At 44.2% G+C, this 72089-nt stretch overlaps 1 pseudogene; it reads left to right on the forward strand.

Moving 5' to 3' along the window:
* The first annotated feature begins 44559 nt into the window (after nucleotides 1-44559).
* LOC123739474 (cullin-associated NEDD8-dissociated protein 1-like) lies at nucleotides 44560-57377 on the forward strand (annotated as a pseudogene).
* The last annotated feature ends 14712 nt before the right edge of the window (nucleotides 57378-72089 follow it).

The raw sequence follows: 72089 nt of genomic DNA on the forward strand, positions 1-72089 counted from the left end.
TCAATTGAGAGTCCAACACCCAATTACCTAACATAGAAATTACTAAACTAGAAAGAACATAGAAATACAAAAACATAGAACACAACCCAAAACCCGGAAATAATAAATCAAACACCCTTCTAAACAAACCACCACCCCGAACCACATAAAACAAATACCCTCTGCCACGTCCTGACCAAACTACAATAACAAATAACCCCTATACTGGTCAGGACGTGACACACTGGGGCGATATGTTTACACTATGAAGGAACACTGGGGAAATATGTTTACACTATGAAGGAACACTGGGGAAATATGTTTACACTATGAAGGAACACTTGGGGATATGTTTACACTATGAAGGAACAATGGGGGGGATATGTTTACACTATGAAGGAACACTGGGGGATATGTTTACACTATGAAGGAACAATGGGGGGGATATGTTTACACTATGAAGGAACACTGGGGGGATATGTTTACACTATGAAGGAACACTGGGGCAATATGTTTACACTATGAAGGAACACTGGGGGGATATGTTTACACTATGAAGGAACACTGGGGGGATATGTTTACACTATGAAGGAACACTGGGGGGATATGTTTACACTATGAAGGAACACTGGGGCAATATGTTTACACTATGAAGGAACACTGGGGCAATATGTTTACACTATGAAGGAACACTGGGGGGGATATGTTTACACTATGAAGGAACACTGGGGGGGATATGTTTACACTATGAAGGAACACTGGGGCAATATGTTTACACTATGAAGGAACACTGAGGGGGATATGTTTACACTATGAAGGAACACTGGGGCAATATGTTTACACTATGAAGGAACACTGGGGGGATATGTTTACACTATGAAGGAACACTGGGGGGATATGTTTACACTATGAAGGAACACTGGGGGGATATGTTTACACTATGAAGGAACACTGGGGGGATATGTTTACACTATAAAGGAACACTGGGGGATATGTTTACACTATGAAGGAACACTGGGGGGATATGTTTACACTATGAAGGAACACTGGGGGGATATATTTACACTACGAAGGAACACTGGGGGATATGTTTACACTACGAAGGAACACTGGGGGATATATTTACACTATGAAGGAACACTGGGGCAATATGTTTACACTATGAAGGAACACTGGGGCAATATGTTTACACTATGAAGGGGCACTTCAACTGTTATCTGTTGGTCTGAATGACAGATACGCTAGGCCTACAATAGAAAGAGCTATAGTGTGTGTGTGTGTGTCAGACAAGGCCTACACTACTCCATATAGAAACAGAGCACTAGAATATCTACGTCCCCTCTCTGCTCTTCTAGTCCCCAGATGTAATATTTCCTCATTTTACAGATGACAATGAAAGCATAACCCACTCTAATACGTTTTGAATCATCTACTGTACTTGCCCTCAGGTGTGTGTGTGTGTGTGTGTGTGTGTGTGTGTGTATAGCTTTCGATGTTCCTTTTAATTGTTCTCTGGACAGCGCTGCCTGCCCGGAGGGGTTTCTCACCCCCCTCCCTTCATCTGTGACTCAGCTCTCTGTGGGCCTGGACACTAAAGAATAGACTGTGTTCCAAATGGCACCCTATTCCCAATATAGTGCACTACTTTTGAGCAGGGCCCATAAGGCTACTGTCAAAAGGAGTGCACTATGTAAGGAATAGGGTGCCATTTGGGACGAAGGCTGTGTAAGAGGCTAGGGGAGTGTGAAAGTCCCAAAATAGACTAGACTCCTCCCCCTCTGCTTCAGGTGATTTTTCCTCATGTAGGACTGAGTCCAACATGGCACCCTATTCCCTATATGTACAGTATAGTGCCCATGGGTCCTGATTAAAAGATGTGAACTATATAGGGAATAGGGTGCCATTTGGGATGCAGTTTGATTAATTGAAGGACAAGCAGTCCTGTTTGATTGTGATGAATAGGGAAGAGTTGCTATTGTGAAAAGCTCTTGTATAGCAATATTACCTTTGGCTGATAACCAATACAGTATAGCAACATTATCACTGGCTGATAACCAATACAGTATAGCAACATTATCTTTGGCTGATAAACAATACAGTATAGCAACATTATCTTTGGCTGATAAACAATACAACATGAAAGACAAATGAAAAACATTCAAAAAATCTGCTCACACTAGAAACTAGACCTTATTCTGCCTCCTCTAGAAACTAGACCTTATTCTGCCTCCTCTAGAAACTAGACCTTATTCTGCCTCCTCTAGAAACTAGACCTTATTCTGCCTCCTCTAGAAACTAGACCTTATTCTGCCTCCTCTAGAAACTAGACCTTATTCTGCCTCCTCTAGAAACTAGACCTTATTCTGCCTCCTCTAGAAACTAGACCTTATTCTGCCTCCTCTAGAAACTAGACCTTATTCTGCCTCCTCTAGAAACTAGACCTTATTCTGCCTCCACTAGAAACTAGACCTTATTCTGCCTCCTCTAGAAACTAGACCTTATTCTGCCTCCTCTAGAAACTAGACCTTATTCTGCCTCCTCTAGAAACTAGACCTTATTCTGCCTCCTCTAGAAACTAGACCTTATTCTGCCTCCTCTAGAAACTAGACCTTATTCTGCCTCCTCTAGAAACTAGACCTTATTCTGCCTCCTCTAGAAACTAGACCTTATTCTGCCTCCTCTAGAAACTAGACCTTATTCTGCCTCCTCTAGAAACTAGACCTTATTCTGCCTCCTCTAGAAACTAGACCTTATTCTGCCTCCTCTAGAAACTAGACCTTATTCTGCCTCCTCTAGAAACTAGACCTTATTCTGCCTCCACTAGAAACTAGACCTTATTCTGCCTCCTCTAGAAACTAGACCTTATTCTGCCTCCTCTAGAAACTAGACCTTATTCTGCCTCCTCTAGAAACTAGACCTTATTCTGCCTCCTCTAGAAACTAGACCTTATTCTGCCTCCTCTAGAAACTAGACCTTATTCTGCCTCCTCTAGAAACTAGACCTTATTCTGCCTCCTCTAGAAACTAGACCTTATTCTGCCTCCTCTAGAAACTAGACCTTATTCTGCCTCCACTAGAAACTAGACCTTATTCTGCCTCCACTAGAAACTAGACCTTATTCTGCCTCCTCTAGAAACTAGACCTTATTCTGCCTCCTCTAGAAACTAGACCTTATTCTGCCTCCTCTAGAAACTAGACCTTATTCTGCCTCCTCTAGAAACTAGACCTTATTCTGCCTCCTCTAGAAACTAGACCTTATTCTGCCTCCTCTAGAAACTAGACCTTATTCTGCCTCCTCTAGAAACTAGACCTTATTCTGCCTCCACTAGAAACTAGACCTTATTCTGCCTCCACTAGAAACTAGACCTTATTCTGCCTCCTCTAGAAACTAGACCTTATTCTGCCTCCTCTAGAAACTAGACCTTATTCTGCCTCCACTAGAAACTAGACCTTATTCTGCCTCCTCTAGAAACTAGACCTTATTCTGCCTCCTCTAGAAACTAGACCTTATTCTGCCTCCTCTAGAAACTAGACCTTATTCTGCCTCCTCTAGAAACTAGACCTTATTCTGCCTCCTCTAGAAACTAGACCTTATTCTGCCTCCTCTAGAAACTAGACCTTATTCTGCCTCCTCTAGAAACTAGACCTTATTCTGCCTCCTCTAGAAACTAGATCTTATACTTCCTCCGCAAGCATCTGTTTCTGCATGATCTAATGATCTACTCATCATTCAGGATTCACACACATACACACCTCAAATTCCTCTAATGATGTGCGAGAGAAAACTTGAGAAACTTGACAAAGAATTTGCCACCGGTTAAATGACAGTCAGGCAATCATTTATTGTGTGATGCAAATAGATTGGAGGGTGAGATCCAGGCCTCTAGGAGTCTTCTCGACTATTACATCAGCAGTAACACGCCATTCTCTGGGGCAGAGCTGGCAACACTGGATGTATCTTAAATGGCACCCTATTCCCTATCTAGTGCACTTCTTTTGACCGCAGCCCGATGAAAAGTAGTGCACTATAAAAGGGAATAGGGTGCCATTTGGGACGCAAACACCGAGGCTGCTGTGTTCTCTCTGATTATAATAAAATGTGAATTAATTCATGTTGGATAATTAGTGAACTGTGTTGTGAATGAGAGTGGGCTGGCCAACAGAGAGTCTCGGTCTGCATCCCAAATTGCACCCATAGCTTACTACCTATACAGGCCCTGATAAACAAATGTAGTGCGCTATATAAGGCAAAGGGTGCAGATTGGGATGCATTAGGTTCTGGTACCCTTTTGGATAAAGACACAGATTAGATCGTATTTGTATTTATTAGGGATCCCCGTTAACTGTTGCCAAGGCAGCAACTACTCTTCCTGGGGTCCAAGCACATTAAGGCACTTACATAAAACAAAAGATAAAAACAGTACATCATATAACCTTATTAGACCACTACATATCTACAACACATAATGTATAATACCACCATACAACAATGTACGTGTGTGTAGAGTGCTAGCGTATGTGTGCGTATGCATGTGTCTACCTGTGTGTGTCTCTTCACAGTCCCCGCTGTTCCACAAGGTGGATTTTTACCTGTTTTTAAAAATCTGATTCTACTGCTTGCATCAGTTACAGTACCTGATGTGGAATAGAGTTACATGTAGTCATGGCTCTATGTAGTACTGTGCGCCTACCATAGTTTGTTCTGGACTTGGGGATTGTGAAGAGACCTTTGGTGGCATGTCTTGTGGGGTATACATGGGTGTCAGAGCTGTGTGCCAGTAGTTTAAACAGACACCTCAGTGCATACAGCTTGTCAACACTTCTTACAAAAACGATTAGTGATGAAGTCAATCTCTCCTCCACTTTGAGCCATGAGAGATTGACATGCATATTATTAATGTTAGCTCTCCGTGTACATTTAAGAGCCAGCCGTGCTGCCCTGTTCTGAACCAATTGCAATTTTCCAAAGTCCCTCTTTGTGGCACCTGACCACATGACTGAACAGTAGTCCAGGTGCGACTAAACCAGGGCCTGTAGGTCCTGCCATGTTGATAGTGTTGTTAAGAAGACAGAGCTTTATTATGGACAGACTTCTCTCCATCTTAGCTACTGTTGTATCAACATGTTTTGACCATGACAGTTCACAATCCAGAGTTACTCCAAGCAGTTTAGTCACCTCAAGTTGCTCAATTTACACATTATTCATTACAAGACTTTGTTGAGGTTTAAGGTTAGGTGACTGATTTGTGCCAAATACAATGGTTTTAGTTTTTGAAATATTTAGGACTATTCCTTGCCACCCATTCTGAAACTAACTGCAGCTCTCTGAGCAAAGTGTTGCAGTCATTTCAGTCGCTGTAGTAGCTGACGTGTATGGTGTTGAGTCATCTGCATACATACACACTGGCTTTACTCAGAGCCAGTGGCATGTCATTAATAAATGTTGAAAAAAGTAATGGGCCTAGACAGCTGCCCTGGGGAATTCCTGATTCTATCTGGATTATGCTGGAGAACCTTCCATTAAAGAACACCCTCTGTTCTGTTAGACAGGTAACTCTTTATCCACAATGTAGCAGGGGGTGTAAAGCTATAATACATACATTTTTCCAGCAGCAGACTATGTTCGATAATGTCAAAAGCAGCACTGAAGTCTAACAAAACAGCTCCCACAATATTTGTATCATTAATTTCTCTCAGCCAATCATCAGTCATTTGTGTAAGTGCTGTGCTTGTTGAATGTCCTTCCCTATAAGCGTGCTGAAAGTCTATTGTCAATTTGTTTACTGTAAAATAACATTCTATCTGGTCAAACACCATTTATTCCCAAAGTTTACTAAGGGTTGGTAACAGGCTGATTGGTTGGCTATTTGAGCCAATAAAGGGGGGCTTTACTATTCTTGGGAATTACTTTTGTTTCCCTCCAGGCCTGAGGGCACACACTTTCCAGTAGGCTGAGATTGAAGATACGACAAATAGGAGTGGCAATATCGTCCGCTATTATCCTCAGTAATATTCCATCCAAATTGTCAGACCCCTGTGGCTTGTTATTGTTGATAGACAACATTATTTTTACCTCTTCCACACTCATTTTAAGGAATTCAAATGACAATGCTAGTCTTTCATAATTTGGTCAGTTATACTTGGATGTGTAGTGTCGGTGTCACAACGTCGACTGAAGGTGGCGCCTTTCCCCGTTCGGGCGGCGCTCGGCGGTCGTCGTCGCCGGCCTACTAGCTGCCCCCAATCCTCTGTTCTTTTTCCTTTTGTTAGGTCTAGTTTAGGTTTGCACCCGTGTTGTATTAGTTCATTAGTGGGGGGGGTTATTTAGGCTTTCTGTTTAGGTTTGTTTTTTGTGCGTGATTGTTTTCGTCAGGTTGGTTAGGCTGGGGTTCGGTGTTTTTCCTCTGCCTGTGTATGTGTAAGGCTGATGCGTTTTGGGCTGCGCCCCTGTTTTCGGGCTCATACTGTGTATTTTGTATTGCTGCCCTGCCTTGCCTGTTTTTGGCTGTTTGAGGGTTATGCTCATTAAATGTGTGTTCACGGACATTTGTCTCCTGCGCCTGACTTCACCCCTCCTGCTTCCTTGAGTACCCCCCTTGACAGTCGGCGTTCGTTGCTGGCATATCATTCCTAAATTTGTTCATCTTGCCAATGAAAAAATCATTAAAGTAGTTGGCGATATCGGTGGATTTTGTGATGAATGAGCCATCTGATTCAATGAATGATGGAGCTGAGTTTTCCGTTTTGCCAAACATTTCATTTAATAAGGTGCTCCAAAGCTTGTTGCTGTGCATTCTTTATATCATTTATCTTTGTTTCATAGTATAGTTTATTTTTTATTCAGTTTAGTCACACGAGTTCTCAACTTGAAGTACGTTTGACTATTAGTTGTGCAGCCAGATTAATTTGCCATTCCTTTCGCCTCATCCCTCTCAACCATAACGTTTTGGAATTCCTCATTAATCCACAGGGGATTTAACAGTTTTTACAGTCATGTTCTTAATGGGTGCATGCTTATTAATAACTGGAATAAGCAATTTCATAAATGGGTCAAGTGCAGCGTCTGTTTACTCCTCATTACACACCACAGACCAGCAAATATTCTTTACATCATCAACATAGGAATCACTACAAAACTTACCATGTAGTGAGGTGTAACATATCATACTGTAACTACCATTCCACCATGTAGTGAGGTATAACATATCATACTGTAACTACCATTTAGTGAGGTATAACATATCATACTGTAACTACCATGTAGTGAGGTGTAACATATCATACTGTAACTACCATGTAGTGAGGTGTAACATATCATACTGTAACTACCATGCTACCATGTAGTGAGGTATAACATATCATACTGTAACTACCATGTAGTGAGGTGTAACATATCATACTGTAACTACCATGTAGTGAGGTGAAACATATCATACTGTAACTACCATGCTACCATGTAGTGAGGTGTAACATATCATACTGTAACTACCATGTAGCGAGGTGTAACATATCATACTGTAACTACCATGTAGTGAGGTGTAACATATCATACTGTAACTACCATGTAGTGAGGTGTAACATATACTGTAACTACCATGCTACCATGTAGTGAGGTGTAACATATCATACTGTAACAACCATGCTACCATGTAGTGAGGTGTAACATATCATACTGTAACTACCATGCTACCATGTAGTGAGGTGTAACATATCATACTGTAACTACCATGCTACCATGTAGTGAGGTGAAACATTTCATACTGTAACTACCATGTACTGTGGTGTAACATATCATACTGTAACTAGCATGTAGTGTGGTGTAACATATCATACTGTAATTACCATGTAGTGAGGTGTAACATATCATACTGTAACTACCATGTAGTGAGGTGAAACATATCATACTGTAACTACCATGTAGATATGGTGTAACATATCATACTGCAACTACCATGTAGTGAGGTGTAACATATCATACTGTAACTACCATGTAGTGAGGTATAACATATCATACTGTAACTACCATGCTACCATGTAGTGAGGTATAACATATCATACTGTAACTACCATGTAGTGAGGTGTAACATATCATACTGTAACTACCATTCTACCATGTAGTGAGGTGTAACATATCATACTGTAACTACCATTCTACCATGTAGTGAGGTGTAACATATCATACTGTAACTACCATGTAGTGAGGTGAAACATATCATACTGTAACTACCATGTAGTGAGGTGTAACATATCATACTGTAACTACCATGTAGTGAGGTATAACATATCATACTGTAACTACCATGTAGTGAGGTGTAACATATCATACTGTAACTACCATGTAGTGAGGTGTAACATATCATACTGTAACTAGGTATAACATATCATACTGTAACTACCATGTAGTGAGGTATAACATATCATACTGTAACTATCATGCTACCATCTAGTGAGGTGTAACATATCATACTGTAACTACCATGTAGTGAGGTGTAACATATCATACTGTAACTACCATGTAGTGAGGTGTAACATATCATACTGTAACTACCATGTCATAAGGTGAAACATATCATACTGTAACTACCATGCTACCATATAGTGAGGTGTAACATATAATACTGTAACTACCATGTAGTGAGGTATAACATATCATACTGTAACTACCATGTAGTGAGGTGTAACATATCATACTGTAATTACCATGTAGTGAGGTGTAACATATCATACTGTAATTACCATGTAGTGAGGTATAACATATCATACTGTAACTACCATGTAGTGAGGTGAAACATAGCATACTGTAACTACCATGTAGTGAGGTGTAACATATCATACTGTAACTACCATGTCGTGAGGTGAAACATATCATACTGTAACTACCATGTAGTGAGGTGTAACATATCATACTGCAACTACCATGCTACCATGTAGTGAGGTATAACATATCATACTGTAACTACCATGTAGTGAGGTGTAACATATCATACTGTAACTACCATGTAGTGAGGTGTAACATATCATACTGTAACTACCATGTAGTGAGGTGTAACATATCATACTGTAACTACCATTCTACCATGTAGTGAGGTAAAACATATCATACTGTAACTACCATGTAGTGAGGTGTAACATATCATACTGTAACTACCATGCTACCATGTAGTGAGGTGAAACATATCATACTGCAACTACCATTCTACCATGTAGTGAGGTGTAACATATCATACTGTAACTACCATGTAGTGAGGTATAACATATCATACTGTAACTACCATGTAGTGAGGTGTAACATATCATACTGTAACTACCATGTAGTGAGGTGTAACATATCACACTGTAACTACCATGTCATAAGGTGAAACATATCATACTGTAACTACCATGTAGTGAGGTATAACATATCATACTGTAACTACCATGTAGTGAGGTATAACATATCATCCTGTAACTACCATGTAGTGAGGTGTAACATATCATACTGTAACTACCATGCTACCATATAGTGAGGTGTAACATATAATACTGTAACTACCATGTAGTGAGGTATAACATATCATACTGTAACTACCATGTAGTGAGGTGTAACATATCATACTGTAATTACCATGTAGTGAGGAATAACATATCATACTGTAACTACCATGTAGTGAGGTGAAACATAGCATACTGTAACTACCATGTAGTGAGGTGTAACATATCATACTGTAACTACCATGTCGTGAGGTGAAACATATCATACTGTAACTACCATGTAGTGAGGTGTAACATATCATACTGCAACTACCATGCTACCATGTAGTGAGGTATAACATATCATACTGTAACTACCATGTAGTGAGGTGTAACATATCATACTGTAACTACCATGTAGTGAGGTGTAACATATCATACTGTAACTACCATGTAGTGAGGTGTAACATATCATACTGTAACTACCATTCTACCATGTAGTGAGGTGTAACATATCATACTGTAACTACCATTCTACCATGTAGTGAGGTGTAACATATCATACTGTAACTACCATGTAGTGAGGTGAAACATATCATACTGTAACTACCATGTAGTGAGGTATAACATATCATACTGTAACTACCATGTAGTGAGGTGTAACATATCATACTGTAATTACCATGTAGTGAGGAATAACATATCATACTGTAACTACCATGTAGTGAGGTGAAACATAGCATACTGTAACTACCATGTAGTGAGGTGTAACATATCATACTGTAACTACCATGTCGTGAGGTGAAACATATCATACTGTAACTACCATGTAGTGAGGTGTAACATATCATACTGCAACTACCATGCTACCATGTAGTGAGGTATAACATATCATACTGTAACTACCATGTAGTGAGGTGTAACATATCATACTGTAACTACCATGTAGTGAGGTGTAACATATCATACTGTAACTACCATGTAGTGAGGTGTAACATATCATACTGTAACTACCATTCTACCATGTAGTGAGGTGTAACATATCATACTGTAACTACCATTCTACCATGTAGTGAGGTGTAACATATCATACTGTAACTACCATGTAGTGAGGTGAAACATATCATACTGTAACTACCATGTAGTGAGGTGTAACATATCATACTGTAACTACCATGTAGTGAGGTATAACATATCATACTGTAACTACCATGTAGTGAGGTGTAACATATCATACTGTAACTACCATGTAGTGAGGTGTAACATATCATACTGTAACTAGGTATAACATATCATACTGTAACTACCATGTAGTGAGGTATAACATATCATACTGTAACTATCATGCTACCATCTAGTGAGGTGTAACATATCATACTGTAACTACCATGTAGTGAGGTGAAACATATCATACTGTAACTACCATGTAGTGAGGTGTAACATATCATACTGTAACTACCATGTCATAAGGTGAAACATATCATACTGTAACTACCATGTAGTGAGGTGTAACATATCATACTGTAACTACCATGTAGTGAGGTATAACATATCATACTGTAACTACCATGTAGTGTGGTGTAACATGTCATACTGTAACTACCATTTAGTACTGTAACTGCCTGCCTGCCTCCCTTCCTTCCTTCCTTCCTTGCCTCCCTCCCTCCCTCCCTCCCTCCTTGCCTGCCTGCCTGCCTGCCTGCCTGCCTGCCTGCCTGCCTGCCTGCCTCCCTCCCTCCCTCCCTCCCTCCCTCCCTCCCTCCCTGCCTGCCTGCCTGCCTGCCTGCCTGCCTGCCTCCCTCCCTCCCTTCCCTCCTTGCCTGCCTCCCTTCCCTCCCTCCCTCCCTCAACATATCATACTGTAACTACCATGTAGTGAGGTGTAACATATCATACTGTAACTACCATGTAGTGAGGTGTAACATATCATACTGTAACTACCATGTAGTGTGGTGTAACATATCATACTGTAACTACCATGCTACCATGTAGTGAGGTGTAACATATCATACTGTAACTACCATGTAGTGAGGTGTAACATATCATACTGTAACTGCCATGTAGTGAGGTGTAACATATCATACTGTAACTACCATGTAGTGAGGTATAACACATCATATTGTAACTACCATATAGTGAGGTATAACATATCATACTGTAACTACCATGTAGTGAGGTGTAACATATCATACTGTAACTACCATGTCATAAGGTGATACATATCATACTGTAACTACCATGTAGTGAGGTATAACATATCATACTGTAACTACCATGTAGTGAGGTATAACATATACTGTAACTACCATGTAGTGAGGTGTAACATATCATACTGTAACTACCATGCTACCATATAGTGAGGTGTAACATATAATACTGTAACTACCATGTAGTGAGGTATAACATATCATACTGTAACTACCATGTAGTGAGGTGTAACATATCATACTGTAACTACCATGTAGTGAGGTGTCACATATCATACTGTAACTACCATGCTACCATATAGTGAGGTGCAACATATCATACTGTAACTACCATGTAGGGAGGTGTAACATATCATACTGTAACTACCATGTAGTGAGGTATAACATATCATACTGTAACTACCATGTAGTGAGGTGTAACATATCATACTGTAACTACCATGTCGTGAGGTGAAACATATCATACTGTAACTACCATGTAGTGTGGTGTAACATATCATACTGTAACTACCATGTAGTGTTGTGTAACATATCATACTGTAACTACCATGTAGTGAGGTGTAACATATCATACTGTAACTACCATGCTACCATGTAGTGAGGTGTAACATATCATACTGTAACTACCATGTCGTGAGGTGAAACATATCATACTGTAACTACCATGTAGTGAGGTGAAACATATCATACTGTAACTACCATGAAGTGAGGTATAACATCTCATACTGTAACTACCATGTAGTGAGGTGTAACATATCATACTGTAACTACCATGTAGTGAGGTGTAACATATCATACTGTAACTACCATGTAGTGAGGTATAACATATCATACTGTAACTACCATGTAGTGAGGTATAACATGTCATACTGTAACTACCATTTAGTACTGTAACTGCCTGCCTGCCTCCCTTCCTTCCTTCCTTCCTTCCTTCCTTCCTTCCTTCCTTGCCTCCCTCCCTCCCTCCCTCCCTGCCTGCCTCCCTCCCTCCCTCCCTCCCTCCCTCCCTCCCTCCCTCCCTCCCTCCCTCCTCCCTCCCTCCCTCCCTCCCTCCCTCCCTGCCTGCCTGCCTCCCTCCTTCCCTCCTTGCCTGCCTCCCTTCCCTCCCTCCCTCCCTCAACATATCATACTGTAACTACCATCTAGTGAGGTGTAACATATCATACTGTAACTACCATGCTACCATGTAGTGAGGTGTAACGTATCATACTGTAACTACCATGTAGTGAGGTGTAACATATCATACTGTAACTACCATGTAGTGAGGTGTAACATATCATACTGTAACTACCATGCTACCATGTAGTGAGGTGTAACATATCATACTGTAACTACCATGTAGTGAGGTGAAACATATCATACTGTAACTACCATGTAGTGAGGTGTAACATATCATACTGTAACTACCATGTAGTGAGGTGTAACATATCATACTGTAACTGCCATGTAGTGAGGTGTAACATCTCATACTGTAACTACCATGTAGTGAGGTATAACATATCATACAGTAACTACCATGCTACCATGTAGTGAGGTATAACATATCATACTGTAACTACCATGTAGTGAGGTATAACATATCATACTGTAACTACCATGTAGTGAGGTGTAACATATTATACTGTAACTACCATGTAGTGAGGTGTAACATATCATACTGTAACTACCATGCTACCATGTAGTGAGGTGTAACATATCATACTGTAACTACCATGTAGTGAGGTATAACACATCATACTGTAACTACCATGTAGTGAGGTGTAACATATCATACTGTAACTACCATGTAGTGAGGTATAACATATCATACTGTAACTACCATGTAGTGTGGTATAACATATCATACTGTATCTACCATTTAGTACTGTAACTCCCTCCCTCCCTCCCTCCCTCCCTCCCTCCCTCCCTCCCTCCCTCCCTCCCTCCCTCCCTCCCTCCCTGCCTGCCTGCCTGCCTGCCTGCCTGCCTGCCTGCCTGCCTGCCTGCCTTCCTTCCTTCCTTCCTTCCTTCCTTCCTTCCTTCCTCCCTTCTCCCTCCTTGCCTGCCTCCCTCCCTCCCTTCCCTCCCTTCCCTCCTTGCCTGCCTGCCTCCCTCCCTCCCTCCCTTCCCTCTTTGCCTGCCTGCCTCCCTTCCCTCCCTCCCTCCTTGCCTCCCTCCCTCCCTAAGTCATATTAAGTCATGACTGTACATTTAGATCCAGGCATCCAGCTGGTGCTATTTTCTACATTGTAGAATAATAGTGAGCACATCAAAACTATGAAATAACACATATGGAATCATGCAGTAACCAAAAAAGTGTTAAACAAATCAAAATATATTTTCATTTTTACAAACCAGATGGGATGGCGTATCGCTGCAGAATGCTGTGGTAGCCATGATGTGCCTTGAATTCTAAATAAATCACTGATAGTGTCATGGTTAGATGGTTAGACCCAGCTGGTTAAGGTGAGTCATGGTTAGATGGTTAGACCCAGCTGGTTAAGGTGAGTCATGGTTAGATGGTGAGACCCAGCTGGTTAAGGTGAGTCATGGTTAGATGGTTAGACCCAGCTGGTTAAGGTGAGTCATGGTTAGATGGTTAGACCCAGCTGGTTAAGGTGAGTCATGGTTAGATGGTGAGACCCAGCTGGTTAAGGTGAGTCATGGTTAGATGGTTAGACCCAGCTGGTTAAGGTGAGTCATGGTTAGATGGTTAGACCCAGCTGGTTAAGGTGAGACCCAGCTGGTTAAGGTGAGTCATGGTTAGATGGTTAGACCCAGCTGGTTAAGGTGAGTCATGGTTAGATGGTGAGACCTAGCTGGTTAAGGTGAGTCATGGTTAGATGGTTAGACCCAGCTGGTTAAGGTGAGTCATGGTTAGATGGTTAGACCCAGCTGGTTAAGGTGAGTCATGGTTAGATGGTTAGACCCAGCTGGTTAAGGTGAGTCATGGTTAGATGGTGAGACCCAGCTGGTTAAGGTGAGTGATGGTTAGATGGTGAGACCCAGCTGGTTAAGGTGAGTGATGGTTAGATGGTGAGACCCAGCTGGTTAAGGTGAGTCATGGTTAGATGGTTAGACCCAGCTGGTTAAGGTGAGTCATGGTTAGATGGTTAGACCCAGCTGGTTAAGGTGAGTCATGGTTAGATGGTTAGACCCAGCTAGTTAAGGTGAGTCATGGTTAGATGATTAGACCCAGCTGGTTAAGGTGAGTCATGGTTAGATGGTGAGACCTAGCTGGTTAAGGTGAGTCATGGTTAGATGGTGAGACCCAGCTGGTTAAGGTGAGTGATGGTTAGATGGTGAGACCCAGCTGGTTAAGGTGAGTCATGGTTAGATGGTGAGACCCAGCTGGTTAAGGTGAGACCCAGCTGGTTAAGGTGAGTCATGGTTAGATGGTGAGACCCAGCTGGTTAAGGTGAGTCATGGTTAGATGGTTAGACCCAGCTGGTTAAGGTGAGTCATGGTTAGATGGTTAGACCCAGCTGGTTAAGGTGAGACCCAGCTGGTTAAGGTGAGACCCAGCTGGTTAAGGTGAGTCATGGTTAGATGGTTAGACCCAGCTGGTTAAGGTGAGTCATGGTTAGATGGTTAGACCCAGCTGGTTAAGGTGAGACCCAGCTGGTTAAGGTGAGTCATGGTTAGATGGTTAGACCCAGCTGGTTAAGGTGAGTCATGGTTAGATGGTTAGACCCAGCTGGTTAAGGTGAGACCCAGCTGGTTAAGGTGAGACCCAGCTGGTTAAGGTGAGACCCAGCTGGTTAAGGTGAGACCTCATTCTCTGCCTTGTACCTCCTGGTGGGGGGTTCACATCTTGTTTTGCTTCATGGAAGATGAAAACACACGGACAATAAATAGACAGTGTGACTCCAGTAGATGTAGGAAGGTCTAGAGAGAATCTAGAGATGTAGGCTACTGTGGGTCAAAGGTCTGTGAGGCTGGAGGAAGAGAGAGCAGGAGGAGCAGTGTTCACCCAGAATGGTTCTGCAAAGCTCTCTGCAGTCAAGTAATAGGTGCTTGTCTGAATGTGAACATTGTTTTGGTTTCATACAGTAACATGTTTGTGACTCTGTAGCCCCTCCGTCATTCAGTGTTTCTGTATCTCATACTGTGTTTTTCTAGAAGAACACGTGCTGACCTACACAACCGCTGTTACGTCTGCTGCAGTGGTGAAATTACTCACAGACATAATATGGCATGACCGATTTTTATTCTACACTACACTACAGACAAACCCATCTATACACGCACACACACACACACACACACACACACACACACACACACACACACACACACACACACACAAAGGGCCGTGATGTTCACAGAGCATCGAAAGTGCAGGCTCCGTTTTTAACATAGAACAATTGCCTGTGATAATCCATTTAGCCAAATACCATGAGGCCAGAGAGATAGATGTGTGATAATCCATTTGGCCAACTACCATGAGGCCAGAGAGATAGATGTGTGTCACCTCTTTTGGAGCTGTAGAGAATGAGGGTGTCTCCCAGATGGTACCCTATTCTCTATATAGTGCACTACTTTAGACCAGAGTCCTATTCCCTATATAGTGCACTACTTCAGACTAGAGCCCTATTCCCTATATAGTGCACTACTTTAGACCAGAGCCCTATTCCCTATTGTCATGACGTTGCCCTCTTTGGGTTTTCTATGTACCATCCCCCTACCTCCCCTTCTCAGGCCCTGTTTGAGCGGTCGTAAATTCCTAAGAAAATGTCCCGCCTCATGGCCACAGTATAAAGACAGGGTGTTTTCATAGAGAGACAAAGGAATTCTTCCACCTCACAGGACTGGAGAACCGAATGACATTTATGTTCTGGAGAAGGTATAAAAGATTGGTGAAGAATCCAGCCACGAACTGGTCCGATTGGTACAATTTTGTGAAACTCATGAGGGACAATACGGCCACATTGCCATGGCTCTGTTTATATAATAGCCTCAGTTGTGAGACTTATATCTAATGGTTGTATAACATGAATGAATAAGGATGGAACTGTTTGGGAAATTGTGTAAATGTGATTTTGGACTGTTTAATGAAGGAAACGTCCTATAACGACATTAATGAATGTCACTCTGAACTACCTATTCTAACCACGACAGAGAGAGAGAGAGAGAGAGAGAGAGAGAGAGAGAGAGAGAGAGAGAGAGAGAGAGAGAGAGAGAGAGAGAGAGAGAGGACGGACAGACTCTCCAATAGAACAAAACTCTCCAACAAAGATCCCGACGACACACTGAGCGTAAATATGTATATTGATTGCAATTGTTCCCGAATGAGTGAGCGTTCATGTGCAAAGGATTAGCATATCAATTGTTAATATTTATCAACTCTGTAGTGTCTTCTCCGCTGACCCCACTCCCCTTTTGTCTAACAAGCCGCCATGCCGGTTTAGCCCACTAGGGCACATTCCTTTATCATTTCTTTGTAACGATACCTACTGTTTGTTATGCATTTCTGTGAATTACTTAGATTAGTAAATAAATGATTTTAAGACAATTGTTGTATGGATGACTCATAGTGAAGACTGGGTTCGTGCAGATAATCAACAATTTACGACGTTTGGAATGAGACTGACGAGGTAACTAATATGTCATTAATCAGGAGACTCATAGATCAGATATTATGATATCTGAAAGTTATATTAGGAAAATTATAACTTTGTAATCTGAATATTTTCCTTGGTGCCCCGACCTAGTTAATTACAGTTACACGATTAATCAGTTTAATCGCGTAATTATAATTACAGAGAGTTTTTTGATAAACATGTCTTCAGTTTAATGATGCCAAAGACACAACACTATATAGTGGACTACTTTAAACCAGAGCCCTATTCCCTATATAGTACACTACTTTAGACTAGAGCCCTATTCCCTATATAGTGCACTACTTTAGACCAGAGCCCTATTCCCTATATAGTACACTATTTTTGACCAGAGCCCTATTCCCTATATAGTGCACTACTTTAGACCAGAGCCCTATTCCCTATATAGTGGACTACTTTAAACCAGAGCCCTATTCCCTATATAGTACACTACTTTTGACCAGAGCCCTATTCCCTATATAGTGCACTACTTTAGACCAGAGCCCTATTCCCTATATAGTACACTATTTTTGACCAGAGCCCTATTCCCTATATAGTGCACTACTTTAGACCAGAGCCCTATTCCCTATATAGTGCACTACTTTAGACCAGAGCCCTATTCCCTATATAGTGCACTACTTTAGACCAGAACCCTATTCCCTATATAGTTGTCACGTCCTGACCATGGTAAGCTGTTATTTTCTATGGTAGAGTAGGTCAGGGCGTGACAGGGGGGTTTATTCTATGTGTTCTATTTCTATGTTAGCTTCTAGTTTTTGTATTTCTATGTTGGTTTGTTTGCGATGATCTCCAATTAGAGGCAGCTGGTCCTCGTTGTCTCTAATTGGAGATCATACTTAAGTAGGGTTTTTTTCTACCTGGGTTTTGTGGGTGATTATTTTTGAGTAGTGTTTGTTTCACCTATGCGTCACGGTTTGTTGTTTTGTTTATTCAGTTTATTTATGTATTGCATAATTTCACAGATTAAATCAAATGTGGAACGACACACACGCTGCACCTTGGTCCTCTTCTCCTTATGACAACCGTGACAATAGTACACTACTAAAGACCAGAGCCTGACAGTGAATGCTCTCCATAGTCAGTCAACTCTATGGTGCTCTTGGCTCCAAAGCAACAACACAAAACATTAGAAGGCCATGATATGGTCCAAAATCTCTCTCTCTCCCTCTCTCCTTCTCAGTCATACACACAGTACCTTACATAACGACTTCCTGCCCCAATCACAAACATATTATTTCTAACAAACATCAGGTATTACTATGACAATGTCACGGAAATGACAAAAACAATCCTTAATCTGAAATGAGGCCAGGTCTGTCATCAGTCTTTCTCTCCCTCTCTGTCCCTGTTTGCTGAGTGTCATATAGCCAACAGAAGGAGCCAGATGCCACTGTTTGAGTGCTACGGGCATACTTCTCATCTCTATCTCTCCCATCATGCACCACTGCCCCTGCAAGGTAACATAATTGGTTGTGTGTCCCAAATGGCACCCTATTCCCTTTATAGTGCACTACTTTAGACCAGAGTCCTATTCCCTATATAGTGCACTACTTTAGACCAGAGTCCTATTCCCTATATAGTGCAGTACTTTAGACCAGAGTCCTATTCCCTATTTAGTGCACTACTTTAGACCAGAGTCCTATTCCCTATATAGTGCACTACTTTAGACCAGAGTCCTATTCCCTATATAGTGCACTACTTTAGACCAGAGCCCTATTCCCTTTATAGTGCACTACTTTAGACCAGAGTCCTATTCCCTATATAGTGCACTACTTTAGACCAGAGTCCTATTCCCTATATAGTGCAGTACTTTAGACCAGAGTCCTATTCCCTATTTAGTGCACTACTTTAGACCAGAGTCCTATTCCCTATATAGTGCACTACTTTAGACCAGAGCCCTATTCCCTGTGTAGTGCACTACTTTAGACCAGAGCCCTATGGGGAATAGGGTTCCATGTGGAGGACATCATGTGCCAGATTGACTATAAATGGCTGAGATGATCCTGGGCTATACTATGGGGTCAAAAAAAACAGATCTATCATAGAGCTGGGGATGGGGATCCGGTCCTCTGACTCTCTCTCTGTCTGTTTCTCCCTCTCTGCCTCTCTTTGCTCTATATCTCTCTGTGTTTCTCCCTCTCTGCCTCTATCTCTCTGCTCTGTATCTCTCTGTTCTATATCTCTCTGCTCTGTATCTCTCTGTTCTATATCTCTCTGCTCTGTTTCTATCTGCTCTATATCTCTCTGCTCTGTTTCTCTCTGCTCTATATCTCTCTGCTCTCTCCTCTATATCTCTCTGATCTCTCCCTCTCTGCTATATTTCTCTCTGCTCTATATCTCTCTGCTCTCTCTTCCTCTCTGCCTTTCTCCCTCTCTCTGCTCTCTCTTTACATAGCTCCCTCCCTTGCTCTCTCTGGAGTCTCTCTCTCTATCTCCCTCTCTTGTGCTCTCTCCATCTCTTAATATCTCTTTGTTTCTCTCTCTCCATCTCTCCCTCTCTTTTTTCTCAAATGTTATACCTTCCCTCCTTACTGACACCTACTGGAGACGTGTTGTGTTGCAGTGATGATTCTGTGTCGACTGTGTTGCAGGTATCCCTGGACATGTTGTACCCTCAGACACTTCTGCCTCAACACTTGTTGCTGCTGAACTGCTCACGTGTTTAACTATTGACTAAGGATTTAACTGGTATTACATATGAGATCATGGGATTACGTGTCCCCCTATTAGAAACAGGTGGCGTGAGGCTTCATCATGCTACAGTATGAGAACATTTAAAACGATGAAGTGTCTTGTGGTCCATAGTGACAGTCCCAAGAAGCTGTGTTTGGTCAGGGGTTAACCTCCGTCTAGTGTAGAGGGTTTTCTCCTACACAGGCCTACACTAACTGAAACGTCATCCAACCATTATCAAACATGATTAGCTTTCCTCTATTGGCATTCTCCTTCCTATAACGTTACCATCAAGTCTGTCATCCAGACATATTAACCTCTATAACGTTACCATCTGGTGTACCTCCGACTGTTCCAACAGTCATTTATCTCTCAGCTGTCTGATTCAGAACACATTTTATGGCTCATTGTTTTCCTATTACAGGACTAAAGGGATTGACAGTTTTATGATGAGCATGTAAACAATTGGCCCTATGAAAACACCACAACAGAAGTTCAGTTATTTAGCAAATTAATTTAATATGATAAATGGAAGTACATAGAAAAATGTGTGACCCCCAAGCACTATGGAAGATATTTGATGTGTCTGAATAACAAACTGTGTGTGTGTGTGAGATAGGGAGAGGTATACTAGGGAGAGGTATACTACAGATAGATATATAGAGAGGTATACTACAGATATATATAGAGAGAGGTATACTATAGATAGATATAGAGAGAGGTATACTACAGATAGATATAGAGAGAGGTATACTACAGATAGATATATAGAGAGGTATACTATAGGTAGATATATAGAGAGGTATACTATAGATAGATATAGAGAGAGGTATACTATAGGTAGATATTTAGAGAGGTATACTATAGGTAGAGATAGAGAGAGGTATACTATAGGTAGAGACAGAGAGAGATATACTATAGGTAGATATAAAGAAAGGTATACTATAGGTAGAGATAGAGAGAGGTAAACTATAGATAGATATATAGAGATATACTATCGGTAGATATAGAGAGAGGTATACTATAGGTAGATATAGAGAGGTATACTATAGATAGATATATAGAGAGGTATACTATAGGTAGATATATAGAGAGGTAAACTATAGGTAGATAAAGAGAGAGGTACACAATAGGTTGATATAGAGAGAGGTATACTATAGGTAGATATAGAGAGGTAAACTATAGATAGATATAGAGAGAGGTATACTATAGGTAGAGTTAGAGAGAGGTATACTATAGGTAGATATAGAGAGAGGTATACTATAGGTAGAGTTAGAGAGAGGTATACTATAGGTAGATATAGAGAGAGGTATACTATAGGTAGATATATAGAGAGGTATACTATAGGTAGATATAGAGAGAGGTATACTATAGGTAGAGTTAGAGAGAGGTATAATATAGGTAGAGATAAAGCCGCTTTGAATTGAATTGAATAGAGAAAGAGGGAGAAATAGCGCGTGAGAGAGAGATAGACAGAGAGAGGGCCTGAGAGAGGGGGGAAGAGAGAGACAGAGAGAGTGGGGAGACAGAAAGGGAGGGGGACAGAGAGAGAGAGAGAGAGGGACAGAGGGGGGAGACAGAGAGGGGGGTGGAGACTGGGGAGTGCACTGAGCAGCATAACAGTAACGTAGAAACCCAAACGCCTGTCATCTTCATCACTCAAGTGGTTCATGAAGACTTGGCAGCTTTTTTTGTACAAATCATTCATAAAAAAACTAGGCTTAACCAACGTTATGTACAAGTTGATATCAATATCCCAGGTCGAGATGATCCAAATTAATTTCTGTTCATTCATTCAAAATAAACCATTCGGTTTTATATAACAGTACTTGATGAAACTGAAATGATTAATTACATATCTGTACTTGATGAAAGTGAAATGAGTATCCTTATTGTTTTGCTTCTTTTATTGATTTAATTACCTCAGGGAGAACTACGACAGATTCTCATATTAATATTCTGAAGAGCCCTTGACCATTTTTACAGCATTAAGCTACAAACTGCACCGCCGACTGAGTCTAATTGAGTTTTTAATAGTAATTTTAATCATGTTTGACCTCCCGTCTGCCACAGTGTCATTAAACAGAATGCGCTGCATCAAACTGGGCCTTATTTGATTTCATACTCAAATTAGTTAAGATGTTGGAAACTGGTGAGCTGAATTTCAATTGGAGCACAGCTAGGGGAGGTGCCAGCGAGCAGTGGAGGACACCCACCAGGCTACTGTGTCAATACAGAAGAGGCAAATGTTGAATATGCATTTTAGAATTGGTAATTGTTTAACATGCTTTCAGGAGCAGCAAGAGGAACTTCCCCTCCCTACCTTCAGGATATGCTCAAACTCTACACCCCAACCAAGCACTCCGTTCTGCCACCTCTGGTCTCTTGGTCCTCTCACCCCTACGGGAGGGCAGTTCCCTCTCAGCCCAGTCCGAGCTCTTCTCCGTTCTGCCACCTCTGGTCTCTTGGTCCTCTCACCCCTACGGGAGGGCAGTTCCCTCTCAGCCCAGTCCAAGCTCTTCTCCGTTCTGACACCTCTGGTCTCTTGGTCCTCTCACCCCTACGGGAGGGCAGTTCCCTCTCAGCCCAGTCCGAGCTCTTCTCCGTTCTGCCACCTCTGGTCTCTTGGTCCTCTCACCCCTACGGGAGGGCAGTTCCCTCTCAGCCCAGTCCAAGCTCTTCTCTGTCCTATCACCTCTGGTCTCTTGGCCCTCTCACCCCTACGGGAGGGCAGTTCCCACTCAGCCCAGTCCAAGCTCTTCTCTGTCCTATCACCTCTGGTCTCTTGGTCCTCTCACCCCTACGGGAGGGCAGTTCCCTCTCAGCCCAGTCCAAGCTCTTCTCCATTCTGCCACCTCTGGTCTCTTGGCCCTCTCCCCTATGGGAGGGCAGTTCCCTCTCAGCCCAGTCCGAGCTCTTCTCCGTTCTGCCACCTCTGGTCTCTTGGTCCTCTCACCCCTACGGGAGGGCAGTTCCCTCTCAGCCCAGTCCAAGCTCTTCTCTGTCCTATCACCTCTGGTCTCTTGGCCCTCTCACCCCTACGGGAGGGCAGTTCCCACTCAGCCCAGTCCAAGCTCTTCTCTGTCCTATCACCTCTGGTCTCTTGGTCCTCTCACCCCTACGGGAGGGCAGTTCCCTCTCAGCCCAGTCCAAGCTCTTCTCCGTTCTGCCACCTCTGGTCTCTTGGCCCTCTCACCCCTACGGGAGGGCAGTTCCCTCTCAGCCCAGTCCAAGCTCTTCTCCGTTCTGCCACCTCTGGTCTCTTGGTCCTCTCACCCCTACGGGAGGGCAGTTCCCTCTCAGCCCAGTCCAAGCTCTTCTCTGTCCTGTCACCTCTGGTCTCTTGGTCCTCTCACCCCTACAGGAGGGCAGTTCCCTCTCAGCCCAGTCCAAGCTCTTCTCCATTCTGCCACCTCTGGTCTCTTGGCCCTCTCCCCTATGGGAGGGCAGTTCCCACTCAGCCCAGTCCAAGCTCTTCTCTGTCCTGTCACCCCAATGGTGGAACCAGCTTCACCCTGAAGCTAGGACAGCAGAGTCCCTGCCCATCTTCTGAAAACATCTGAAACCCTACCTCATCAAACAGCATCTTAAATAATCCCACAGCACCCCCCTCATCGGGAACGTTCATGAACTCTTGACTTCCCCCCCCTTACTAGCTCTGACCCAGCTGATAGTTACTTGAATGAGGAAAATGTACTTACTATGACAGTGGTATGTGGTTGTCCCACCTAGCTATACCTTAAGATGAACTGTAAGTCGCTCTGGATAAGAGTGTCTGCTAAATAGCTGATATGTAAAATGTAGATTGGTGATTTTCCTGGTTGATTTACCAGTTTCATTACACTGCTATCAGAAGTGAATTCGAGGAACCTTGTCTTAGTTGGTGCTAGCTTGGCCGGCCTGGCTGCTGAGTGAGAGTCCACATTCTCATAGCAGGATTTACAAGTGTATCGGAAATGCTACACATTATTTGCACCTACCAACACACACAGATCATCTAGACAGGATGAGCACCACTAGGCTATCAGAGATTCTTACAGGCTACATAACTTCCACTAGACAGGATGAGCACCACTAGGCTATCAGAGATTCTTACAGGCTACATAACTTCCACTAGACAGGATGAGCACCACTAGGCTATCAGAGATTCTTACAGGCTACATAACTTCCACTAGACAGGATGAGCACCACTAGGCTATCAGAGATTCTTACAGGCTACATAACTTCCACTAGACAGGATGAGCACCACTAGGCTATCAGAGATTCTTACAGGCTACATAACTTCCACTAGACAGGATGAGCACCACTAGGCTACCAGAGATTCTTACAGACTACATAACTTCCAATAGACAGGATGAGCACCACTAGGCTATCAGAGATTCTTACAGACTTCACAACTTCCACTAGACAGGATGAGCACCACTAGGCTACCAGAGATTCTTACAGACTACATAACTTCCACTAGACAGGATGAGCACCACTAGGCTACCAGAGATTCTTACAGACTACATAACTTCCACTAGACAGGATGAGCACCACTAGGCTATCAGAGATTCTTACAGGCTACATAACTTCCACTTCAATCATTATAACTACAGGCTACATTTCTGTTGAATTCCTGACACTACGCGATGAGCGTAATTTACAGTAAGCTAAACGCCACTTCTCCAAGTGCGCAAATATTTTCTGTGGGAGTTTCAGAAAAAGCAAACTAAGTGAAATTAAGTGCATGTTCTATATGGTTGATGTGAAATGTCCTACATGACAGTAGCCGATTAGAATCTACCGCGAATAGGAGTAAATGCCCAATCAGAGAGCAACACCCGCTGTAGCGGGCGGAAAAGTGTCTGTGTCGTTTTCATAGTAAAGACATCACTTTCACAGTAGCATATCACACAACGCCTGTGTGTAATGCAAATGAATGATAAGAGTGAACGTTTGCCTACTTCTTGTATTAGGCTATTGGTCCGATACCACTGCGACATACAACATGTAGTCCTATCTGAACTGCATCCATTTACACATTAAGAAAGCTAGCTAACGTTAGTGATTGCCACCTAGCTACCAAGCTAATTGTGCTTTCAACTACATGCTCTTGCAGATTTTACTCAGGAGTCTCCGTTGTTTGCTTGGAGTCGGTGTGCTCGTGCGCACCCTTATTCGAATTCAGCATCACATCGCAGTTTTTCAACGCACCCATATGTACTGTACACAAGTTTGACACTGGTGTGTAGATCAGTAGCTTCAGACTGCAGTAACTTGTTAGGAAAGTCGAGGAGCCCCAGGTTTTGTGAGTCATGTTAGCAATAAATGTAAAGCTTTCTATAAGCCTGTGCCCTTAAGTCTCACATATGCATGAGTAGGTTTGATTTCACCGAGCATCTCTGTGGTATTGCCACTTGATTTCAAAATGATTGACGCCATTGGCGATGTGGCCAGTCCCAGTGTACTACTGTGCATCCACCGTGGTTTTCCTAAAGGAGTTGTTCAGGGAGCTACACACGTTGAAAAAATCCACTATTGCCTCCTCAGATGACATAGCGTGCATCACAACCAAATGCAGACCTTGAACCTGGGGCTACAAAAAGCCTGCTTTCCCCCACTGAAAATGCGGTTTGGGTAAGTGTCTAGACACACCTGCATTGGATTCTCATCACCGAGGTGGTCAGGTGGCTATGGTAACGCTGGCTCCTCATCACCGAGGTGGTCAGGTGGCTATGGTAACGCTGGCTCCTCATCACCGAGGTGGTCAGGTGGCTATAGTAACGCTGGCTTCTCATCACCGAGGTGGTCAGGTGGCTGGGGTAACGCTGGCTCCTCATCACCGAGGTGGTCAGGTGGCTATGGTAACGCTGGCTCCTCATCACCGAGGTGGTCAGGTGGCTGGGGTAACGCTGGCTCCTCATCACCGAGGGGTCAGGTGGCTATGGTAACGCTGGCTCCTCACCACCGAGGGGTCAGGTGGCTATGGTAACGCTGGCTCCTCATCACCGAGGTGGTCAGGTGGCTGGGGTAACGCTGGCTTCTCATCACCGAGGTGGTCAGGTGGCTGTGGTAACGCTGGCTCCTCATCACCGAGGTGGTCAGGTGGCTGTGGTAACGCTGGCTTCTCATCACCGAGGTGGTCAGGTGGCTATGGTAACGCTGGCTCCTCATCACCGAGGTGGTCAGGTGGCTATGGTAACGCTGGCTCCTCATCACCGAGGTGGTCAGGTGGCTGGGGTAACGCTGGCTCCTCATCACCGAGGTGGTCAGGTGGCTATAGTAACGCTGGCTCCTCATCACCGAGGTGGTCAGGTGGCTATGGTAACGCTGGCTCCTCATCACCGAGGGGTCAGGTGGCTATGGTAACGCTGGCTCCTCATCACCGAGGTGGTCAGGTGGCTGGGGTAACGCTGGCTCCTCATCACCGAGGTGGTCAGGTGGCTGGGGTAACGCTGGCTCCTCATCACCGAGGTGGTCAGGTGGCTGGGGTAACGCTGGCTCCTCATCACCGAGGGGTCAGGTGGCTATGGTAACGCTGGCTCCTCACCACCGAGGGGTCAGGTGGCTATGGTAACGCTGGCTCCTCATCACCGAGGTGGTCAGGTGGCTGGGGTAACGCTGGCTTCTCATCACCGAGGTGGTCAGGTGGCTATGGTAACGCTGGCTCCTCATCACCGAGGTGGTCAGGTGGCTGGGGTAACGCTGGCTTCTCATCACCGAGGTGGTCAGGTGGCTATGGTAACGCTGGCTCCTCATCACCGAGGTGGTCAGGTGGCTATGGTAACGCTGGCTCCTCATCACCGAGGTGGTCAGGTGGCTGGGGTAACGCTGGCTTCTCATCACCGAGGTGGTCAGGTGGCTGGGGTAACGCTGGCTTCTCATCACCCTGGTTGTCAGGTGGCTATAGTAACGCTGGCTCCTCATCACCGAGGTGGTCAGGTGGCTGGGGTAACGCTGGCTCCTCATCACCGAGGTGGTCAGGTGGCTATAGTAACGCTGGCTCCTCATCACCGAGGTGGTCAGGTGGCTATGGTAACGCTGGCTCCTCATCACCGAGGGGTCAGGTGGCTATGGTAACGCTGGCTCCTCATCACCGAGGTGGTCAGGTGGCTCCTCATCACCGAGGTGGTCAGGTGGCTGGGGTAACGCTGGCTCCTCATCACCGAGGTGGTCAGGTGGCTATGGTAACGCTGGCTCCTCATCACCGAGGTGGTCAGGTGGCTATGGTAACGCTGGCTTCTCATCACCGAGGTGGTCAGGTGGCTATGGTAACGCTGGCTCCTCATCACCGAGGTGGTCAGGTGGCTGGGGTAACGTTGGCTCCTCATCACCGAGGTGGTCAGGTGGCTGGGGTAACGCTGGCTCCTCATCACCGAGGTGGTCAGGTGGCTATGGTAACGCTGGCTTCTCATCACCGAGGTGGTCAGGTGGCTATGGTAACGCTGGCTCCTCATCACCGAGGTGGTCAGGTGGCTGGGGTAACGCTGGCTCCTCATCACCGAGGTGGTCAGGTCGCTGGGGTAACGCTGGCTCCTCATCACCGAGGTGGTCAGGTGGCTATGGTAACGCTGGCTCCTCATCACCGAGGTGGTCAGGTGGCTGGGGTAACGCCGGCTCCTCATCACCGAGGTGGTCAGGTGGCTATAGTAACGCTGGCTCCTCATCACCGAGGTGGTCAGGTGGCTATAGTAACGCTGGCTCCTCATCACCGAGGTGGTCAGGTGGCTATAGTAACGCTGGCTCCTCATCACCGAGGTGGTCAGGTGGCTATAGTAACGCTGGCTCCTCATCACCGAGGTGGTCAGGTGGCTGGGGTAACGCTGGCTCCTCATCACCGAGGTGGTCAGGTGGCTATGGTAACGCTGGCTCCTCATCACCGAGGTGGTCAGGTCGCTGGGGTAACGCTGGCTCCTCATCACCGAGGTGGTCAGGTGGCTATGGTAACGCTGGCTTCTCATCACCGAGGTGGTCAGGTGGCTATGGTAACGCTGGCTCCTCATCACCGAGGTGGTCAGGTGGCTGGGGTAACGCTGGCTCCTCATCACCAAGGTGGTCAGGTCGCTGGGGTAACGCTGGCTCCTCATCACCGAGGTGGTCAGGTGGCTATGGTAACGCTGGCTCCTCATCACCGAGGTGGTCAGGTGGCTGGGGTAACGCCGGCTCCTCATCACCGAGGTGGTCAGGTGGCTATAGTAACGCTGGCTCCTCATCACTGAGGTGGTCAGGTGGCTATAGTAACGCCGGCTCCTCATCACCGAGGTGGTCAGGTGGCTATAGTAACGCTGGCTCCTCATCACCGAGGTGGTCAGGTGGCTATAGTAACGCTGGCTCCTCATCACCGAGGTGGTCAGGTGGCTGGGGTAACGCTGGCTCCTCATCACCGAGGTGGTCAGGTGGCTATGGTAACGCTGGCTCCTCATCACCGAGGTGGTCCGGTCGCTGGGGTAACGCTGGCTCCTCATCACCGAGGTGGTCAGGTGGCTGGGGTAACGCTGGCTCCTCATCACCGAGGTGGTCCGGTCGCTGGGGTAACGCTGGCTCCTCATCACCGAGGTGGTCCGGTCGCTGGGGTAACGCTGGCTCCTCATCACCGGATGACGTGTTTCTGCATAAGAGGCGAAGTGACAGTCCCAATTCGGTAAAAATCTGTCTTCTCCAGCAGGTGGTGTTGTTTTGTTTCTTTCGTGCACCAAGCGAGGAGTTTTTGTACAGAGGCCAATAGCTAGATTTCCAAACAATTGGCGACAGATTTTCATGCGAATATACTAAAATCAGCCTAAAAACAATATGCGCATTTTCACACCAGAGACATGTTTCCATTAAATTGACTTGTTGCAGATAAAAGGCTGTGTGTGATGACATAGTGCATATCAAAATACCTTTTGCGGTTCCCATTCCCATGTACCGAATAAGAAATACAAGTGAAATATGTTTCCATCGCATTAAAAGTGTGCCCACTCTGGTAGGTTTGCAACGCGCTCTAGCCAGCAGATACAGTGTAAGGTATAGCCTATATGATGAGATTAATATGGACAAAACAGCAACATTATTTATATTTGTTAAAATGGCAGCCAAGTGTAACAGTTTAGCTTCCATCCCTCTCCTCGCCCCAACCTGGGCTTGAACCAGGGACCCTCTGCACACATCAACAACTGACACCCACGAAGCATCGTTACCCACCGTGCCACAAAAGCCACGGCACTTGCAGAGCAAGGGGAACAACTAATTCAGGTCTCAGAGCAAGTGACGTCACCCGATTGAAACGCTATAACTAGCCATTTCACATCGGTTACACAAGCATCGATCATCATGTCTCAAGAATAAGACCCTCAATATTGATTGGAAATGAGCAAAAAGCTTGACACCCTTTGAAGTTCATAATAACTAATTTCATCTGTAGCATAATAAACGGCATGGTTTCCTGAGTCGTAGTGGGAGGAGCACACAACAAATCATGGTGTGACTGCAAGTTAAGGTCGATATGATGGTTAAGATTGAATCCTACTATACCGGCTCTGACGCTCATCGGATGTGGCAGGGCTTGAAGGGGTCCGTGAAGCTAATCTGGGACGAGAGCAGCGTCGCCAGGTCAGCAGCGGACCAGTGTAGCATGCGGACCAATTGAATTTCAACCTCTCCCTGAGCGAGTCTGTAATACCTACATGTTTCAACCTCTCTCTGAGCGAGTCTGTAATACCTACATGTTTCAACCTCTCCCTGAGCGAGTCTGTAATACCTACATGTTTCAACCTCTCCCTGACCCAGTCTGTAATACCTACATGTTTCAACCTCTCCCTGAGCGAGTCTTTAAAACCTACATGTTTCAATCTCTCCCCTGAGCGAGTCTGTAAAACCTACATGTTTCAACCTCTCCCCTGAGCGAGTCTGTAATACCTACATGTTTCAACCTCTCCTGACCCAGTCTGTAATACCTACATGTTTCAACCTCTACCTGACCCAGTCTGTAATACCTACATGTTTCAACCTCTCCCTGACCCAGTCTGTAATACCTACATGTTTCAATCTCTACCTGAGTGAGTCTGTAATACCTACATGTTTCAACCTCTCTCTGAGCGAGTCTGTAATACCTACATGTTTCAACCTCTCCCTGAGCGAGTCTGTAATACCTACATGTTTCAACCTCTCCCTGACCCAGTCTGTAATACCTACATGTTTCAACCTCTCCCTGAGCGAGTCTGTAATACCTACATGTTTCAACCTCTCCCTGAGTGAGTCTGTAATACCTACATGTTTCAACCTCTACCTGAGTGAGTCTGTAATACCTACATGTTTCAACCTCTCCCTGAGCGAGTCTGTAATACCTACATGTTTCAAGCAGACCACCATAGTCCCTTTGCCCAAGGAAGCGAATGTAACCTGCCTAAAGATTACCGCCCCATAGCACTTATGTTTGTAGCCATGAAGTGCTTTGAAAGGCTGGTCATGGCTCACATCAACAGTATCCTCCCGGACACCTATGTGAGAATGCTGTTCATTGACTACAGCTCAGTGTTCAACACCATAGTGCCCACAAAGCTCATCACTAAGTTAAGGACTCTGGGACTCAACACCTCCCTCTGCAACTGGATCTTGGAATTCCTGACAGGCCGCCCCCAGGTGGTAAGAGTAGGCAACAACACATCTGCTACGCTGATCCTTAACACTGGGGCCCCTCATGGGTGTGTACTTAGTCCCCTCCTGTACTCCCCTGTTCCCCACGACTGCGTCTATAGGGAGGAGGTCAGAGACCTGGCAGTGTGACAACCTCTCCCTCAATGTGAGCAAGACAAAGGAACTGATCGTGGACTACAGGAAAAGGCGGGCCGGACAGGCCCCCATTAACATCGACGGGGATGTAGTGGAGCGTGTCGAGAGATTCAAGTTCCTTAGTGTCCACATCACTAACGAACTATCATGGTCCAAACACACCAAGACAGTTGTGAAGAGGGCACGACAAAACCTTTTCCCCCTCAGGAGACTGAAAAGATTTGGCATGGGTCCCCAGATCCTCAAAAGGTTCTACAGCTGCACCATCGAGAGCATCCTGACCGGTTGCATCACCGCCTGGTATGGCAGAGGGTAGTGCAAGTTATAGACTGTTTTCTATGCTACTGCACGGCAAGCGGTACCGGAGGGCCAAGTCTAGGACCAAAAGGCTCCTCAACAGCTTTTACCCCCAAGCCATAAGACTGCTGAACAAATAATAAAATCGCCACCGGACTATTTAAATTGACCCCCCCTCGAGTACACTGCTGCTACTCGTTGTTTATTATCTATGCATAGTCACTTCAACCCTACCTACATGTACAAATTACCTCAACTAACCTGTACCCCCGCACACTGACTCGGTACCGGTACCCCCTCTATATAGCCTCGTTATTGTTATTCTTATTGTGTTACTTTTTATTATTATTTTTCTTTAGTCTATTTAGTAAATATTTTCTTAACTCTTCTTGAACTGCACTGTTGGTTAAGGGCTTGTAAGTAAGCATTTCACGGTAAAGTCTACACTTGTTGTATTCGGCGCATGTGACAAATAAAGTTTCATTTCATTTGATTTAGTATATCAATATTTGCAGATAAAGGCGTTTCTCACATAATTCATTTTACCAACACAAAAAGATCCCACCTTGTCTAGCATATTTTGTTTTGTTGACATTTGGAGAGTTTGTGTTTTCCATCAGGCCATAAGGCCTGTAGTGAAAAAAACATGTATTTTACTTGCATAAAAAGGTTGGATGGAAACCTGGTTAGTGAGAGTGTCAAATTTGGTCAACAAAAAACTGTAATGGCTTATTTGCTATGTGAGGTTTATTTGATAGAAAAGACGTTTCGAACTTTGTGAAAAACACTTTGGGGTGCATTCGTAAATTCACTCTGGCTATTTACTCTGTTCTCAGAGCACTCTCGTCTGAGTGTGCCAGAGCGCAGATTAACTGATGAATTTACAAACACTCAACACGGGTTGAATATGGCCGATGTCAGTAAACATAGGCCAAAAAAATGCAGAATGAAATGATTGCCAGCAGCACAGTTACAGTCACCAACACTCTGGATAACATGAAAACACCATAACAATCTCTGCTAGGGTGAGTAAAATGGTCAGAGTGAGATTCTCTCTCATTTGTGTCTGTTAGTAGCTAGCCAGTTAGCTTGGGTGCTTGACTGCCGTTGTGAGGTCAGACCGCTCGGATCAACCCTACTCCTCGGCCAGAGCATCCAGTGTGCGCTCCGTCTAAATGTCGGACAATCTGACAACGCTCTGAATTTATGAACGCCAAGAGCGGACTCTGAGTGCACTCTGGCACTCCAGATTGAATTTAGAACATACCCTATCGGAGTTGTCTTGAGATGGCTATGTATATTCATGAAATGAGGCTATTAGCATATAATTTTCTGCGTTGAATACAGGCGGTTGACGTCAACAACCCTCATTGAGTATTCAAATATGTATAAATAATTAGATGTATCCACCAATCCAAAGAGAGGAATAGGCGAGAGCTTGACAGCCCCCCATGCCGCTTTGTGGACAACAACTCCCATGGTTAGGGCGGAGAGACAGGTATTGTCAGGAAATATTGTCCGTTTATCCGTCTTAGCTATTTTTTTTTTTGTATACATTATATGAAGTTTAGCTAGTCAACGTTGCCATGACATCACCTACAAGGGTGATCGGGGATTTGGTCGTTAATAGAACGTTACAATACAGTGCAGAGCGCTCGATTTGGCTGCTGGGGAGCAAGGAGACCAACAGCTCTACTAAAACCATTCATAATAACAATTATTTATTACATTTGTAAAGCGTTTTTCATTATTCAAGAATAATCTCAATGCGCATAAAATAACAGTTAAAAATAGAACAAGTTTAAAAACAAATATATATAACCATATCATAAACGCGCCAATCAAAGTCTTGGAGGAAGGGTAGGCCAGCCGATAAAGATGAGTCTTAAGGCCTGCTTTAAAAGCTCAAACATTGAACAGCCCTGCGATTGTCAAGAAGGGACTTCCAACGGCGTAGTGTGTGGGAGGAAAATGCACGGTCCCCCATTGTTCGGAGCTGGGTCCTCGGTGCATGCAGTTTGGCTTCATGCACACAGAAAACTGCGTGCCGCTTTCAAGGAATTGTTAAATAAATGTTAACTAGGCTATTTGATTGTAATATCATCACTGGAGAACATATAACTACAAATGTCCTATTATTATATGCAAAACAATTGCGCACATTTAACCAAATCGCCATCAGGGTTATAGGCCTAGAGCAAGTAAACTACATGTTTTTCATGATCAGTTAACATCATTTGATCATGCAATTTCAGATAGGTGAGGTTTGCCTCATGATATCTCAGTATTGTCCACATATTCTACATCTGCATTGCTTGCTGTTTGGGGGTTTAGCCTGGGTTTCTTCTGTATAGCACTTTGTGACATCTGCTGATGTAAAAAGGGCTTGAAAATACATTTGATTGATTGATTGACCATTAATTGGATATGAGTGATATAAAATAAAAGTGAACTCTACCTGAAAAGTATGTGTGGTGTCGGTTAATTCACCATCCTTTGTGGGCTCTGCCTGTCAAGCAGCAGAACGGCGCATTTGCAGATGTAACTTTACTGTTTGTAAATTGATAATATTTACTTTGCAAGCTACGGGTAGAAACTTTGTACAGTTGACTAAACATAGTGGTATGTAGACCTAATGTACCTTTTTTCTGCAACCAGCATTGGCCTACCTAGCGAAGTTATTATCACCTGTTCAACAAGCTAACTGTCAGGGGATAAACTAGATGGCTAGTTAACAAGCTAATTGTCAGGGGATAAACTAGATGGCTAGTTAACAAGCTAACTGTCAGGGGATAAACTAGATGGCTAGTTAACAAGCTAACTGTCAGGGGATAAACTAGATGGCTAGTTAACAAGCTAACTGTCAGGGGATAAACTAGATGGCTAGTTAACAAGCTAACTGTCAGGGGATAAACTAGATGGCTAGTTAACAAGCTAACTGTCAGGGGATAAACTAGATGGCTAGTTAACAAGCTAACTGTCAGGGGATAAACTAGATGGCTAGTTAACAAGCTAATTGTCAGGGGATAAACTAGATGGCTAGTTAACAAGCTAACTGTCAGGGGATAAACTAGATGGCTAGTTAACAAGCTAACTGTCAGGGGATAAACTAGATGGCTAGTTAACAAGCTAACTGTCAGGGGATAAACTAGATGGCTAGTTAACAAGCTAACTGTCAGGGGATAAACTAGATGGCTAGTTAACAAGCTAACTGTCAGGGGATAAACTAGATGGCTAGTTAACAAGCTAACTGTCAGGGGATAAACTAGATGGCTAGTTAACAAGCTAACTGTCAGGGGATAAACTAGATGGCTAGTTAACAAGCTAACTGTCAGGGGATAAACTAGATGGCTAGTTAACAAGCTAATTGTCAGGGGATAAACTAGATGGCTAGTTAACAAGCTAACTGTCAGGGGATAAACTAGATGGCTAGTTAACAAGCTAACTGTCAGGGGATAAACTAGATGGCTAGTTAACAAGCTAACTGTCAGGGGATAAACTAGATGGCTAGTTAACAAGCTAACTGTCAGGGGATAAACTAGATGGCTAGTTAACAAGCTAACTGTCAGGGGATAAACTAGATGGCTAGTTAACAAGCTAACTGTCAGGGGATAAACTAGATGGCTAGTTAACAAGCTAACTGTCAGGGGATAAACTAGATGGCTAGTTAACAAGCTAACTGTCAGGGGATAAACTAGATGGCTAGTTAACAAGCTAACTGTCAGGGGATAAACTAGATGGCTAGTTAACAAGCTAACTGTCAGGGGATAAACTAGATGGCTAGTTAACAAGCTAACTGTCAGGGGATAAACTAGATGGCTAGTTAACAAGCTAACTGTCAGGGGATAAACTAGATGGCTAGTTAACAAGCTAACTGTCAGGGGATAAACTAGATGGCTAGTTAACAAGCTAACTGTCAGGGGATAAACTAGATGGCTAGTTAACAAGCTAACTGTCAGGGGATAAACTAGATGGCTAGTTAACAAGCTAACTGTCAGGGGATAAACTAGATGGCTAGTTAACAAGCTAACTGTCAGGGGATAAACTAGATGGCTAGTTAACAAGCTAACTGTCGGGATAAACTAGATGGCTAGTTAACAAGCTAACTGTCAGGGGATAAACTAGATGGCTAGTTAACAAGCTAATTGTCAGGGGATAAACTAGATGGCTAGTTAACAAGCTAACTGTCAGGGGATAAACTAGATGGCTATATCCAGATGTTGTTTGATCTGCTTTCTATCTATAGTGGTGATGACAGAAGTCCAACTGACAACTTTACCAGGATGAGGACTTTCTGATGTTAAACTTTTTCCAAAAGACTAATCTCTGATGAAGCACATGTTGTTTGCTTAGCTAGCTAGCTTGCTAGCCACATGCCAAATGGATCTGCCTTCCATCACCCTATCTGAAAATACATAATCAATTGCTCTTTACTGATCATGAAAATAATGCAATTACTTGCTGTATGTGTGAAGAAGCAGTTTCTGCCTATCTTCATACTGTATTATCAGAGTTTCTAAACCTAGAGGTGCAACATTGTTCAAAGTGGGAGAGATTGACTTCCTCACAACTTGTTTTTGTAAAAACATTGACAAGCTGAATGTACCGAGGTGTCTGTTTGAACTACTTGCACACAGCTTGGACACCCATGTATACCCCACAAGACATACCACCACATGTCTTTTCACAATCCCCAAGTCCAGAACATACAATGGTAGGCCCACAGTACTACATAGAGCCATGTCTACATGGAGCTCTATTCCACATCAGCAGTAGAATCCGATTTTTAAAAACAGGTAAAAATCCACCTTGTGGAACAGCGGGGACTGTGAAGAGACACACAGGTAGACACATGCATACACACACATACGCTAGCACACACACTCTACACACACGTACATTGTAATATTGTTGTATGGTGGTATTGTTTATTTTGTATTGTAGTGGTCTAAAAATGTCATATGATGTACTGTTTTATATTTAGTTTTATATGTAATGTGCCTTAATGTTGTTTGGACCCCAGGAAGAGGTAGCAGGTAATGGGGATCCCTAATAAATACAAATACATCGCAAGACTTCACGAAACGCTTGAGAAACAGACCAGGCCGAGTTTTGTGGAGTCAATCTGAGAAGTGACAGATTCTTCATTAGTTGTACATTTTCTCGAAATCTAAAAGCACAATGTAGATTCAAGCCAAGATCTTAAGTAGTTGAACATGTCATTACTCCAACCTAATTAAAGTGACAAACTGACATGTTTTAATTTTCGGTCAAAAACAACTTTATATCGAAGGAGTGCCTTTGATTTGATTGGACTATAAAGCCATCATTATGGCTAAACCTCGACTGCTAATCTTATGCCTAACCTAAATTAAGACCAAAAAGCTAATTTTAGTTTTTGTTTTCATATTACATTTTTGTTTTTATGATATAGCCAAGTTGTACTTTATGGCTGTGTTAACTAGTGACATCTCGGACAAACTCACTAGTCTGCTCCCGTCCCCCTATAACAAACTCACTAGTCTGGTCCCGTCCCCCTATAACAAACTCACCAGTCTGGTCCCGTCCCCCTATAACAAACTCACTAGTCTGGTCCCGTCCCCTATAACAAACTCACCAGTCTGGTCCCGTCCCCCTATAACAAACTCACCAGTCTGGTCCCGTCCCCCTATAACAAACTCACCAGTCTGGTCCCGTCCCCCTATAACAAACTCACCAGTCTGGTCCCGTCCCCCTATAACAAACTCACTAGTCTGGTCCCGTCCCCTATAACAAACTCACTAGTCTGCTCCCGTCCCCCTATAACAAACTCACTAGTCTGGTCCCGTCCCCCTATAACAAACTCTCACCAGTCTGGTCCCGTCCCCCCTATAACAAACTCACTAGTCTGGTCCCGTCCCCTATAACAAACTCACCAGTCTGGTCCCGTCCCCTATAACAAACTCACCAGTCTGGTCCCGTCCCCCTATAACAAACTCACTAGTCTGGTCCCGTCCCCTATAACAAACTCACTAGTCTGGTCCCGTCCCCTATAACAAACTCACTAGTCTGCTCCCGTCCCCCTATAACAAACTCACCAGTCTGGTCCCGTCCCCCTATAACAAACTCACCAGTCTGGTCCCGTCCCCTATAACAAACTCACCAGTCTGGTCCCGTCCCCCTATAACAAACTCACTAGTCTGGTCCCGTCCCCTATAACAAACTCACCAGTCTGGTCCCGTCCCCCCTATAACAAACTCACCAGTCTGGTCCCGTCCCCTATAACAAACTCACCAGTCTGGTCCCGTCCCCCCTATAACAAACTCACCAGTCTGGTCCCGTCCCCCTATAACAAACTCACCAGTCTGGTCCCGTCCCCCTATAACAAACTCACCAGTCTGGTCCCGTCCCCCTATAACAAACTCACCAGTCTGGTCCCGTCCCCTATAACAAACTCACTAGTCTGGTCCCGTCCCCTATAACAAACTCACTAGTCTGGTCCCGTCCCCTATAACAAACTCACCAGTCTGGTCCCGTCCCCTATAACAAACTCACCAGTCTGGTCCCGTCCCCTATAACAAACTCACCAGTCTGGTCCCGTCCCCCTATAACAAACTCACTAGTCTGGTCCCGTCCCCCTATAACAAACTCACTAGTCTGGTCCCGTCCCCTATAACAAACTCACCAGTCTGGTCCCGTCCCCCTATAACAAACTCACCAGTCTGGTCCCGTCCCCCTATAACAAACTCACCAGTCTGGTCCCGTCCCCTATAACAAACTCACCAGTCTGGTCCCGTCCCCCTATAACAAACTCACCAGTCTGGTCCCGTCCCCCTATAACAAACTCACTAGTCTGGTCCCGTCCCCTATAACAAACTCACTAGTCTGGTCCCGTCCCCCTATAACAAACTCACCAGTCTGGTCCCGTCCCCCTATAACAAACTCACCAGTCTGGTCCCGTCCCCCTATAACAAACTCACTAGTCTGGTCCCGTCCCCCTATAACAAACTCACCAGTCTGGTCCCGTCCCCCCTATAACAAACTCACTAGTCTGGTCCCGTCCCCTATAACAAACTCACCAGTCTGGTCCCGTCCCCCTATAACAAACTCACCAGTCTGGTCCCGTCCCCCTATAACAAACTCACCAGTCTGGTCCCGTCCCCCTATAACAAACTCACTAGTCTGGTCCCGTCCCCCTATAACAAACTCACCAGTCTGGTCCCGTCCCCCTATAACAAACTCACCAGTCTGGTCCCGTCCCCTATAACAAACTCACCAGTCTGGTCCCGTCCCCCTATAACAAACTCACCAGTCTGGTCCCGTCCCCCTATAACAAACTCACCAGTCTGGTCCGTCCCCCTATAACAAACTCACCAGTCTGGTCCCGTCCCCCTATAACAAACTCACCAGTCTGGTCCCGTCCCCCTATAACAAACTCACCAGTCTGGTCCCGTCCCCCTATAACAAACTCACCAGTCTGGTCCCGTCCCCCTATAACAAACTCACCAGTCTGGTCCCGTCCCCTATAACAAACTCACTAGTCTGGTCCCGTCCCCCTATAACAAACTCACCAGTCTGGTCCCGTCCCCCCTATAACAAACTCACCAGTCTGGTCCCGTCCCCCTATAACAAACTCACCAGTCTGGTCCCGTCCCCTATAACAAACTCACCAGTCTGGTCCCGTCCCCCTATAACAAACTCACCAGTCTGGTCCCGTCCCCCTATAACAAACTCACCAGTCTGGTCCCGTCCCCCTATAACAAACTCACCAGTCTGGTCCCGTCCCCTATAACAAACTCACTAGTCTGGTCCCGTCCCCCTATAACAAACTCACCAGTCTGGTCCCGTCCCCTATAACAAACTCACCAGTCTGGTCCCGTCCCCTATAACAACTACCTGTCATAACAACTCACCTAGTCTGGTCCCGTCCCCTGCAACAAACTCACCAGTCTGGTCCCGTCCCCCTATAACAAACTCACCAGTCTGGTCCCGTCCCCCTATAACAAACTCACCAGTCTGGTCCCGTCCCCCTATAACAAACTCACTAGTCTGGTCCCGTCCCCCCTATAACAAACTCACCAGTCTGGTCCCGTCCCCCTATAACAAACTCACCAGTCTGGTCCCGTCCCCCCTATAACAAACTCACCAGTCTGGTCCCGTCCCCCTATAACAAACTCACCAGTCTGGTCCCGTCCCCCTATAACAAACTCACCAGTCTGGTCCCGTCCCCTATAACAAACTCACCAGTCTGGTCCCGTCCCCCCTATAACAAACTCACTAGTCTGGTCCCGTCCCCCTATAACAAACTCACCAGTCTGGTCCCGTCCCCTATAACAAACTCACCAGTCTGGTCCCGTCCCCCCTATAACAAACTCACCAGTCTGGTCCGTCCCCCCCTATAACAAACTCACTAGTCTGGTCCCGTCCCCTATAACAAACTCACCAGTCTGGTCCCCGTCCCCTATAACAAACTCACCAGTCTGGTCCCGTCCCCTATAACAAACTCACCAGTCTGGTCCCGTCCCCCTATAACAAACTCACCAGTCTGGTCCCGTCCCCTATAACAAACTCACTAGTCTGGTCCCGTCCCCCTATAACAAACTCACCAGTCTGGTCCCGTCCCCCTATAACAAACTCACCAGTCTGGTCCCGTCCCCCTATAACAAACTCACCAGTCTGGTCCCGTCCCCTATAACAAACTCACCAGTCTGGTCCCCGTCCCCCTATAACAAACTCACCAGTCTGGTCCCGTCCCCCTATAACAAACTCACTAGTCTGGTCCCGTCCCCCTATAACAAACTCACCAGTCTGGTCCCGTCCCCTATAACAAACTCACCAGTCTGGTCCCGTCCCCTATAACAAACTCACCAGTCTGGTCCCGTCCCCCTATAACAAACTCACCAGTCTGGTCCCGTCCCCCCCTATAACAAACTCACCAGTCTGGTCCCGTCCCCCATAACAAACTCACTAGTCTGGTCCCGTCCCCCTATAACAAACTCACCAGTCTGGTCCCCGTCCCCTATAACAAACTCACCAGTCTGGTCCCGTCCCCCTATAACAAACTCACCAGTCTGGTCCCGTCCCCCTATAACAAACTCACCAGTCTGGTCCCGTCCCCTATAACAAACTCACCAGTCTGGTCCCGTCCCCCTATAACAAACTCACCAGTCTGGTCCCGTCCCCCTATAACAAACTCACCAGTCTGGTCCCGTCCCCCTATAACAAACTCACCAGTCTGGTCCCGTCCCCTATAACAAACTCACTAGTCTGGTCCCGTCCCCTATAACAAACTCACTAGTCTGGTCCCGTCCCCCTATAACAAACTCACCAGTCTGGTCCCGTCCCCCTATAACAAACTCACTAGTCTGGTCCCGTCCCCTATAACAAACTCACCAGTCTGGTCCCGTCCCCCCTATAACAAACTCACCAGTCTGGTCCCGTCCCCTATAACAAACTCACTAGTCTGCTCCCGGTCCCCCTATAACAAACTCACCAGTCTGGTCCCGTCCCCTATAACAAACTCACCAGTCTGGTCCCGTCCCCTATAACAAACTCACTAGTCTGGTCCCGTCCCCCTATAACAAACTCACTAGTCTGGTCCCGTCCCCTATAACAAACTCACCAGTCTGGTCCCGTCCCCCTATAACAAACTCACCAGTCTGGTCCCGTCCCCTATAACAAACTCACCAGTCTGGTCCCGTCCCCCTATAACAAACTCACCAGTCTGGTCCCGTCCCCCTATAACAAACTCACCAGTCTGGTCCCGTCCCCCTATAACAAACTCACCAGTCTGGTCCCGTCCCCCTATAACAAACTCACCAGTCTGGTCCCGTCCCCCTATAACAAACTCACCAGTCTGGTCCCGTCCCCCTATAACAAACTCACCAGTCTGGTCCCGTCCCCTATAACAAACTCACCAGTCTGGTCCCCGTCCCCTATAACAAACTCACCAGTCTGGTCCCGTCCCCTATAACAAACTCACCAGTCTGGTCCCCGTCCCCTATAACAAACTCACCAGTCTGGTCCCGTCCCCCTATAACAAACTCACCAGTCTGGTCCCGTCCCCCTATAACAAACTCACCAGTCTGGTCCCGTCCCCCCTATAACAAACTCACCAGTCTGGTCCCGTCCCCCTATAACAAACTCACTAGTCTGGTCCCGTCCCCTATAACAAACTCACTAGTCTGGTCCCGTCCCCTATAACAAACTCACCAGTCTGGTCCCGTCCCCCTATAACAAACTCACCAGTCTGGTCCCGTCCCCCTATAACAAACTCACCAGTCTGGTCCCGTCCCCTATAACAAACTCACCAGTCTGGTCCCGTCCCCTATAACAAACTCACTAGTCTGGTCCCGTCCCCTATAACAAACTCACCAGTCTGGTCCCGTCCCCCTATAACAAACTCACTAGTCTGGTCCCGTCCCCTATAACAAACTCACCAGTCTGGTCCCGTCCCCCTATAACAAACTCACCAGTCTGGTCCCGTCCCCCTATAACAAACTCACTAGTCTGGTCCCGTCCCCCTATAACAAACTCACCAGTCTGGTCCCGTCCCCCTATAACAAACTCACCAGTCTGGTCCCGTCCCCCTATAACAAACTCACCAGTCTGGTCCCGTCCCCCTATAACAAACTCACCAGTCTGGTCCCGTCCCCTATAACAAACTCACCAGTCTGGTCCCGTCCCCCTATAACAAACTCACCAGTCTGGTCCCGTCCCCCTATAACAAACTCACTAGTCTGGTCCCGTCCCCTATAACAAACTCACCAGTCTGGTCCCGTCCCCCTATAACAAACTCACCAGTCTGGTCCCGTCCCCCTATAACAAACTCACCAGTCTGGTCCCGTCCCCTATAACAAACTCACCAGTCTGGTCCCGTCCCCCCTATAACAAACTCACCAGTCTGGTCCCGTCCCATAACAAACTCACCTAGTCTGGTCCCGTCCCCTATAACAAACTCACCAGTCTGTCCCGTCCCCTATAAAAACTCACCAGTCTGGTCCGTCCTCTGTGACACTCACCAGTCTGGTCCCGTCCCCTATAACAAACTCACCAGTCTGGTCCCGTCCCCCTATAACAAACTCACTAGTCTGGTCCCGTCCCCTATAACAAACTCACCAGTCTGGTCCCGTCCCCCCTATAACAAACTCACCAGTCTGGTCCCGTCCCCTATAACAAACTCACCAGTCTGGTCCCGTCCCCTATAACAAACTCACCAGTCTGGTCCCGTCCCCCTATAACAAACTCACTAGTCTGGTCCCGTCCCCTATAACAAACTCACTAGTCTGGTCCCGTCCCCTATAACAAACTCACCAGTCTGGTCCCCGTCCCCCTATAACAAACTCACTAGTCTGGTCCCGTCCCCTATAACAAACTCACCAGTCTGGTCCGTCCCCCTATAACAAACTCACTAGTCTGGTCCCGTCCCCCTATAACAAACTCACCAGTCTGGTCCCGTCCCCCCTATAACAAACTCACCAGTCTGGTCCCGTCCCCCTATAACAAACTCACCAGTCTGGTCCCGTCCCCTATAACAAACTCACTAGTCTGGTCCCGTCCCCTATAACAAACTCACCAGTCTGGTCCCGTCCCCCTATAACAAACTCACCAGTCTGGTCCCGTCCCCCTATAACAAACTCACTAGTCTGGTCCCGTCCCCCTATAACAAACTCACCAGTCTGGTCCCGTCCCCCCTATAACAAACTCACTAGTCTGGTCCCGTCCCCTATAACAAACTCACCAGTCTGGTCCCGTCCCCCTATAACAAACTCACCAGTCTGCTCCCGTCCCCCTATAACAAACTCACCAGTCTGCTCCCGTCCCCCTATAACAAACTCACCAGTCTGGTCCCGTCCCCTATAACAAACTCACCAGTCTGGTCCCGTCCCCTATAACAAACTCACTAGTCTGGTCCCGTCCCCTATAACAAACTCACCAGTCTGGTCCCGTCCCCTATAACAAACTCACCAGTCTGGTCCCGTCCCCTATAACAAACTCACCAGTCTGGTCCCGTCCCCTATAACAAACTCACCAGTCCGGTCCCGTCCCCCTATAACAAACTCACTAGTCTGGTCCCGTCCCCTATAACAAACTCACTAGTCTGGTCCCGTCCCCTATAACAAACTCACTAGTCTGGTCCCGTCCCCTATAACAAACTCACTAGTCTGGTCCCGTCCCCTATAACAAACTCACCAGTCTGGTCCCGTCCCCCTATAACAAACTCACCAGTCTGGTCCCGTCCCCCCTATAACAAACTCACTAGTCTGGTCCCGTCCCCTATAACAAACTCACCAGTCTGGTCCCGTCCCCCTATAACAAACTCACTAGTCTGGTCCCGTCCCCTATAACAAACTCACCAGTCTGGTCCCGTCCCCCTATAACAAACTCACTAGTCTGCTCCCGTCCCCCTATAACAAACTCACCAGTCTGCTCCCGTCCCCCCTATAACAAACTCACCAGTCTGGTCCCGTCCCCTATAACAAACTCACTAGTCTGGTCCCGTCCCCCTATAACAAACTCACTAGTCTGGTCCCGTCCCCCTATAACAAACTCACTAGTCTGGTCCCGTCCCCCTATAACAAACTCACCAGTCTGGTCCCGTCCCCCTGTAACAAACTCACCAGTCTGCTCCCGTCCCCCTATAACAAACTCACTAGTCTGGTCCCGTCCCCTGTAACAAACTCACCAGTCTGGTCCCGTCCCCCTATAACAAACTCACCAGTCTGGTCCCGTCCCCCTGTAACAAACTCACTAGTCTGGTCCCGTCCCCTATAACAAACTCACCAGTCTGGTCCCGTCCCCCTATAACAAACTCACCAGTCTGGTCCCGTCCCCCTATAACAAACTCACCAGTCTGGTCCCGTCCCCTATAACAAACTCACCAGTCTGGTCCCGTCCCCCTATAACAAACTCACCAGTCTGGTCCCGTCCCCCTATAACAAACTCACCAGTCTGGTCCCGTCCCCCTATAACAAACTCACCAGTCTGGTCCCGTCCCCTATAACAAACTCACCAGTCTGGTCCCGTCCCCCTATAACAAACTCACCAGTCTGGTCCCGTCCCCTATAACAAACTCACCAGTCTGGTCCCGTCCCCTATAACAAACTCACCAGTCTGGTCCCGTCCCCTATAACAAACTCACTAGTCTGGTCCCGTCCCCCTATAACAAACTCACCAGTCTGGTCCCGTCCCCCTATAACAAACTCACCAGTCTGGTCCCGTCCCCCCTATATCAAACTCACCAGTCTGGTCCCGTCCCCTATAACAAACTCACCAGTCTGGTCCCGTCCCCCTATATCAAACTCACCAGTCTGGTCCCGTCCCCTATAACAAACTCACTAGTCTGGTCCCGTCCCCCTATAACAAACTCACTAGTCTGGTCCCGTCCCCCTATAACAAACTCACCAGTCTGGTCCCGTCCCCTATAACAAACTCACTAGTCTGGTCCCGTCCCCTATAACAAACTCACCAGTCTGGTCCCGTCCCCCTATAACAAACTCACTAGTCTGGTCCCGTCCCCCTATAACAAACTCACCAGTCTGGTCCCGTCCCCCTATAACAAACTCACTAGTCTGGTCCCGTCCCCCTATAACAAACTCACTAGTCTGGTCCCGTCTCCCAATAACAAACTCAACTTTGACCCCAGTAGCGAAATCGCCTGGTTCTGCAGCTCCTCCTCTCTGCAGAGCAAAGTGAGATCTCCATTCAAACACATCCAAAACTCCGCAGGATGAGACTAAATTCTCTGCTATTCCGCCGCTGATCATCACTTCGCTCCATCGAAAGGAAAGTGACAGTGGAAACTGAATCGATTTCAATCGTTAAGAGAAGTAAATAGGTAAATAAGTGGATAAGAATTCCGCCCCGTGATACTGACTAGTGGTTGCTAGCAGGCTACTCCAACAGACTGCAAACATGGCGAGCGCCTCATACCATATCTCTAATCTATTGGAAAAAAATGACATCAAGCGACAAGGATTTCAGGTAAATACAATATTCTAACAGTCTATGCATTTGAAATGACGCTGTGATTCTGAACTTTTACTCAAACCGGTATCGTCCCATATGAAAACCCTGCAAGTTAGCTAGCTAGGCCTCAAATCAATTCTGTCATTTGGCTAGTCTGCTAACGTTCGCTAGCTAGCTAGCTAACTAACAATGTTAGCCACTCGCTATAAACAGATTCTTGCGAGGAACCCACATTAACATTTTGACATTATATTTATAATTTGTCAGTTTTGCAAAGTATATAGCTAGCTAGTTACATTTAACACTGTCATGTTGCTAACTAGCTGGCTAATTCGCTCTGACAGTCGTTACTGTCAACGCTAGCTAGTAAACTAGCTAACGTTTTGAGGTAGAAAACGTTATCGAATTTAGCTAGCTAACTCAACCAAGTGGACTACACTAGTTAGCTAGTTTGTTAACTAAGTAGTTAGCTAAAAAGGCATTGCACATATCCCAGCAGTCTACAAATGCCATATCAATGATTGCTTAGCTAACGTTAGCTAGCCACAGTACATCCATAACATAATTCAGCCAGCATGTTTATGTTTTTGGCTGCTCGGGGGAGTCAAAATGTAGTTCATGTATGTAGTTAGGTAGTTAGCTGATTTAGCTAGCTTTGAAGCATACCACTACCTCACTGTCAGGTGGTTTATATAAACCATACCAAACACACAATCAGAACCAACGAACTAGAAACAACTTGATTGACTTCCAAACCGTGAATTAGTCTGCAGCCATATCAACTTCACATTAGAGGAACACTTGTTTTTACAGAAAATATGATGATGTAAGCCAGCATTCTGCTCTTCACAATTCTGTTACAGTTGCCAGGAGTCATGAACTTACCTGTATAACTACACAGCATACATGTATAACTACATAGTCGTAATCTACCACCTGATAAATGTTTCCAGTTTTTTCACTACAGAGATCATCTTAGATGTGTGCACCTGTGGGAATCCAAAGCTGCGTTCCTGTTGTCTTGTTCTGGTGTTTTCCAGTGTTTCCCACACCTGTAGAGATGATAGATAGGTAGACACAAAGTCATTTGTCACTGACATTTGCTCTGAAATGTCAGATGTTACAACTATAAAACATATTGAAAGTAACCAGTCCCCTGACATACTGAGTGTGCCCCAATAATATGTAATGTCTCTCGGGCCCATCTCTGAAACGGTTTACCATAACCATGTATTAACCTCACCCCCAGGCTCAATTGCTAGAGTGAGCCGTCTGGTTGGATGAGATTTCCTATGCACGTGTGGGAACTCCTAGCCTCTCTTCTTTCTTGTCAACTTAGGCTACTTCCCAGATTCTCAGTCTTGCCAATAACTCTACAGGTCCCAGACTATTTCAGGTTCATAATAATGACTAACGGTGGCTTGTGTTCTGTGGTACCTGGGGTGGGACGGTGAGAAATGGTACAGGACTATTTTACAGGAAGCCTGTTCCACTGTGTGCCCCCATTGCCTTCTAGTTTTGAGGGATTGCTTATACAGCTGCCAAAAGCATGACTTGACACCAGCTCACTGGATTATCCATCATGGTTGAATGACATTGTAAATCCACCTCTAGAATCAGAACTCTGAAGTGAATCAGTCAAGAAATAGCTGTTGAGAGTTTAGGCCTAACCTCTGAGCCTGACGGTGGGAGTGGAGCCTGGCGGTGGGAGTGGAGCCTGGCGGTGGGAGTGGAGCCTGGCGGTGGGAGTGGAGCCTGACTATCTGACATTTGTGTCAGTTTTAGGCCTATTTGAATTTGAGTTCTAACACCACATTATAGAGGGAGTAAAGGGGTGCTCCTTGCTTCTGCACGTTTGCATGATGACATCATTATTAGCAGGGTGAAATCAATGGCCTTTCACATTTGAGTGGGAGGTCTAATGTTATCCACTCTGTCATGTTTGTGTAGGTGTGAGTCTTGTCCTCGTCTAATTTAGGGCCCTTTATAATGAGGGTGGTGGAGAACGAGGGACGGAATCAACTAAATGATTTGAACTTGTTAGACTGTGTTCATTTGGCCAAGATTATTATAAAACATGAACAAAATGTATCAGTGATTTGTATTTTCCTTCAGCTGGGGAAAGCCCCTGTCTGTGTGTGCCCGTTTGTCTACCACTAAGTGTAGCAGTTAGCGATGATGCTAATAATGACAACAGTCTTCTGGTAGATGGAAAGGCTTTCCCAAAAACCTTCTCAATTAAATGTTAACTACAAGGAGCCTTCCTGGCAGAATGATATGTATAATGATGATGATTTGCATCAATTATTAGCAATCACATGTGTGCTACAGAAACACCGCTAACCAAACAAGTCTCTTGCTGGTGCCACAGATTTATAGGGTATCTACACCCCAAAATGAGCATTTCTTAGATTTTACCCAGACCTCAAAAGTGGACTTAGAACATCACATAAAAAAAATACAAAATTAAGTGTGATTTTTGACAGAAAAAACTTGAAAAAAACTAAACAGAGAATTGAATTTTGGGTAAAATAAAATAGATTTTCTAAGGTCCTACTAATGTTTATCTAGTGTGGTGGTGGTACCGTGGTGGTACCGTGGTAGTGAAGATTGATTTCCACTATAGAAGATCACCCCCTGGTAGAAAGTGTTTTCCCACGCACCAGTTTAGAGAGAGAGAGAGAGAGAGGAGTGTGGGTGCTCCAGCCCAGTACCTCAAGCTGTGGGGCTGCCGCTCTGTGAGTGTGGGTGCTCCAGCCCATTACCTCATGCTGTGGGGCTGCCGCTCTGTGAGTGTGGGTGCTCCAGCCCATTACCTCATGCTGTGGGGCTGCCGCTCTGTGAGTGTGGGTGCTCCAGCCCATTACCTCATGCTGTGGGGCTGCCGCTCAGTGAGTGTGGGCCATGGACCTCATGCATTATTCATTATTTTTCTCTCTTCCTTTCGCTGTCCCTCTTGTTTAAAAAGCTTCTTGCGTTCCGATGAGGGGGGGGGGGACGACGACAGCGTCAGAGATTATCAAACGAGCCTAGTGTTGAGGAGCATAGTATTTAGGAAAAGGTCTTTCTTGAATCACACCAGGAGTTCTTTGATGTGTTAAGATGGAGACAAGATGGTGTCTTAAAGCTGATCTTGTGTGATGTATACTCCCATGTATTAAATTGGATTTGATGGTAAAAGTTACCCCACCACTCTAAGAGATCAGAGCTGGTCTGTCTGGTATCATCTAGTGCTTTAGGCTTCAATCGTTCCTCTCCTCGGAGATAGTAGCTTGATCTTTGTACTAGTGTTGATTTGCTTTGGCTTCTAATGTCAGAGCACTTGACTTGTTACCTTCTCTTGGCTCAGTGGTGTTAAAACCCTTTGGAGGGTTCCATTCTCTTAGCTCAGTGGTGTTAAAACCCTTTGGAGGGTTCCATTCTCTTAGCTCAGTGGTGTTAAAACCCTTTGGAGGGTTCCATTCTCTTAGCTCAGTGGTGTTAAAACCCTTTGGAGGGTTCCATTCTCTTAGCTCAGTGGTGTTAAAACCCTTTGGAGGGTTCCATTCTCTTTGCTCAGTGGTGTTGAAACCCTTCGGAGGGTTCCATTCTCTTAGCTCAGTGGTGTTAAAACCCTTTGGAGGGTTCCATTCTCTTAGCTCAGTGGTGTTAAAACCCTTTGTAGGGTTCCATTCTCTTAGCTCAGTGGTGTTAAAACCCTTCGGAGGGTTTGGCCGGTCGGGCTTTCCTTGGCTCATTGTGCTCTAGCGACTCCTTGTGACAGGGCCGGGCGCATGCAAGTTGACCCCGGTTGTCAGTGGAACTGTGTTTCCTCTGACGCATTGGTGCTGCTGACATCCCGGTCAAGCAGGCGGTGTGATAAAGAGGTAGGCGGCCAGGCGGGTCATGTTTTGGAGGACGCATGACTTCGCCTCTCCCGAGCCCTTTGAGGAGTTGCAGAGATGAGCCAAGGGATGTAATTCAGGGAAAAGGGGGGTATGCTTGTGGCCATACCACCCTGAACACGCCTGATTAGCACTGGGACGGGAGACCGCCTGGGAGAATACCAGGTGCAGTAAGCTATATAAAATAACAACATAGAAATAGACGTGGCGCGAACGATGTTCCCTAATGCTGGAAGGTGGGCCTCTGCTCTAGAAGATTCTTTAGTTGGATGTCTTATGAACATATAACATCATAACCCTGTTAGTCTAACTGGGTCTTCTTCCTCCCCTGTGTGTTCCTGTAGATTAATGGACTAGTTTTTCAACCACTCTACACATTTCTTGTTAACAAACTATAGTTTTGGCAAGTCGGTTAGGATATCTACTTTGTGCAGGACACAAGTAATTTTTCCAACAATTGTTTACAGACAGATTATTTCACTTATAATTCACTGTATCACAATTCCAATGGGTCAGAGGTTTACATACACTAAGTTGACTGTGCCTTTAAACAGATTGGAACATTCCAGAAAATGTCATTGCTTTAGAAGCTTCTGATAGGCTAATTCACATCATTTGAGTCAATTGGAGGTGTACCTGTGGATGTACTTCAAGGCCTACCTTCAAACTCAGTGCCTCTTTGCTTGACATCATGGGAAAATCAAAAGAAATCAGCCAAGACCTCAGAAAATAAATTGTAGACCTCCACAAGTCTGGTTCATCCTTGGGAGCAATTTCCAAATGCCTGAAGGTACCACGTTCATCTATACAAACAATAGTACGCAGGTATAAACACCATAGGACCACGCAGCCATCATACCGCTCAGGAAGGAGACGCGTTCTGTCTCCTAGAGATGAGCGTACTTTGGTGCAAATCAATCCCAGAACAACAGCAAAAGACCTTGTGAAGATGCTGGAGGAAACAGGTACAAAGTATCTATATCCACAGTAAAACGAGTCCTATATCGACATAACCTGAAAGGCCGACTCAGCAAGGAAGAAGCCACTGCTCCAAAACTGCCATAAAAAAGCCAGACTACGGTTTGCAACTGCACATGGGGACAAAGATAGTACTTTCTGGAGAAATGTCCTCTGGTCTGATGAAACAAAAATATAACTATTTGGCCATAATGACCATTATGTTTGGAGGAAAAAGGGGGAGGCTTGCAAACCGAAGAACACCATCCCAACTGTGAAGCACGGGAGTGGCATCATCATGTTGTGGGGGGTGCTTTGCTGCAGGACGGACTGGTGCACTTCACAAAATAGATGGCATCATGAGGAAAATAAAATTATGTGGATATATTGAAGCAACATCTCAAGACATCCATCAGGAAGTTAAAGCTTGGTCACAAATGGGTCTTCCAAATGGACAATGACCCCAAGCATACTTCCAAAGTTGTGGCAAAATGGCTTAAGGACCACAAAGTCGAGGTATTGGAGTGGCCATCACAAAACCTTGACATCAATCCCATAGAAAATGTGTGGGCAGAATTGAAAAGTGTGTCGAGCAAGGAGGCCTACAAATCTGACTCAGTTACACCAGCTCTGTCAGGAGGAATGGGCCAAAATCCACCCAACTTATTGTGGGAAGCTTGTGGAAGGCTACCCAAAACGTTTGACCCAAGTTAAACAATTTTAAAGGCAATGCTACCAAATACTCAATTGAGTGTATGTAAACTTCTGACCCACTGGGAATGTGATGAAATAAATAAAAGCTGAAATAAATCATTCTCTCTACTATTATTCTCACATTTTCACATTCTTAAAATAAAGTGGTGATCCTAACTGACCTAAAACAGGGAATTTTTCTTGGATTAAATGTCAGGAATTGTGAAAAACTGAGTTTAAATGTATTTGGCTAAGGTGTATGTAAACTTCTGACATCAACTGTATATAACATCATAACCCTGTTAGTCTAACTGGGTCTTCTTTCTCCCTGTGTGTTCCTGTAGATTCATGGCCACCAACGACCTGATGTCGGAGCTGCAGAAAGACTCCATCAAGCTGGACGATGACAGTGAACGCAAGGTGGTCAAGATGATCCTCAAGCTACTGGAAGACAAAAACGGAGAGGTCCAGAATCTGGCCGTCAAGTGGTGAGAGATCTCTGCCTCTCTGTGTGTGTGTGTGTGTGTGTGTGTGTGTGTGTGTGTGTGTGTGTGTGTGTGTGTGTGTGTGTGTGTCTCAGGGTTTCCATTAGGAAAATGTGGCACCGGACAACGTGACCGGGAAGGTTTTAATTTACAGGCTATTATTTGAGATATTTACCGGACCCATATGCGTTGGGGTGCATAACCCATTAGGGCATCATGTAGGAAAGTGTTTTTTTAACATCCATTGTGAATGATATACACTGCTCAAAAAAATAAAGGGAACACTTAAACAACACAATGTAACTCCAAGTCAATCACACTTCTGTGAAATCAAACTGTCAACTTAGGAAGCAACACTGATTGACAATAAATTTCACATGCTGTTGTGCAAATGGAATAGACAACAGGTGGAAATTATAGGCAATTAGCAAGACACCCCCAATAAAGGAGTGGTTCTGCAGGTGGGGACCACAGACCACTTCTCAGTTCTTATGCTTCCTGGCTGATGTTTTGGTCGCTTTTGAATGCTGGCGGTGCTTTCACTCTAGTGGTAGCATGAGACGGAGTCTACAACCCACACAAGTGGCTCAGGTAGTGCAGCTCATCCAGGATGGCACATCAATGCGAGCTGTGGCAAGAAGGTTTGCTGTGTCTGTCAGCGTAGTGTCCAGAGCATGGAGGCGCTACCAGGAGACAGGCCAGTACATCAGGAGACGTGGAGGAGGCCGTAGGAGGGCAACAACCCAGCAGCTGGACTGCTACCTCCGCCTTTGTGCAAGGAGGAGCAGGAGGAGCACTGCCAGAGCCCTGCAAAATGACCTCCAGCAGGCCACAAATGTGCATGTGTCTGCTCAAACGGTCAGAAACAGACTCCATTAGGGTGGTATGAGGGCCCGACATCCACAGGTGGGGGTTGTGCTTACAGCCCAACACCGTGCAGGACGTTTGGCATTTGCCAGAGAACACCAAGATTGGCAAATTCGCCACTGGCGCCCTGTGCTCTTCACAGATGAAAGCAGGTTCACACTGAGCATGTGACAGACGTGACAGAGTCTGGAGACGCCGTGGAGAACGTTCTGCTGCCTGCAACATCCTCCAGCATGACCGGTTTGGCGGTGGGTCAGTCATGGTGTGGGGTGGTATTTCTTTGGGGGGCCGCACAGCCCTCCATGTGCTCGCCAGAGCTAGCCTGACTGCCATTAGGTACCGAGATGAGATCCTCAGACCCCTTGTGAGACCATATGCTTGTGCGGTTGCCCCTGGGTTTCTCCTAATGCAAGACAATGCTAGACCTCATGTGGCTGGAGTGTGTCAGCAGTTCCTGCAAGAGGAAGGCATTGATGCTATGGACTGGCCCGCCCATTCCCCAGACCTGAATCCAATTGAGCACATCTGGGACATCATGTCTCGCTCCATCCACCAACGCCACGTTGCACCACAGACTGTCCAGGAGTTGGCGGATGCTTTAGTCCAGGTCTGGGAGGAGATCCCTCAGGAGACCATCCGCCACCTCATCAGGAGCATGCCCAGGCATTGTAGGGAGGTCATACAGGCATGTGGAGGCCACACACACTACTGAGCCTCATTTTGACTTGTTTTAAGGACATTACATCAAAGTTGGATCAGCCTGTAGTGTGGTTTTCCACTTTAATTTTGAGTGTGACTCCAAATCCAGACCTCCATGGGTTGATAAATTGGATTTCCATTGATTATTTTTGTGTGATTTTGTTGTCAGCACATTCAACTATGTAAAGAAAAAAGTATTTAATAAGATTATTTCATTCATTCAGATCTAGGATGTGTTATTTTAGTGTTCCCTTTATTTTTTTGAGCAGTGTATTAAAGTCCTTACAGTAAGCTATTTGAAAAATCTTTCCAACAGTCTCCCCTTGGATAATAATGACTAGTCGTCGGTGTGAAAGAGCGATGGAAGTTATAGACCTACTGCTGCATTGGCCTATAGGCTGGGAGTTCCATGCGCTCATTTCTTTAGCCACCAATGGACCACAGTGTATCAATGTGTCCATATGACAGAGAGGCTGGTGATCTGGCATTAGTTGACTTTTTTAAACTTTGAGATTTTTCTCATTTTAATTCAGATTATGATTAATCACGTGACAGTGATTTTGATAAACAAATGTTTAAAAAAAAAAAATTATGAAACTGTTCCACGAATATGCGCATATGAAAATCATAACTGACATGCAGAACGGTAGAAGTGGTAGGATAAATTGTATGCTTCCCCAAACTTGAAAATCACGTGCTGCCTATGAAGTCTTCAATCACTGAACAAAAAATGTAAACGCAACAGGCAACACTTTTACTGAGTTACAGTTCATATAAGGAAATCAGTCAATTTGAAATAAATTCATTAGGCCCTAATCTATGGACTTCACATGACTAGGCGGGTGCAGCCAATCAGAATGAGTTTTTCCCCACAAAAGGGCTTTATTACAGACAGAAATACTCCTCAGTGTCATCAGCTGTCTCAGACGATCCCGCAGGTGAAGAAGCCGGATGTGAAGGTCCTGGGCTGGTGTGGTTACACGTGGTCTGTGGTTGTGAGGCAGGTTAGATGTACTTGTAAGTCGCTCTGGATAAGAGCGTCTGCTAAATGACTTAAATGTAAATGTACTGCCAAATTCTCTAAAAAAATGTTGGAGGCGGCTTATGGTAGCGCAATGAACATTCAATTCTCTGGCGACAGCTCTGGTGGATATTCCTGCATTCCGCATGCCAATTGCACGCTCTCTCAAGTTGAGACATCTGTGGCATTGTGTTGTGAAAAACTGCACATTTTAGTGGCCTTTTCTTGTCCCCCAGCACAAGGTGCACCTGTGTAATGATATTGCTTTTTAATCAGCTTCTTGATATGCCACACCTGTCAGGTGGATGGATTATCTTGGCAAAGGAGAAATGCTCACTAACAGGGATGTAAACTCATTTGTTTACGTAAAAAAGCTTTTTCTGCGTACTGAACATTTACCGGATCTTTAATTTCAGCTCATGAAACATGGGACCAACACTTTACATGTTGATTTTATATTTTTGTTCAGTGTAAAATAATTGCCTCCACCTTTCTATGGTTGGATTTAGCCTTTAGGTTACTCTAAAAACAAGGAAAAACATGCCTCATAATATGAAATAAAACATTCGGGTTAAAAAACCATTAAGTATGTAATCAAAATGCGTATGGCCTAAAGCTCCCATTGTAAAGTGGTGGGAGACGCACTGACAGCTTTTATTCCTGCACTTGAATGGGAGACGCTCTTCAATTACCAGTTGAGAAATACAAATATTAGCTCTTAATCGAGCACCAAAACTGTTTTGAACACAAACAAATAGCATTTAAAATGAATGTGCAATAAATGGGCTTCTGGAAGCACATGTTTTACTCCGGCAGCAACAAGCTGAGGAGCTGCAGGAGAAACCCCACTCTGTAGGTTATGATAGTTGTGTTGGATAAATAAGATGCATTGATGACTAACCAAAATACACACAGGCCAATTTAATTCCCAAAATGATGCAAATGAACCTATAGACCAATAAGCATGACGGTCATTAGTTTATTATTTTGTAATGGGTTTGGTTTTCACCTGGCCACTTTGGCCGGCAACAGTTTATTATACATTTTTTGGCTTTTCATGTTTTTCTATAACGGAAACCCTGGTGTCTCTGTCTGAACTTCAGGCACCATTATAGAGGTTTAAACATGGCTGTCAAACACTGAGACTGAGAGAGGGGCTGAATCACCTGACTGACTGGCTCGGCCCTGTGGGAGACTATCTAGACCCTAACCATCTGTCTGCCTCTGTCTGTCTCTCTGCCTCTGTCTGCCTCTGTCTGTCGCTATGTCTTTCTGCCTCTTGTCAGTCACTGTCTGTCTCTGTGTCTTTCTGCCTCTCTGTCACTGTCTTTCTGTCTCTGTCACTCTGTCGCTATGTCTTTCTGTGTCTGCCTCTGTCGCTATGTCTTTCTGTGTCTGCCTCTGTCGCTATGTCTTTCTGCCTCTCTCTGTCGCTATGTCTCTCTGCCTCTCTCTGTCGCTATGTCTCTCTGCCTCTCTCTGCCTCTGTCTTTCTGCCTCTCCCTCTCTCTGCCTCTCTCTGCCTCTGTCTTTCTGCCTCTCTCTGTCGCTATGTCTGTCTGCCTCTGTCGCTATGTCTCTCTGCCTCTCTCTGTCGCTATGTCTCTCTGCCTCTCTGTCGCTATGTCTTTCTGCCTCTCTCTGTCGCTGTCTTTCTGCCTCTCTGTCGCTATGTCTCTGCCTCTCTGTCGCTGCCTCTCTGTCGCAATGTCTTTCTGCCTCTCTGTCTTTCTGTCTCTGTCGCTATGTCTTTCTGTCTCTGCTTCTGTCAGTCACTCTGCCTCTTTCTCTCTGCCTCCGTTTCTCACTCTCTTTCATTCATATCGTTTCACAACACTATGGACAGTGTTATTGAATAACCCTGTTTGCTTCAGTTTGCGTGTCTTATTGTATATTTCATGTCAGAGCAGCATTGGTTTTATCTTCCTTGCCCCAGCTAGGGGGATATGTCTCAGTGCTTATGAGCCAGCGGCAGTGTGATCGTCTTGGCTCTCACTCTCAACAAACCATTAGAATTAGGCTTTTAAGGGATTATGTGATCAATAAGAAGATTAATTAAAATTCATCTCTCTAGGCTGTATTTCTCACACATTTCTAATGTTAATATAGGCTACAGTAACACTGCAGTTTGCCTGCTTTCGTATCGTTGCCATTTTGAAGTAGTAATCTACTCTGTTGTATGTCGTGAATGCAGAATGTAAGAAAGGCGCTGTGCCTCTTTGTGGACTGGCTGCACCACTATGTAAGAAAACAAACACAAAAATATATCATTTTAAGGCCATTTTTTTGTTGCTCTAGATTGCAGTAAATGGCAGTTACAGGTGTTAAAAAAAACCCGCAAAGATCTCTCATTACAGAGATGAAGGATCAGGTGACACTGACCTGGATGGCTAGAACAAGTAGGCTCAACTGATGATGTACTGTGTAATAAACGGGTCTCTTCCTCTCTCTGCTGCTGCTAAGAGGCCCTAAAACTGTCTGGTTGAGGCACTCAGCCTAACTGGTAATATGGTAGTGTGTTACTCAGTCTGTTCTGATTAAACAACAGCCCTTTTTAAACAAGGGACCCACTTCACATGGTTCACAGTGGGGTAACAAGGTGGTTTTATCATGACATTCAATTAACTCTGGACTAGCTTCTGTTGGAACGAGAGAACCAGTTAGATTGTGTTGTGTTCCAGCCTGGGTCTGTTGGTCAGTAAGGTGAAGGAGTACCAGGTAGTTTATATTGATATATATATATTGTGTTGTGTTCCAGCCTGGGTCTGTTGGTCAGTAAGGTGAAGGAGTACCAGGTAGTTTATATTGATATATATATTGTGTTGTGTTCCAGCCTGGGTCTGTTGGTCAGTAAGGTGAAGGAGTACCAGGTAGTTTATATTGATATATATATTGTGTTGTGTTCCAGCCTGGGTCTGTTGGTCAGTAAGGTGAAGGAGTACCAGGTAGTTTATATTGATATATATATTGTGTTGTGTTCCAGCCTGGGTCTGTTGGTCAGTAAGGTGAAGGAGTACCAGGTAGTTTATATTGTATATATATATTGTGTTGTGTTCCAGCCTGGGTCTGTTGGTCAGTAAGGTGAAGGAGTACCAGGTAGTTTATATTGAATATATATATTGTGTTGTGTTCCAGCCTGGGTCTGTTGGTCAGTAAGGTGAAGGAGTACCAGGTAGTTTATATTGATATATATATATTGTGTTGTGTTCCAGCCTGGGTCTGTTGGTCAGTAAGGTGAAGGAGTACCAGGTAGTTTATATTGAATATATATATTGTGTTGTGTTCCAGCCTGGGTCTGTTGGTCAGTAAGGTGAAGGAGTACCAGGTAGTTTATATTGATATATATATTGTGTTGTGTTCCAGCCTGGGTCTGTTGGTCAGTAAGGTGAAGGAGTACCAGGTAGTTTATATTGATATATATATTGTGTTGTGTTCCAGCCTGGGTCTGTTGGTCAGTAAGGTGAAGGAGTACCAGGTAGTTTATATTGATATATATATATTGTGTTGTGTTCCAGCCTAGGTCCGTTGGTCAGTAAGGTGAAGGAGTACCAGGTAGTTTATATTGATATATATATATTGTGTTGTGTTCCAGCCTAGGTCCGTTGGTCAGTAAGGTGAAGGAGTACCAGGTAGTTTATATTGATATATATATATTGTGTTGTGTTCCAGCCTAGGTCCGTTGGTCAGTAAGGTGAAGGAGTACCAGGTCGAGACTATAGTGGACACACTCTGTACCAACATGCTGGCAGACAAGGAACAGCTCCGAGACATCTCCAGCATCGGACTGAAGACTGTCATAGGAGAACTGCCCCCTGCATCCAGCGGTAAGTACCACCATGACCCCTGACCCCTAACCTGTACCCTGAGGACTTTTCACTACATGGGCCTTCACAAAGCTGATCTTGGATCAGTTTGCCCTTCTTTTTTAGATCATCATGAGTAAGATTACGTGGACAGGAGGGCCTGATCCTAGGTCAGGACTTCTGCACTGAGAAGTCTGAAAGCTGTCATTATTGAACACATATCAGAACATGATAACAGTTTGTGGAGATGATGTATAATGTGTTAGTTAAACCAGTTAGATAATGAACTGATGGACCATCCCCTCTAGTGATGGTGTTGTAGTGTGTTAGTTAAACCAGTTAGGTAATGAACTGATGGACCATCCCCTCTAGTGATGGTGTTGTAGTGTGTTAGTTAAACCAGTTAGATAATGAACTGATGGACCATCCCCTCTAGTGATGGTGTTGTAGTGTGTTAGTTAAACCAGTTAGATAATGAACTGATGGACCATCCCCTCTAGTGATGGTGTTGTAGTGTGTTAGTTAAACCAGTTAGATAATGAACTGATGGACCATCCCCTCTAGTGATGGTGTTGTAGTGTGTTAGTTAAACCAGTTAGATAATGAACTGATGGACCATCCCCTCTAGTGATGGTGTTGTAGTGTGTTAGTTAAACCAGTTAGATAATGAACTGATGGACCATCCCCTCTAGTGATGGTGTTGTAGTGTGTTAGTTAAACCAGTTAGATAATGAACTGATGGACCATCCCCTCTAGTGATGGTGTTGTAGTGTGTTAGTTAAACCAGTTAGATAATGAACTGATGGACCATCCCCTCTAGTGATGGTGTTGTAGTGTGTTAGTTAAACCAGTTAGATAATGAACTGATGGACCATCCCCTCTAGTGATGGTGTTGTAGTGTGTTAGTTAAACCAGTTAGATAATGAACTGATGGACCATCCCCTCTAGTGATGGTGTTGTAGTGTGTTAGTTAAACCAGTTGGGTAATGAACTGATGGACCATCCCCTCTAGTGATGGTGTTGTAGTGTGTTAGTTAAACCAGTTAGGTAATGAACTGATGGACCATCCCCTCTAGTGATGGTGTTGTAGTGTGTTAGTTAAACCAGTTAGATAATGAACTGATGGACCATCCCCTCTAGTGATGGTGTTGTAGTGTGTTAGTTAAACCAGTTAGATAATGAACTGATGGACCATCCCCTCTAGTGATGGTGTTGTAGTGTGTTAGTTAAACCAGTTAGATAATGAACTGATGGACCATCCCCTCTAGTGATGGTGTTGTAGTGTGTTAGTTAAACCAGTTAGATAATGAACTGATGGACTATCCCCTCTAGTGATGGTGTTGTAGTGTGTTAGTTAAACCAGTTAGATAATGAACTGATGGACCATCCCCTCTAGTGATGGTGTTGTAGTGTGTTAGTTAAACCAGTTAGATAATGAACTGATGGACCATCCCCTCTAGTGATGGTGTTGTAGTGTGTTAGTTAAACCAGTTGGGTAATGAACTGATGGACTATCCCCTCTAGTGATGGTGTTGTAGTGTGTTAGTTAAACCAGTTAGATAATGAACTGATGGACCATCCCCTATAGTGATGGTGTTGTAGTGTGTTAGTTAAACCAGTTAGATAATGAACTGATAGACTATCCCCTATAGTGATGGTGTTGTAGTGTGTTAGTTAAACCAGTTGGGTAATGAACTGATGGACCATCCCCTCTAGTGATGGTGTTGTAGTGTGTTAGTTAAACCAGTTAGATAATGAACTGATGGACCATCCCCTCTAGTGATGGTGTTGTAGTGTGTTAGTTAAACCAGTTGGGTAATGAACTGATGGACCATCCCCTCTAGTGATGGTGTTGTAGTGTGTTAGTTAAACCAGTTAGATAATGAACTGATGGACCATCCTCTCTAGTGATGGTGTTGTAGTGTGTTAGTTAAACCAGTTGGGTAATGAACTGATGGACTATCCCCTCTAGTGATGGTGTTGTAGTGTGTTAGTTAAACCAGTTGGGTAATGAACTGATGGACTATCCCCTCTAGTGATGGTGTTGTAGTGTGTTAGTTAAACCAGTTGGGTAATGAACTGATGGACTATCCCCTCTAGTGATGGTGTTGTAGTGTGTTAGTTAAACCAGTTGGATAATGAACTGATGGACCATCCCCTCTAGTGATGGTGTTGTAGTGTGTTAGTTAAACCAGTTGGATAATGAACTGATGGACCATCCCCTCTAGTGATGGTGTTGTAGTGTGTTAGTTAAACCAGTTAGATAATGAACTGATGGACCATCCCCTCTAGTGATGGTGTTGTAGTGTGTTAGTTAAACCAGTTGGGTAATGAACTGATGGACCATCCCCTCTAGTGATGGTGTTGTATTGTGTTAGTTAAACCAGTTAGATAATGAACTGATGGACCATCCCCTCTAGTGATGGTGTTGTAGTGTGTTAGTTAAACCAGTTAGATAATGAACTGATGGACCATCCCCTCTAGTGATGGTGTTGTAGTGTGTTAGTTAAACCAGTTAGATAATGAACTGATGGACCATCCCCTCTAGTGATGGTGTTGTAGTGTGTTAGTTAAACCAGTTGGGTAATGAACTGATGGACTATCCCCTCTAGTGATGGTGTTGTAGTGTGTTAGTTAAACCAGTTAGATAATGAACTGATGGACCATCCCCTCTAGTGATGGTGTTGTAGTGTGTTAGTTAAACCAGTTAGGTAATGAACTGATGGACCATCCCCTCTAGTGATGGTGTTGTAGTGTGTTAGTTAAACCAGTTAGGTAATGAACTGATGGACTATCCCCTCTAGTGATGGTGTTGTAGTGTGTTAGTTAAACCAGTTAGATAATGAACTGATGGACCATCCCCTCTAGTGATGGTGTTGTAGTGTGTTAGTTAAACCAGTTAGATAATGAACTGATGGACCATCCCCTCTAGTGATGGTGTTGTAGTGTGTTAGTTAAACCAGTTAGATAATGAACTGATGGACCATCCCCTCTAGTGATGGTGTTGTAGTGTGTTAGTTAAACCAGTTAGATAATGAACTGATGGACCATCCCCTCTAGTGATGGTGTTGTAGTGTGTTAGTTAAACCAGTTAGATAATGAACTGATGGACCATCCCCTCTAGTGATGGTGTTGTAGTGTGTTAGTTAAACCAGTTAGATAATGAACTGATGGACCATCCCCTCTAGTGATGGTGTTGTAGTGTGTTAGTTAAACCAGTTAGATAATGAACTGATGGACCATCCCCTCTAGTGATGGTGTTGTAGTGTGTTAGTTAAACCAGTTAGATAATGAACTGATGGACCATCCCCTCTAGTGATGGTGTTGTAGTGTGTTAGTTAAACCAGTTAGATAATGAACTGATGGACCATCCCCTCTAGTGATGGTGTTGTAGTGTGTTAGTTAAACCAGTTAGATAATGAACTGATGGACCATCCCCTCTAGTGATGGTGTTGTAGTGTGTTAGTTAAACCAGTTAGATAATGAACTGATGGACCATCCCCTCTAGTGATGGTGTTGTAGTGTGTTAGTTAAACCAGTTAGATAATGAACTGATGGACCATCCCCTCTAGTGATGGTGTTGTAGTGTGTTAGTTAAACCAGTTAGATAATGAACTGATGGACCATCCCCTCTAGTGATGGTGTTGTAGTGTGTTAGTTAAACCAGTTAGATAATGAACTGATGGACCATCCCCTCTAGTGATGGTGTTGTAGTGTGTTAGTTAAACCAGTTAGATAATGAACTGATGGACCATCCCCTCTAGTGATGGTGTTGTAGTGTGTTAGTTAAACCAGTTAGATAATGAACTGATGGACCATCCCCTCTAGTGATGGTGTTGTAGTGTGTTAGTTAAACCAGTTAGATAATGAACTGATGGACCATCCCCTCTAGTGATGGTGTTGTAGTGTGTTAGTTAAACCAGTTAGATAATGAACTGATGGACCATCCCCTCTAGTGATGGTGTTGTAGTGTGTTAGTTAAACCAGTTAGATAATGAACTGATGGACCATCCCCTCTAGTGATGGTGTTGTAGTGTGTTAGTTAAACCAGTTAGATAATGAACTGATGGACCATCCCCTCTAGTGATGGTGTTGTAGTGTGTTAGTTAAACCAGTTGGGTAATGAACTGATGGACTATCCCCTCTAGTGATGGTGTTGTAGTGTGTTAGTTAAACCAGTTGGGTAATGAACTGATGGACCATCCCCTCTAGTGATGGTGTTGTAGTGTGTTAGTTAAACCAGTTAGATAATGAACTGATGGACCATCCCCTCTAGTGATGGTGTTGTAGTGTGTTAGTTAAACCAGTTAGATAATGAACTGATGGACCATCCCCTCTAGTGATGGTGTTGTAGTGTGTTAGTTAAACCAGTTAGATAATGAACTGATGGACCATCCCCTCTAGTGATGGTGTTGTAGTGTGTTAGTTAAACCAGTTAGATAATGAACTGATGGACCATCCCCTCTAGTGATGGTGTTGTAGTGTGTTAGTTAAACCAGTTAGATAATGAACTGATGGACCATCCCCTCTAGTGATGGTGTTGTAGTGTGTTAGTTAAACCAGTTAGGTAATGAACTGATGGACCATCCCCTCTAGTGATGGTGTTGTAGTGTGTTAGTTAAACCAGTTAGATAATGAACTGATGGACCATCCCCTCTAGTGATGGTGTTGTAGTGTGTTAGTTAAACCAGTTAGATAATGAACTGATGGACCATCCCCTCTAGTGATGGTGTTGTAGTGTGTTAGTTAAACCAGTTAGATAATGAACTGATGGACCATCCCCTCTAGTGATGGTGTTGTAGTGTGTTAGTTAAACCAGTTAGGTAATGAACTGATGGACCATCCCCTCTAGTGATGGTGTTGTAGTGTGTTAGTTAAACCAGTTAGATAATGAACTGATGGACCATCCCCTCTAGTGATGGTGTTGTAGTGTGTTAGTTAAACCAGTTAGATAATGAACTGATGGACCATCCCCTCTAGTGATGGTGTTGTAGTGTGTTAGTTAAACCAGTTAGATAATGAACTGATGGACCATCCCCTCTAGTGATGGTGTTGTAGTGTGTTAGTTAAACCAGTTAGGTAATGAACTGATGGACCATCCCCTCTAGTGATGGTGTTGTAGTGTGTTAGTTAAACCAGTTAGATAATGAACTGATGGACCATCCCCTCTAGTGATGGTGTTGTAGTGTGTTAGTTAAACCAGTTAGATAATGAACTGATGGACCATCCCCTCTAGTGATGGTGTTGTAGTGTGTTAGTTAAACCAGTTAGATAATGAACTGATGGACCATCCCCTCTAGTGATGGTGTTGTAGTGTGTTAGTTAAACCAGTTAGATAATGAACTGATGGACCATCCCCTCTAGTGATGGTGTTGTAGTGTGTTAGTTAAACCAGTTAGGTAATGAACTGATGGACCATCCCCTCTAGTGATGGTGTTGTAGTGTGTTAGTTAAACCAGTTAGATAATGAACTGATGGACCATCCCCTCTAGTGATGGTGTTGTAGTGTGTTAGTTAAACCAGTTAGGTAATGAACTGATGGACCATCCCCTCTAGTGATGGTGTTGTAGTGTGTTAGTTAAACCAGTTAGATAATGAACTGATGGACCATCCCCTCTAGTGATGGTGTTGTAGTGTGTTAGTTAAACCAGTTAGATAATGAACTGATGGACCATCCCCTCTAGTGATGGTGTTGTAGTGTGTTAGTTAAACCAGTTAGATAATGAACTGATGGACCATCCCCTCTAGTGATGGTGTTGTAGTGTGTTAGTTAAACCAGTTAGATAATGAACTGATGGACCATCCCCTCTAGTGATGGTGTTGTAGTGTGTTAGTTAAACCAGTTAGATAATGAACTGATGGACCATCCCCTCTAGTGATGGTGTTGTAGTGTGTTAGTTAAACCAGTTAGATAATGAACTGATGGACCATCCCCTCTAGTGATGGTGTTGTAGTGTGTTAGTTAAACCAGTTAGATAATGAACTGATGGACCATCCCCTCTAGTGATGGTGTTGTAGTGTGTTAGTTAAACCAGTTAGATAATGAACTGATGGACCATCCCCTCTAGTGATGGTGTTGTAGTGTGTTAGTTAAACCAGTTAGATAATGAACTGATGGACCATCCCCTCTAGTGATGGTGTTGTAGTGTGTTAGTTAAACCAGTTAGATAATGAACTGATGGACCATCCCCTCTAGTGATGGTGTTGTAGTGTGTTAGTTAAACCAGTTAGATAATGAACTGATGGACCATCCCCTCTAGTGATGGTGTTGTAGTGTGTTAGTTAAACCAGTTAGATAATGAACTGATGGACCATCCCCTCTAGTGATGGTGTTGTAGTGTGTTAGTTAAACCAGTTAGATAATGAACTGATGGACCATCCCCTCTAGTGATGGTGTTGTAGTGTGTTAGTTAAACCAGTTAGATAATGAACTGATGGACCATCCCCTCTAGTGATGGTGTTGTAGTGTGTTAGTTAAACCAGTTAGATAATGAACTGATGGACCATCCCCTCTAGTGATGGTGTTGTAGTGTGTTAGTTAAACCAGTTAGATAATGAACTGATGGACCATCCCCTCTAGTGATGGTGTTGTAGTGTGTTAGTTAAACCAGTTAGATAATGAACTGATGGACCATCCCCTCTAGTGATGGTGTTGTAGTGTGTTAGTTAAACCAGTTAGATAATGAACTGATGGACCATCCCCTCTAGTGATGGTGTTGTAGTGTGTTAGTTAAACCAGTTAGATAATGAACTGATGGACCATCCCCTCTAGTGATGGTGTTGTAGTGTGTTAGTTAAACCAGTTAGATAATGAACTGATGGACCATCCCCTCTAGTGATGGTGTTGTAGTGTGTTAGTTAAACCAGTTAGATAATGAACTGATGGACCATCCCCTCTAGTGATGGTGTTGTAGTGTGTTAGTTAAACCAGTTAGATAATGAACTGATGGACCATCCCCTCTAGTGATGGTGTTGTAGTGTGTTAGTTAAACCAGTTAGATAATGAACTGATGGACCATCCCCTCTAGTGATGGTGTTGTAGTGTGTTAGTTAAACCAGTTAGGTAATGAACTGATGGACCATCCCCTCTAGTGATGGTGTTGTAGTGTGTTAGTTAAACCAGTTAGATAATGAACTGATGGACCATCCCCTCTAGTGATGGTGTTGTAGTGTGTTAGTTAAACCAGTTAGATAATGAACTGATGGACCATCCCCTCTAGTGATGGTGTTGTAGTGTGTTAGTTAAACCAGTTAGATAATGAACTGATGGACCATCCCCTCTAGTGATGGTGTTGTAGTGTGTTAGTTAAACCAGTTAGATAATGAACTGATGGACCATCCCCTCTAGTGATGGTGTTGTAGTGTGTTAGTTAAACCAGTTAGATAATGAACTGATGGACCATCCCCTCTAGTGATGGTGTTGTAGTGTGTTAGTTAAACCAGTTAGGTAATGAACTGATGGACCATCCCCTCTAGTGATGGTGTTGTAGTGTGTTAGTTAAACCAGTTAGATAATGAACTGATGGACCATCCCCTCTAGTGATGGTGTTGTAGTGTGTTAGTTAAACCAGTTAGATAATGAACTGATGGACCATCCCCTCTAGTGATGGTGTTGTAGTGTGTTAGTTAAACCAGTTAGATAATGAACTGATGGACCATCCCCTCTAGTGATGGTGTTGTAGTGTGTTAGTTAAACCAGTTAGATAATGAACTGATGGACCATCCCCTCTAGTGATGGTGTTGTAGTGTGTTAGTTAAACCAGTTAGGTAATGAACTGATGGACCATCCCCTCTAGTGATGGTGTTGTAGTGTGTTAGTTAAACCAGTTAGATAATGAACTGATGGACCATCCCCTCTAGTGATGGTGTTGTAGTGTGTTAGTTAAACCAGTTAGGTAATGAACTGATGGACCATCCCCTCTAGTGATGGTGTTGTAGTGTGTTAGTTAAACCAGTTAGATAATGAACTGATGGACCATCCCCTCTAGTGATGGTGTTGTAGTGTGTTAGTTAAACCAGTTAGATAATGAACTGATGGACCATCCCCTCTAGTGATGGTGTTGTAGTGTGTTAGTTAAACCAGTTAGATAATGAACTGATGGACCATCCCCTCTAGTGATGGTGTTGTAGTGTGTTAGTTAAACCAGTTAGATAATGAACTGATGGACCATCCCCTCTAGTGATGGTGTTGTAGTGTGTTAGTTAAACCAGTTAGATAATGAACTGATGGACCATCCCCTCTAGTGATGGTGTTGTAGTGTGTTAGTTAAACCAGTTAGATAATGAACTGATGGACCATCCCCTCTAGTGATGGTGTTGTAGTGTGTTAGTTAAACCAGTTAGATAATGAACTGATGGACCATCCCCTCTAGTGATGGTGTTGTAGTGTGTTAGTTAAACCAGTTAGATAATGAACTGATGGACCATCCCCTCTAGTGATGGTGTTGTAGTGTGTTAGTTAAACCAGTTAGATAATGAACTGATGGACCATCCCCTCTAGTGATGGTGTTGTAGTGTGTTAGTTAAACCAGTTAGATAATGAACTGATGGACCATCCCCTCTAGTGATGGTGTTGTAGTGTGTTAGTTAAACCAGTTAGATAATGAACTGATGGACCATCCCCTCTAGTGATGGTGTTGTAGTGTGTTAGTTAAACCAGTTAGATAATGAACTGATGGACCATCCCCTCTAGTGATGGTGTTGTAGTGTGTTAGTTAAACCAGTTAGATAATGAACTGATGGACCATCCCCTCTAGTGATGGTGTTGTAGTGTGTTAGTTAAACCAGTTAGGTAATGAACTGATGGACCATCCCCTCTAGTGATGGTGTTGTAGTGTGTTAGTTAAACCAGTTAGGTAATGAACTGATGGACCATCCCCTCTAGTGATGGTGTTGTAGTGTGTTAGTTAAACCAGTTAGATAATGAACTGATGGACCATCCCCTCTAGTGATGGTGTTGTAGTGTGTTAGTTAAACCAGTTAGATAATGAACTGATGGACCATCCCCTCTAGTGATGGTGTTGTAGTGTGTTAGTTAAACCAGTTAGATAATGAACTGATGGACCATCCCCTCTAGTGATGGTGTTGTAGTGTGTTAGTTAAACCAGTTAGATAATGAACTGATGGACCATCCCCTCTAGTGATGGTGTTGTAGTGTGTTAGTTAAACCAGTTAGATAATGAACTGATGGACCATCCCCTCTAGTGATGGTGTTGTAGTGTGTTAGTTAAACCAGTTAGATAATGAACTGATGGACCATCCCCTCTAGTGATGGTGTTGTAGTGTGTTAGTTAAACCAGTTAGATAATGAACTGATGGACCATCCCCTCTAGTGATGGTGTTGTAGTGTGTTAGTTAAACCAGTTAGATAATGAACTGATGGACCATCCCCTCTAGTGATGGTGTTGTAGTGTGTTAGTTAAACCAGTTAGGTAATGAACTGATGGACCATCCCCTCTAGTGATGGTGTTGTAGTGTGTTAGTTAAACCAGTTAGATAATGAACTGATGGACCATCCCCTCTAGTGATGGTGTTGTAGTGTGTTAGTTAAACCAGTTAGATAATGAACTGATGGACCATCCCCTCTAGTGATGGTGTTGTAGTGTGTTAGTTAAACCAGTTAGATAATGAACTGATGGACCATCCCCTCTAGTGATGGTGTTGTAGTGTGTTAGTTAAACCAGTTAGATAATGAACTGATGGACCATCCCCTCTAGTGATGGTGTTGTAGTGTGTTAGTTAAACCAGTTAGATAATGAACTGATGGACCATCCCCTCTAGTGATGGTGTTGTAGTGTGTTAGTTAAACCAGTTAGATAATGAACTGATGGACCATCCCCTCTAGTGATGGTGTTGTAGTGTGTTAGTTAAACCAGTTAGATAATGAACTGATGGACCATCCCTCTAGTGATGGTGTTGTAGTGTGTTAGTTAAACCAGTTAGATAATGAACTGATGGACCATCCCCTCTAGTGATGGTGTTGTAGTGTGTTAGTTAAACCAGTTAGATAATGAACTGATGGACCATCCCCTCTAGTGATGGTGTTGTAGTGTGTTAGTTAAACCAGTTAGATAATGAACTGATGGACCATCCCCTCTAGTGATGGTGTTGTAGTGTGTTAGTTAAACCAGTTAGATAATGAACTGATGGACCATCCCCTCTAGTGATGGTGTTGTAGTGTGTTAGTTAAACCAGTTAGATAATGAACTGATGGACCATCCCCTCTAGTGATGGTGTTGTAGTGTGTTAGTTAAACCAGTTAGATAATGAACTGATGGACCATCCCCTCTAGTGATGGTGTTGTAGTGTGTTAGTTAAACCAGTTAGATAATGAACTGATGGACCATCCCCTCTAGTGATGGTGTTGTAGTGTGTTAGTTAAACCAGTTAGATAATGAACTGATGGACCATCCCCTCTAGTGATGGTGTTGTAGTGTGTTAGTTAAACCAGTTAGATAATGAACTGATGGACCATCCCCTCTAGTGATGGTGTTGTAGTGTGTTAGTTAAACCAGTTAGATAATGAACTGATGGACCATCCCCTCTAGTGATGGTGTTGTAGTGTGTTAGTTAAACCAGTTAGATAATGAACTGATGGACCATCCCCTCTAGTGATGGTGTTGTAGTGTGTTAGTTAAACCAGTTAGATAATGAACTGATGGACCATCCCCTCTAGTGATGGTGTTGTAGTGTGTTAGTTAAACCAGTTAGGTAATGAACTGATGGACCATCCCCTCTAGTGATGGTGTTGTAGTGTGTTAGTTAAACCAGTTAGATAATGAACTGATGGACCATCCCCTCTAGTGATGGTGTTGTAGTGTGTTAGTTAAACCAGTTAGATAATGAACTGATGGACCATCCCCTCTAGTGATGGTGTTGTAGTGTGTTAGTTAAACCAGTTAGATAATGAACTGATGGACCATCCCCTCTAGTGATGGTGTTGTAGTGTGTTAGTTAAACCAGTTAGATAATGAACTGATGGACCATCCCCTCTAGTGATGGTGTTGTAGTGTGTTAGTTAAACCAGTTAGATAATGAACTGATGGACCATCCCCTCTAGTGATGGTGTTGTAGTGTGTTAGTTAAACCAGTTAGATAATGAACTGATGGACCATCCCCTCTAGTGATGGTGTTGTAGTGTGTTAGTTAAACCAGTTAGATAATGAACTGATGGACCATCCCCTCTAGTGATGGTGTTGTAGTGTGTTAGTTAAACCAGTTAGATAATGAACTGATGGACCATCCCCTCTAGTGATGGTGTTGTAGTGTGTTAGTTAAACCAGTTAGATAATGAACTGATGGACCATCCCCTCTAGTGATGGTGTTGTAGTGTGTTAGTTAAACCAGTTAGATAATGAACTGATGGACCATCCCCTCTAGTGATGGTGTTGTAGTGTGTTAGTTAAACCAGTTAGATAATGAACTGATGGACCATCCCCTCTAGTGATGGTGTTGTAGTGTGTTAGTTAAACCAGTTAGATAATGAACTGATGGACCATCCCCTCTAGTGATGGTGTTGTAGTGTGTTAGTTAAACCAGTTAGATAATGAACTGATGGACCATCCCTCTAGTGATGGTGTTGTAGTGTGTTAGTTAAACCAGTTAGATAATGAACTGATGGACCATCCCCTCTAGTGATGGTGTTGTAGTGTGTTAGTTAAACCAGTTAGATAATGAACTGATGGACCATCCCCTCTAGTGATGGTGTTGTAGTGTGTTAGTTAAACCAGTTAGATAATGAACTGATGGACCATCCCCTCTAGTGATGGTGTTGTAGTGTGTTAGTTAAACCAGTTAGATAATGAACTGATGGACCATCCCCTCTAGTGATGGTGTTGTAGTGTGTTAGTTAAACCAGTTAGATAATGAACTGATGGACCATCCCCTCTAGTGATGGTGTTGTAGTGTGTTAGTTAAACCAGTTAGATAATGAACTGATGGACCATCCCCTCTAGTGATGGTGTTGTAGTGTGTTAGTTAAACCAGTTAGATAATGAACTGATGGACCATCCCCTCTAGTGATGGTGTTGTAGTGTGTTAGTTAAACCAGTTAGATAATGAACTGATGGACCATCCCCTCTAGTGATGGTGTTGTAGTGTGTTAGTTAAACCAGTTAGATAATGAACTGATGGACCATCCCCTCTAGTGATGGTGTTGTAGTGTGTTAGTTAAACCAGTTAGATAATGAACTGATGGACCATCCCCTCTAGTGATGGTGTTGTAGTGTGTTAGTTAAACCAGTTAGATAATGAACTGATGGACCATCCCCTCTAGTGATGGTGTTGTAGTGTGTTAGTTAAACCAGTTAGATAATGAACTGATGGACCATCCCCTCTAGTGATGGTGTTGTAGTGTGTTAGTTAAACCAGTTAGATAATGAACTGATGGACCATCCCCTCTAGTGATGGTGTTGTAGTGTGTTAGTTAAACCAGTTAGATAATGAACTGATGGACCATCCCCTCTAGTGATGGTGTTGTAGTGTGTTAGTTAAACCAGTTAGATAATGAACTGATGGACCATCCCCTCTAGTGATGGTGTTGTAGTGTGTTAGTTAAACCAGTTAGATAATGAACTGATGGACCATCCCCTCTAGTGATGGTGTTGTAGTGTGTTAGTTAAACCAGTTAGATAATGAACTGATGGACCATCCCCTCTAGTGATGGTGTTGTAGTGTGTTAGTTAAACCAGTTAGATAATGAACTGATGGACCATCCCCTCTAGTGATGGTGTTGTAGTGTGTTAGTTAAACCAGTTAGATAATGAACTGATGGACCATCCCCTCTAGTGATGGTGTTGTAGTGTGTTAGTTAAACCAGTTAGATAATGAACTGATGGACCATCCCCTCTAGTGATGGTGTTGTAGTGTGTTAGTTAAACCAGTTAGATAATGAACTGATGGACCATCCCCTCTAGTGATGGTGTTGTAGTGTGTTAGTTAAACCAGTTAGATAATGAACTGATGGACCATCCCCTCTAGTGATGGTGTTGTAGTGTGTTAGTTAAACCAGTTAGATAATGAACTGATGGACCATCCCCTCTAGTGATGGTGTTGTAGTGTGTTAGTTAAACCAGTTAGATAATGAACTGATGGACCATCCCCTCTAGTGATGGTGTTGTAGTGTGTTAGTTAAACCAGTTAGATAATGAACTGATGGACCATCCCCTCTAGTGATGGTGTTGTAGTGTGTTAGTTAAACCAGTTAGATAATGAACTGATGGACCATCCCCTCTAGTGATGGTGTTGTAGTGTGTTAGTTAAACCAGTTAGATAATGAACTGATGGACCATCCCCTCTAGTGATGGTGTTGTAGTGTGTTAGTTAAACCAGTTAGATAATGAACTGATGGACCATCCCCTCTAGTGATGGTGTTGTAGTGTGTTAGTTAAACCAGTTAGATAATGAACTGATGGACCATCCCCTCTAGTGATGGTGTTGTAGTGTGTTAGTTAAACCAGTTAGATAATGAACTGATGGACCATCCCCTCTAGTGATGGTGTTGTAGTGTGTTAGTTAAACCAGTTAGATAATGAACTGATGGACCATCCCCTCTAGTGATGGTGTTGTAGTGTGTTAGTTAAACCAGTTAGATAATGAACTGATGGACCATCCCCTCTAGTGATGGTGTTGTAGTGTGTTAGTTAAACCAGTTAGATAATGAACTGATGGACCATCCCCTCTAGTGATGGTGTTGTAGTGTGTTAGTTAAACCAGTTAGATAATGAACTGATGGACCATCCCCTCTAGTGATGGTGTTGTAGTGTGTTAGTTAAACCAGTTAGATAATGAACTGATGGACCATCCCCTCTAGTGATGGTGTTGTAGTGTGTTAGTTAAACCAGTTAGATAATGAACTGATGGACCATCCCCTCTAGTGATGGTGTTGTAGTGTGTTAGTTAAACCAGTTAGATAATGAACTGATGGACCATCCCCTCTAGTGATGGTGTTGTAGTGTGTTAGTTAAACCAGTTAGGTAATGAACTGATGGACCATCCCCTCTAGTGATGGTGTTGTAGTGTGTTAGTTAAACCAGTTAGATAATGAACTGATGGACCATCCCCTCTAGTGATGGTGTTGTAGTGTGTTAGTTAAACCAGTTAGATAATGAACTGATGGACCATCCCCTCTAGTGATGGTGTTGTAGTGTGTTAGTTAAACCAGTTAGATAATGAACTGATGGACCATCCCCTCTAGTGATGGTGTTGTAGTGTGTTAGTTAAACCAGTTAGATAATGAACTGATGGACCATCCCCTCTAGTGATGGTGTTGTAGTGTGTTAGTTAAACCAGTTAGATAATGAACTGATGGACCATCCCCTCTAGTGATGGTGTTGTAGTGTGTTAGTTAAACCAGTTAGATAATGAACTGATGGACCATCCCCTCTAGTGATGGTGTTGTAGTGTGTTAGTTAAACCAGTTAGATAATGAACTGATGGACCATCCCCTCTAGTGATGGTGTTGTAGTGTGTTAGTTAAACCAGTTAGATAATGAACTGATGGACCATCCCCTCTAGTGATGGTGTTGTAGTGTGTTAGTTAAACCAGTTAGATAATGAACTGATGGACCATCCCCTCTAGTGATGGTGTTGTAGTGTGTTAGTTAAACCAGTTAGATAATGAACTGATGGACCATCCCCTCTAGTGATGGTGTTGTAGTGTGTTAGTTAAACCAGTTAGATAATGAACTGATGGACCATCCCCTCTAGTGATGGTGTTGTAGTGTGTTAGTTAAACCAGTTAGATAATGAACTGATGGACCATCCCCTCTAGTGATGG

The sequence above is a fragment of the Salmo salar genome, unplaced genomic scaffold (assembly GCF_905237065.1).
Source record: "Salmo salar unplaced genomic scaffold, Ssal_v3.1, whole genome shotgun sequence".
NCBI lineage: Eukaryota > Metazoa > Chordata > Actinopteri > Salmoniformes > Salmonidae > Salmo > Salmo salar.